We start from the raw sequence: 71,780 nt of genomic DNA, 5'->3' as shown, positions 1-71,780 counted from the left end.
AACCTGGCCGTTTCATGGTTCAGGAACTGGAGGTACGTCAGATCCCATTTGTGATGAACCGCCATGAACTTTAGGCTGGTTCGTTTGGTTCGTTTTTTGGTTCATCACTGCAGACAGCCTGGTGACAATCAATCAGTTTCCTAAGCAACAGGAGATAGACTTCCTGCAGATCTTCTGCCGGCCCGGAAGTGACCTTCTGCTGACCCAGAAGTGATGATTTTCTGACCTGGATGTGATATTTTCACGAATCAAATGAACCAGTCGTGAATGGGGGGTGGGGGAGGTTCGTGAAAGTTTGTGGTTCATAAAATTTGATGAACCACGAACCACATGGTTTGTTTTTTTTTCTGGTTCGTGCCCATCTCTACTCTGGACTACAGCGATCAGTTCCCCGGGAGAAAATGGCCGCTTCAGAGGGTAGACTTTATGGTATCACATCTCTGCTGCACTCCCTCCCCTCCCCATTCTCCAGGAAGTCCCTAACCTGGAGTTGGCAACCATAGCCACAATCTCTTCCGATCTTCTGTATCCATAAACCTAGATCAAGCCTGGAGGCAGGGAGCCAGAAGGTTGCTTTTCAACAACCAGGGAGGGATGAATGCGTGTGTGATAGAGAGGTCACACCACTGGCATCGAACCCAAAATCCCAGGATCCTTTGTAGGACACCATGACAAGTTAAAAGCTGGCATAAAACCAATTCAAGTCTGCAGTGCAGACATGCCCTGAATAGTGTAGCTCCCAAACAAGAGGAAATGCAGGAACTGGAGAGTTCTAAGGATGGAACAAACTGTAAATCACCTTATGGGGATAGATCAAGATGGGTAACCGTGTTAGTCTGTCTGTAGCAGTGAAAAAGAGCTAGAGTCCAGTTGCACCTATAAGACTAACAAAATTAGTGATAGCGGTATGAGCGTTTGTGAGCCACAGCTCACTTCTTCAGGTATCTCAGTTCTTCAGGTATCTGAAGAAGTGAGCTGTGGCTCACGAAAGCTCATGCCCTACCACTAATTTTGTTAGTCTTATAGGCGCTACTGGACTCTTGCTCTTTTCCACACCTTATGGGAACACCCAACACATTTAAGATGCAAGGCAGTCCACGACAGGGCTTAATGGAGCAGGATTACAACTATACCTACCTTTAAATTAACGCTTCCAATCTAGTCCAGTGTAGGGTTGCCAGCTGCCAGACGGAGCCTGGAGATATCCCAGCATTATAAGTGACCTTCAGAAAGCAGATATAAGAGAAAATGGCTGCTTTGGAGGGTGGGTTTGATGGCATTATATCCCACTGAAGTCCCCCCCTCCCCAAACCCTGCCCTCCTCAGGATCCATTTTTGAACACCAGGAATTTCCCAAGCTGGAGTTGGCAACCATAGTCCAGTGTCCCATTTTCAAGAGCAGCTAGCCAAAAGCCTCTGGGAAGCTCCTAAGAAGAGGGTGAAGTTGGTGGTTTTACTCAGTGGTTGCCACCCCAGCAGCTGGCATTCAGGGGTAGATTGCCTGTTTCCATGGAAGCTCCATGTCAGCCAGTGTGGTGTAGTGGTTAGAGAGTTAGACTAGAATCTGGGACACCCAGGTTGGAATCCCAACTCTGCCATGGAAGCTTACTGGGTGATCTTGGGCCAGTCACACCTTCCCAGCCTAACCTACCTCACAGGGTTGTTGTGAGGATAAAATGAAGGGGAGGAGAATGACGTAAGCTGCTTTGAGTCCATTGGGGAGAAAGGCAGGGAACAGATTATGTAAATGAATGAAATGAGTGTCCAATGAGACTCACAAAATGTCTTAAGTTTATACATACATACATACATACATACATACATACATACATACATACATACATACATACATACATACATACTTACAACAACAACAACAACAACAACTGCACTAGGCAGATTAGTGCCCCGCTCCGAGCAGTGAACAAAGTCAGTGTTATTATCCCCACAATACAGCTGGGGAGCTGGGGCTGAGAGGAATGGCTCGCACAAGGTCACCTGCTGAGCTCACGGCAGGAGTAGCAGTCGAACCAGCAGAGTGCTGATTTGCAGCTCAATCTCTTAACCACTGTGCTACAGCAGCTCTTCTAGACAGATTAGTGCCCCACTGAGAGAGGTGAACAAAGTCAGTGCTGCTATTATCCCCACAATACAGCTGTAGAGCTGGGCTGAGAGGAGGGGCTTAACCAAAGCCACCTGCTGAGCTCATGGCAGGAATGGGAGTTGAACCAGCAGAGTGCTGATTTGCAACCCAACCCCTGAACCACTATGAATGAAATGAGCAAATTTAATTTAACTGGTCACGGGTGGGAGCTGCTGCTGACCATCTTCCCCTTGTGCTGTCACCCACAGGCCACCACCGCTCTTTCAATTCTCCTCTTCCCCCCATCCCTAAACATCTGCTCATTTCCTCTGTAGTTTCTCAACTGGCTTTCCCCACCATATATTCCCTCCCTGCCTTGCCTTGAAAATCCTCTCTCCTCTGCTCTGTTCCTCCGTACCTCTTTCATTACTTCTGTCTCTCTGGGCTGTGAAGGGCACCAGCAATATTTTCAAAAGAGAGGGAGGAAATAAAGCAGCAAATTGCATAACAAGCGTTCTTTCCTTTCTCTGAAAGAGACCGGCCGCTGAGCTACACCTTCTGCTCATATTTTCAGGCAAAAACTTCTCATTTCGGGGAAGCGATCCATCAGGTTTATGGCCAGCTCTGAAAGCGACTCTGCCTTTGCTCAAGGTTTATCCTGCATAGCCATAGACTCAGGAGGAGGGGTATTTATTTGTTTAAAACATTCATACGCCATACCAAGAACATAAGAAGAGCCCCAGACACGTGATTTGTCCAATCCTGCACCGTCTCCCAGCCAAATGCCCCTGAAGACCTACAAGTAGAGTGCAGAATAGCAAAGAGTCCAGCAGCACCTTTAAGACTAACCAACTTTATTGTGACATAAGCTTTCAAGAACCGCAGCTGTCTTGCATCTGGCAAAGAGAGCTGTGGTTCTCGAAAGCTTACGCTGCAATAAGTTTGGTTAGTCTTAAAGGTTACTATTTTGCAACTACAGACTAACAGGGCTAACTCCTCTGGATCTATGAAGTAGGGTGCAGAGAGATTGTTGCTGTCTTACCAGTAATTGTATCCAGAGGTATACTGTCTCTGAACATGGGGGTTCCATTTAGCCAATTTCAACACACAGATCCAGAGGAGTTAGTCGCGTTAGTGGCAAAACATTAAAGAGTCCAGGAGCACCTTTAAGACTAACCTACTTTATTGTAGCATAAGCTTTTGAGAACCACAGCTCTCTTCGTCAGATGCGTCAACACACAGGCTCCTCCAGGCAGTTTCCGATCTTATTCAGCAAACCATTCATCATGAAAAAGGAAACAGCCATACATTAATCCTCTACAATAGCAACAGCAAAACTTCAAAAACAGAGCAGAGGAGGGTGAAGTGGGGGGGGGGAGAGAAAGCCCACAAAAAAGACAGGGAAACATCTGGCACTTAGAAGTTCACCCCCTTGGCAACCAGGTGATCAGAAGGATTTCTTTAGAGGAGACACTATGACAGAAGAGTCTGATCTGTAGGAGACTCTTATATGAACTGGGCTCGGAGTAAGAGTCTGTCTTTTGTCTTTCCAAAGTTTGAAGCCAACTTTTTTTCCCATGGAGCAGTAAAGGTCCAGTAGCACCTTTAAGACTAACCAACTTTATTGCAGCATAAGCTTTCGAGAACCACAGGTCTCTTCATCAGATGCATCCGACGAAGAGAGCTGTGGTTCTCAAAAGCTCATGCTACAATAAATTTGGTTAGTCTTAAAGGTGCTACTGGACTCTTTACTATTTTGCAACTACAGACTAACAAGGCTAACTCCTCTGGATCTATATGACCCTGGAGAAAAAGGCTGCCTTGAAAGGTGGACTCTATGACATTACACCTAGCTGAGTTCCCTCCCCTTTCCAAACCCTGCTCCACCCCCAAAATCCCCAGAAATTTCCCTACCCACAGTGGGCAACCCTAGCCTGGCAGTTATTTAAGAATTCTCCCATCCTGGGATCAGAATAGAAAAGTCTGGTGAAAGGGCATAGCCGTTGGAGCGGCAGAGAAAAAGAGTAAAGCTACGAGTGACTTTTCTCTGGTTTTCAAGGGACTCTTAAAAGTCCAGAAATTGCTGCATAAGGCAGTGGGGTGGGGTGGGGCGGCATGGCAAATCACCCACCATAGCTACTGGCTTGATTCAACAATGCAGGGGGAGAGAAAAAACCCTGTATAAGTTGCTTATCAAAAGTTAAAAGAGCATATGGTATGATAAGGTCACCGCATTTATCATTCCCCCCAAAATGTGAAAATTGTCCAACCGGGGATAAATTCATGCTGCGTAGATCTTCCTCCCAACTACATCTCCTCTTCCTGCACGCAGATGGTTGAAAAGCAGCAAATCTTTGAAAATATATACCTTAAATAATCTCAAATATTATTTTACCACTTTTAAAGGTTATGATAGTTAGTTGCATTAAGATAACTGGTAGAATAGAATGTATGATAGATAACACTGAAATATTATTAAGAAGTCAGCATTGTTATTGTTAAGAAATACACAAGTGAAAAGTAATGATAAGATGGAGGTAATAATGAGTTTTTCTTTTTTTTAAGACAAGGAGTTGAAATAGGTTTGAATTCTGCACGTTGTTTATTTGAAAATATATACCTTAAATAGTCTCAAATATTATTCTAATGCTTTTAAAAATTATGATTTGTGTACTCTGTAGTTTGATAATCCTTGTAGCACACAGCTTTGTATTCCTTTTTTGTCCCTTTCCTTTGTCCCTTCCCCCCTGCATTCCCTTTTCTGTTTTTAATAAAATAAAAAATATTTTTTAAAAAGCAGTAAATCAGCTTAAGTCCATATTTCTCAGACCTGAGCCCCTCCTTATTTCCTGCTATTATTGCAGCACAACAACACACTCCACACTAGGATTGCCAACTCTAGATGGGGAGATTTATGGGTGGAGCCTTGGTGAGGGTAGGGTTTGGCGAGGGGAGAGATCTCAGCAGGGTATAATTCCTAGACTCCATGCTCTAAAGCAGCCATTTTTTCTGGGGGAGCTGACACCTGCAGTCTGAAGATCAGTTGTAATTTTGGGATATCCCCAGGTGGCACCTGGAAGTTGGCAATCCCACTCCACACAAGTTTGGGGGGGCAGCATGGACAAGCATGAACCTTCAAGCTGGTGGGCTAGGACTGGCCCAGGTACAGCTTAAGCGGCAGCTAGATGGAGCCACTGAAGCCCCAGTCTCAGGCTGCCCAGCTGGCAGCAGGTCCAAAATACTGGCAGCAACATTTATTTATTTAGAAAATATTTATGCTGCTTCTCCAGGAGCCTGCCTGAGGCAGCTTGTGAAATAAAAATAGTAAAAAAAAAACACATTAAAAGTTGTTAATTAGCTGATGAGATGCAGGCTTCTCGGAACCTCCCTTCAAGACTCCCACTGGAGAGGCGTGAAGCGAGTAAAAAAATACCTTGTAGCAATACCAATGCACTATTGCACAGCCGAGTCACTGCGTGTGTCAAGATTGCCGGCAGCATTGCCATCAACTGTATTAGGATCTGCGGACCAGGGTTCTCAACGAAGGCCTGGCTTACACATGCAAGGGCATGAAGTGCTCGAACCTTCAGGTTTTGATGCAACTAGGGGCATGAAACTCACTGTAGAGATTGGACACTTGTCAGCTTCCCTCAAGTTTTGATGGGAAATGTAGGCAGCTTGGCGGAATGTTGGACAAGTGACAGCTGAAAAGTCCATTGGACAGCAGTCGGAGAGCCGAGCTGCAAGACCAGGATGCCTACATTTCCCATCAAAACTTGAGGGAAGCTGACAAGTGTCCAATCTGTGCCTTTTGTCACTTGTGGTTCTGCTCTATCTCAGCAGGGAGAAAGCTTCTACCTTGCCCCCTCCCCCGTGCTTGTTGGGCCATATTTGCTATTTATAGGAAGGTTTTTAACATATGGCTTACATGCCGAAGACCATTCTTTGTGTTGGCAAAGAGGTAATGAACCCGATAAATTCCCTCTGCCCTCTTGCCCTCTGTCCCACGAACTGCCAGTTCCCCCACTGATTAGTGCATAGTCAGAGATAATACTGAGGAGGACAGTAAACAGCCTGCTTGTGGAAAATTATCCCATTGACATAGGGTTGCCAGCCTCCAGGTGGTGGCTGGAGATCTCCCAGAATTACAACTGATCTCCAGGTGACAGTCCCCCAGGAGAAAACAGCTGCCTTGACTACAGTCAAGGCCTAAAATCACCAAGAGGGTAGCAATGTTTCTTTATATGGCTATAAAACTGAGTCAGGCAAGTTTTCAGAAATAGTCTATCCTCCAATATAAAAGGCTAACCGTGTTCCAGATAACTCACTTCCTACCCTGGTGCACCTCCAGAGGGCACTACCATGCAGGGAAGCCCAGAAGAGGCAGCCTGTCCCTCCAAGAGCGCGCAACTGCGGGAAGCCAAGGCCAGGATCAGGCATGGAGCAGGCGGCAATGCCCGTGCCCCGCCTTCACCCAGCTGGGATCAGGACAGAGCAGAGCAGGTGGCAATGCCTGCCCGTCTGCTCGCCCTCCCCTTTCTAGAGCCCGTTGTATTTTTTCCTGTATATTTTCCCACAACGGGCTTTGTTACTAGTGTTTTATGCTTCTGTACCTTGCTCTGTATTTACTGTGCTGACTAAAGCCAATAAAGGTTGACTGACTGACTGACAGACTGACTGACTGACTGACCAGGGTTGCAGAGGGGCAGGCAATGGCTAACCACCTCTGTTGGTCTCATGCCATGAAAACTCCACCAGGGTCACCATAAGTCAGCTGTGACTAGATGTCTCTCTCCACCACCACTAAGTGAACTCTGTGGCATTATATACCCAACTGAGGTCCCTCCCCTCCTCAAGCCCCGTACTCCCGAGGCTCTACCCCCCCCCCCCAAATCTCCAGGAATTTTTCAACCTAGAGCTGACAACTCTACAGGATGGACAAGCACTGGCGGTTGCATGGAGCCAGGCGGCAGTAACTTTTCAAATGCTAGATATGCCTTGAGATCTTCAGACCTTGCTGGTCGGCAGGGAACTGCACAGACGTGTTTGTGGAATGTCATCCTATACATACGGTCTGCTGCACTGCAGTCTTGGTTTGCCACCTCATCCCCCTGCAAACAGGCCTGACCTTGGCCCTGAGAGTCCCCATAGTTTTCGCCACCCACTGCAGCAGTTTGGTGTGCAGGCCTGTGATTGTTAAGTAGGGCTTCCTCCACTTTGCACCTAAAGGAGACAGAGGGAAAAAAATAATGGCTTCCACCTCCTCTCCCACCTTGCTTTTAGCCCCACCGTTCCCTTGCAGCTTTCACTGCCGCTAAATGTTGCTATGTTTCCTGTGGAGAAAGAAGTACATAACAATAAATTGCATTGTATCGGGTTGCAATACCTCCTTAAATCACGCCACCCAACATGGCTCACAACATTCACTGCCATGCGCCTCCCTTAGGTTCTTTTTTCTGGTTCTTCATTTACATTATATCCCCCCCCCCATCTAAACACCATGTAGAACGAGCATGCCATAGGAGGCAGGAGAGAGACTAAAAAAGGCTTCATAAACTTCAAGGACGTTTGGTTAAAAGAACTTCTATTAGAAACTCTCAAATGTACTAATAAGATGAAGGGCTGTAATTAGCAGGTGGATTGTGTTTTCTCAAAGTGCCGTCTGGTTCTTGGAAAAATGCGAGAGAATTTCTTCAAGTCCTTGAAGCTCCGATAAGATATTGGAAGGAAATGTTTTCTTGCTAGTCAGCCTGCACCCAGTCTTTCTCGACTCCCACGCATGGATGGCATGGTTGGCCTTGAGAATGCTTCTTTTACTCAGAGGCATCCCATAAACCTTTGTGCAGATGCTACAGTCTGAGCTCTAAATGCAGAGGGGTATATTCTGGATTAGAATGGGATAACTGTGGAATTTGGTGCCTGGTGGAGACTTCAGGGCCCCTTTCCATGGGAAAAAACCCTTCTAGTTCTTTGGGTCATAACAACAACAACATTCACAATTTTCCCAAGGCCAGTTGGCTAGGGATCCTGACGGTGTTTTGCCATCTTCTGGACATGGAGCAGGGGTCACTAGGGGTGTGAGGGGGCCCTAATTGTGAATTTCCTGCAGTGTACAGGGGGTTGGATTAGATGACCCAGATACCCCTTCCAACCCTCTGATTCTATGATTCTATACACATATTCTGTGCTCTGTGTATTTTATAGTCCACTGTAGTACAATAAAGATCTTTCTTTGGTTAAGTCAAGCGGTGTCCAAATTTCTCCTATGAGCCTTCTCAGCCACGTGCTAGAACTCTGCACCTGCACAGAGACTCACCAGCTTCCCAAACAGCCGGTGAAGGGTCAAACCTGATTCAGTTTGGGTGGTGGCAGCTTACAGGAAGTACCAATGATCTGGGAGTGACTGCGAACCCTCCCATCATAATAGCGGGAATGTGAATAAAAAGAGTGGGGGAAATGTCCTGCTAAGTCCTATGTCTGTAGCTGTGCCCACAGCAATAACACATTGTCTTGCTGATGGTTTTTTCCCTACTTCTGCTTATTGTTCAAGGCAGGGCTTTTGCTCTGGGAAAAGAGGCCGTGGAACTCAGTGGTGGAACTCAAGACCGCACAATGGGTCAGCTGGAACAAGGGGGAAGTTTTTTTAAAGTTTAAATTGCCCTCAGTGAAAAGGGTCACATAGCTGGTGGCCCTGCCCCCTGATCTCCAGACAGAGGGGAGTTTAGATTGTCCTCCACGCCGCTCGACGGTGCAGAGGGCAATCTAAACTTCCCTCTGTCTTGAGATCAGGGGGCGGGGCCACTAGCCATGTGACTATTTTTAAGAGGTGCTGGAACTCTATTCCACTGTGTTCCAGCTGAAAAAAGCCCTGGTTCAAGGGCTTCTGATCTTTCCCCCTTGAAGCATTTTTACATGCACGCTCTGTTTCTCCACACTACAGATTGTCAGATTTTTTGTCCGATATTGTCAGATACGGGCTTTCTGTTTTTATGGACATGGGGGGTGGGGGGGGTATTGTACACCTCCCCCCAGGCAACCACCTCACTCAATGAATAAACTTTTAATAGCGCTATAAATTGCAAGGTTATTTAACAATACCAAATCAATTTGGCGGCATTAAAGCACTTTTGCTGAGAGTTTTAAAAAAAGAAAAGAAAAAGGAAGCTATTTAAGAAAAAAAAATAAAACGCAGACACGGCAGGATTTTACAGTCTGTTCTTTCTTTCTACTTCTCAGTGGTAGAAAGTCAGCAGTTTTTTATTTTATGTGGATCAATATGTCCGCCGAGTGTGACCACACCGGTCCAATTACGGGCTTGGTTACGGGAGAAAACTTCCTGTGAATGCACACCTATCCTTTTATTAAAATATCGTCCCCCCCACCCCTCCTCATGTTTCCTGTTTCAGAAATGACAGCCAGGAGGTGCAGAGAATCATTAATCCACTAATTTGAATTCAATTTAAAGTACATTTGCTTAACGACACGAACCTTGTAAATTATCTAGAAATTGTTAATTTAAGAACACCATGCAAAGGGTTTTGGGGTTTTTTTTTTTGCTATTGCTATTTTGCATCTCCTTCATTTATTAATTGGCTTTTTCCAGATGTGTGTTGTTATTGGAAAACTTCATTAGCGCTCTCTTGCTCGCTATGCAAGAAAGCTCTCCTGTTCCTTAATGAGGTGCTTCTTCAACCAAGAACAAGAAAACCAAGGAAAATGTGCTCACCAAACCGAGCGCTTCCCCAAAGCAACAAAGTGCCGTGACATCAGAGAAGGCAAACAGTGAGACACACCTTTGCAGTCTGGGAGTTTCAAGGGTCTCTGGAAACAACTGCAGGGCTCGCTGCTTGTGAAAGAGGGTACCCAGATACGGATCCATATGTGTCGGTGCTACCGGGTTTTATTCGTTTTATTGATCCAGAGGAGTTAGCCGTGTTAGTCTATAGTCTGTGTGGACTGGAACCAGTGTATCTACGGGACGGTCTCTCCCCATATATTCCCCAGAGGACACTCCAATCAGGGGACAAACAGCTGTTGGTGGTCCCTGGCCCCAAGGAGGCCCGCCTAGCCTCGACTAGAGCCAGGGCCTTTTTGGTCCTGGCTCCCACCTGGTGGAACGCTCTGTCTGCTGAAATCAGGGCCCAGCAGGACCTACTATCTTTTTGCCGGGCCTGCAAGACAGAGTTGTTCCGCCAGGCATATGGCTGAGGCTGGGCCTCCGCCAGCCTGGAAAAAAAGGGGTGTATAAATCTTAACCCTCCCTGCGAAGGCTGTCCATCCTGTTTTAAATGTTTTTAATGTTCCCTGCGAAGGCTGTCCATCCTGTTTTTAATGAACATGAATTTTTAATTGTATTTTTAATATGTTGTTATCCGCCCTGAGCCCACTCGCGGGGAGGGCGGAAAACAAATTTGAAATAAATAAATAAAATAAATAAATAGTTGCAAAATAGTAAAGAGTCCAGCAGCACCTTTAAGACTAACCAACTTTATTTGCAGCATAAGTTTTCGAGAACCACAGCTCTCTTGCATCTGACGAAGAGAGCTGTGGTTCTCGAAAGCTTATGCTACAATAAAGTTGGTTAGTTTTAAAGGTGCTACTGGACTCTTTACTATTTTAAATTAATGTGATCCACTCTGAGCTTGCTTGTGGGGAGAGCGGACTATACGTTTAATAATAAAGAAATAAGAAATAAGAAAACCAGTAGAAGGCCAGCATGGTGCAGTAGTCAAAGTGGGAGGCTAGGATTTGAGGCACCAAGTTTCAGCTCCCCACTCTGCCACGGGGTGACCTTGGCTATTCACTCTCTCACTCTCACCTACCTTGTAGGACTGTTGTGTATCTAAGGAAATAAATATAGCCTGGGAGCACAGAAAGAGTCCCTGATGGTCCTTCTCCAGTGTTTCCCAGGAACAGCAGAACACATACGGTTGCCAACTCTGGCATGGGAAATTCCTGGAGATTTGGGAGTGGTGCCTTCGGAGGGGAGCGTATGGGGAGGGGAGAGAGCTCAGTCGGGATGTGATGCCATAGAGTCCACCCTCCGAAGCTGCCATTTCTGCCTGGGAACTGGCGTCTGTAAGTTGAGATCAGCTGTAATTCCAAGAGAACACCAGGTCCCACCTGGCAGTGTGTCAGAGCCAAGCTACAAGTGATGAATTACACTTGCCTGGCAAGTGAATAGACTCACGTGTATTCCTCCCTGTTCACTTGTCTTTCACTTGCTCTCCACTTGATCAAGTGGAGCGCAAGTGAACAGGGAGGAATACACGTGAGTCTGTTCACTTGCTAGGCAAGTGTCATTCGTCACTTGTAGCTTTGCTCTCACTAAGCTTTGTAAAATCAAAAAGATACAGGCATCTGAAGAAGAGAACTTGATTCTCGAAAGCTTATGCTAAAATAAAATTGGTTAGTCTTAAAGGTGCTACTGGACTCTTTTTGATTTTGCTACCACAGACTAACACGGCTAACTTCTCTGCAACTAAGCTTTGTAAGCAGTGACACAGGGAGACTGACCCTCTCGAGGTCAGGAAAATTCCGGGCAACCTTCTGTGTTGCTCATTTCCCAGCTCCGATGGCACAGAGAGTGAAGAACTACTCCTTGTATCTACAAGGCTCCTGGTTCAAACTCTGTGCCTTCCAACAGCATGCACATTTCAAGTTATAGGAGGATAGAGTTTGGGACAGATGGAGAAATCGCCGAGTCCAAATTTGGGAATATTTGCAAACATTGTCTCTGTACACAGATTGTCTTCTTTAAAAACAAAAACACAGAAATCTGTACAGATCGCAGTTTTAAGAGGAGGAAGTACATCTGCCTAGGAAGGACGGTGTTTTTGCCATAATTTATCAGGGTCAGGAAAAAAGCAAAAAAAAATCAACTGCAAAACTCAGCTGTCATTTTAAAAATGACAACCCAAGCGGGCCTCCTCTGGGTCTCCCTCCCCATATCATGTCTCGTTCTGAATATTTTCAGGATGAGGTCCTGGTGGTGTCCTCAGCAGAGTGGCAAGGCTAAATGAAGCTGGGTTGGGGTTTGGAAGCTGCCCCTCTGCCTGCCTGGCTCCCTGTCTTGTACCTTTGTCATAACTATCTGGTCGGACAACTCCCCTGCTTTGTTCCACTGTCCCGAGCGAGGCCTGTGGTCTGAATCTGGTAGCTAAGCTTGCTGCACTGGCCAAGCCAAGTCTGAGCCCCCTCTTGGTGCGCCAGGACAGACACACAGGAGCATGTCAAGTGTGTCTGCTGATCTGGGGTGGAATGGATAGAGGACCCCTGAGGAAATAATATTACACAAAACAAGTGAATATTAGCCGGCCACTTGTCATTTCTGGATCCACCTATACAAAGAGAAAGAGATAGAGTGAATCTTCAGTTTGGGTATAAGTCTTTGACCTATTCTTTACTTACCTGTGGAATTATACATACCTCCCCTGGAGCATCTCATATCCACGCGCCTATAAGAGAACAGAACAATTACCTCTAGGTGTTGTTGGACTTCTTTTATGTGACTGTCCGGCCGTTGCATAGAGTTTATTGGACTACAGCACTGAAACATTTTTGTATGGGGATATTGCCTTTATTTATTGTGCAAGATACTATTTATTGTGATTAATACTATTTATTGTGATTAAGCTCATTGAGCACTTGTACACTTTAAATGTAATAGAAATTTATATCGTTAACGATTGTATATTCATTGTTCTTTTCCCCGGATTGTGAGTTCCCACTTTTGGTTCAATTCTCAGCCCCCTGGCAGGACGGGACAAAGATGGTTCATTCAGATCCTCTTGGCTCAGAATTATGATTTTTTTAAAAGAACAACAGAAGTATACAAGGCTCTATGCTTTGAAACTATGCAACCCCCCCCCCCCCCGCCCAAACTGCCCAGGGTCATCCAGAAATGAAACAAACCTGAGGAAGTGTGCACTCAGTTTGCACATAGGAAGCCCCGTGTCAAACTATTCTCTGACGGCAGCTCCACAGTTAGAGAAGCAGAGTGTTGTTTGTGCCCCCCTCCCTGTGTAGAGCATCATCCCCCCCCCCCCCCGCCCTCAGCTTGGCTCCCTGTCATTAACCATATGGGAACAGTTGGGACTTCAAGCGGGCTTCTTCAATAAATCTGAAGGATGCTGCAGGAAGGTGGCAAATTAATTAAGTTAATTTGGGGAATAATTAGAAGCAGCCTCCAAATTTTGAAAAGCGAAGGTTGCTTGGCTGCCTTAATCCCCGGAAAGGCACAGAAGAGGACTCCCTGGCACAGCTGAAATGCCAGCCACCATATGGATGAACAAGGGGGCCAGTTGGCAACCAGATAATCATAGAATTTGAAAGGGCCAGACAGCCACCTGCTCCAAATTTTTGCCAATAGGCAGGGATGCCCATCTTCCCTTTGGACTGCTTCCCTTTCTTTCCTTCTGTCCTTGAGGCCCTGCTTCACCGCCTCCTGCCTGCTCAGTGCCCGTCTCCTTCAACATTCTTCACTCCATCCGCATTACTTTCTGGGTCACCTTTTTACTCAGCCTTTTTACTCACCTTTTCACTATCTTCATTGTCCCCCCCCCGCCCTTCTGTCCTAAGATATAGCTCTCACTGTCTGTATTCTCTGTGAGAGATTTTCTTCCACTGACCCTGACCTTGCACTTTCTTCCCAGAAGATGCACTGTCGGTCAACATTCTACATCTGTCACCTCCCCACTTCAGGCTTTCGAGTTCATACTACCATTCCAATGGCCTCAAAGAATCTTGGAGACATCAGGAGCTTTGCTCTTTGTTTGTTTGTTTGTTAGTTTAACATTTTATAAAACCAAGGATTTTAAACGTGCAAAGAAGGCTCTGTGATTTAAGAATTGTCTTGATGGAGTTAATCCCTGGAGGGAGGGCTGTTAATTGACTTGCATGGCTTTCCTTAGCAGGGTGGGCTTTTGAAGGGGCTGCACGACTTTCATTTGGGTCTCCCGAAACATTTTCTGTTTCTCTCTTTGTTTTTGCCTCCTGCCCATCGAGAGAAGGAAAGGAAAAAAGACAGATCCATCCCCATCCATCATAGGCACCATTGGATAGTAATAAGATGTATTGCATCCTTACAGCAAAATAACATTCTAGCAGGAGGCCTCATTTGTTATGATCCAGCTGACTGGGAAAGGAGCACACATCAGGTCGGTAAACAGGCCGTTCGGAGGCGAGACGGCAGAGTTTAATGCATGCCGGGGACTTGCTGGCGCTCAGCTCTGGCATCTGTTTGCGGCGCCAGTTCTCAAGTATGGATAATTTGAATTTCTTCAGCCCTGCCATTTTGACCCCAAAATCTCTGTTTCGATCTTGCTTCTCCCTTGCACAGATTCTACCTGTCATTCTTCTATTTGCGTGCTAGTGGCTAGTGCCGAATTTCCCCTGCAAAAGGTACACATTTTAAAACATTATTTGGGCTTCAAATATTGCTCTCGCTACTCTGTCCTAAAAATCATCGCATTTCTTATCTCACATTACTGCCTCTTCAGAAAGGTAACTTCTCCCACTCCTCCGTCTTTTTCATCCCCCTTCCTTTTAAAAAAATGATGTAGATGTTGTGAAAATTCGAGGTCTTCACCTGTGAAAAATGTGGTTGTCAAAGAAAGTTAAATAAAGAGTTCTTAAAAACCCATTGCATATAGTAATGTATATATAACTGTGACATTGACTTCAGCGGACTTAGAAAGTATAATGCTGCATGGAATTGCATATGTTTTAATGTAATTTAGTTAGGGACCAGAGCATCAATCATTCTTTTGATATGTGTCAGCTTCAAAGTTCTGGGGCCAAAGTTCTGGGCATGGTGGGCTAATCCTGACCAATGCTTTGTGGAGGTCTATTTATGTGCTCTGCTTAATCTTAGAATGGGGGAAAGTCAGAAGCTGTGTTTGGCTGCCTGTATAAATTGTGCAAATTAAAATGCCTATTATCAGGGCTTTTTTTCTGGGAAAAGAGGTGGTGGAACTCAGTGGGTTGCCCTCAGAGAAAATGGTCACATGGCTGGTGGCCGCCCCCTGATCTCCAGACAGAGGGGAGTTGAGATTGACCTCCGCACCACTCAGCGAGAGCAATCTAAACTTCCCTCTGTCTGGAGATCAGGGGGGGGGGGCACCAGCCACGTGACCATTTTCAAGAGGTTCTGGAACTCCGTTCCCCTGCGTTCCCCCTGAAAAAAAGCCCTGCCTATTATCATAAGTGAAATAAGTGGGGAGGTCAGCTCTCTGCCCCACCTAGCTTGCCAATTACATTTCAAATATGGGAAGATAAAAGCATGGGGTAGGTTACAATAGCATCCAATTTATATACCTCCCTTCAGGACAACTTAACGCCCACTCAGAGCGGTTTACAAAGTATGTTATTATTATCCCCACAACAATAATCACCCTGTGAGGTGGGTGGGGTTGAGAGAGCTCCGAGAAGCTGTGACTGACCCCAAGTCACCCAGTTGGCTTCAAGTGGAGGAGCAGGGAATCAAACCTGCCTCTCCAGATTAGAGTCCTGCTGCTCTTAACCACTACACCAAACATCAAGTCTCCATCTACGCCAAGCCAGCACACTGGATCCATGTTCCACTTCATGACAAGGAAAAACAGCGTCCTCCTTTCCTCTAGTCCTCCTGCAAAATGCTCTCGCAGAAAACAAATACCCCTCCCCATGTAGCTGATGACAAAAAGAAATACCGTGATTTATTGTTCCTCACCGTGCTATCAATTTGAAAAAAAAAAGTTGGGGAGGTTTTTTTAAAAAAAACAACAATGAAGAGGAAATTACATTATCTGATTCCATTTTTTTCTCCAACGTGCTGTGACTAGAATGGGGTGGGGGTGAAAGGGTGTCCCCCCCGCCCCTACTATCCTTTTCAACAATAAACCATATCCTTACACAGGGCTTTTTTTCTGGGAAAAGAGGTGGTGGAACTCAGTGGGTTGCCCTCAGAGAAAATGGTCACATGGCTGGTGGCCCCGCCCCCTGATCTCCAGACAGAGGGGTGTTTAGATTGCCCTCCGCGCCGCTAAGCGGCACGGAGGGCAATCTCAACTCCCCTCTGTCTGGAGATCAGGGGGCGGGGCCACCAGCCATGTGACCATTTTTAAGAGGTTCCGGAACTCTGTTCCCCCACGTTCACCCTGAAAAAAAGCCCTGTCCTTACATCTTAAGGCTGGGAAGACCGCACTCGGATTGCAGTCGAATTTTCGCCACCATGATGCCTTGGGGAGGAGAGTGGATTCCTCACTGCATGGAGGAGGTACAAAAATAACAAATAGCGGGCTCCACAGGCCACGAAATGCAGGTAAGTACAGGGTGAAATGTAATTAGGTACAATTCAGATCTAATCAAGAAAAACACAGAAACTATTCACTATGCTAAGTCAGTTAACACCCATCACGGGAGGGGGAATCGAAGGGTCGTGAGCTGCAAAAAATGCAAAATGCAAATCTAATCAAGCAAAACAGCAGATGCCAATCACGAGTTATGCTAATACGAACGTATGTCTTTATCCTGGCTGAAGCTTGAAGCAGCTCTGAGGGTGGGGCATGTTTGATTACGCAAACAGTATAGAAGGAGTGGTAACCTGGAGCTTTGGTCCAGGCCGACATATGTACCCCCGAGGCAGCTTTTAAGATTCAGGTTCAAAACGTGGAATTTTAGACCTGCATCTAGTGTAGCCCCATGGGAAACAATCATATATACAAGGGGTAATGGTCCTTTGGTGGGGGATGGAAGAAATGCCTTCATCATCATCATCATCATCATCATCATCATCATCATCATCATCATCATCATCATCATCATTGCAATTCTTGGGGATGTTAGAGTCGAAGAAAAAGAGCAAGAAAAAATGATTAAATATAGAGATCTGGCAATAGAAACCACCCAACTATGGAAGAATACAACAGTAGTCCCTATTGTCATTGGGGCACTTGGAACCGTCTGGAAAAACTTTGCAATTCATATGGAAAAACTGCAGCTTTCTGACATAACACCTACAGAACTGCAAAAGACGGCGCTACTTGGAACAGCGTACATATTACGCCGATATCTGGTTGATACTTAGGTCTCCGGCAGAAACCTGTCTCAGCTTAGCAAGGCCACTCAGTAATAACATGTGACCTCTGCTTATTGTTGATTGTGTTTTGGATAATAATAATAATAATAATAATAATAATAATAATAATAGAAGGACTATTAAGCTAGACATGACAGGGTTGCAAAGCTGATTCATTGGTCACTGAGTAAAAAGTATAATTTGCTAATATCAAAGAATTCATGGGAACATCAGGTGGAGAAGGTGTTAGAAAATGATCAAGTCAAGATCTTGTGGGATTTTAGAATACGAACTGATCGACACCTTGAACACAATACACCAGACATAACAGTTGTGGAAGACAGAAAAGTTTGGATAATAGACATTGCAATTCCAGAGGATGCCAAAGTCAAAGAAAAAGAACAAGAAAAAATGATTAAATATAGAGATCTGGCGGCGATAGAAACCACCCGACTATGGAAGAAGAATGCAACAGTAGTTCCCGTTGTCATTGGGGCACTGGGAACTATTCCAATTTTTTTTGCGACTTATATGGAAAAACTGCAGCTTTCTGACATAACACCTACAGAATTGCAAAAGACGGCATTACTTGGAACATGATAACATGTGATCTTTATTTATTATTGATTGTGTTGTGTGTAATTTGAATAATAATGATAATGATAATAAATTTATATATCGCTGTTCAGGTCAACTTAACACCCACTCAGAGCAGTTTACAAAGTATGTTATTCTTATCTCCACAACAATAATCACCCTGTGAGGTGGGTGGGGCTGAGAGAGCTCTGAGAGAGCTGTGACTGACCCAAGGTCACCCAGCTGGCTTCAAATGGAGGAGTGGGGAATCAAACCCGGTTCTCCAGATTAGAGTCCTGTCGCTCTTAACCACTACACCAAACTGGCTCCTTCCATTTTATTGTCTTTTCGCTTTATTCCTTATTTGTACAAATGCTTTTGGACCCATCTTTCTGCATAAAACATACCCAAGGTAGCCTACATTCCTAAGATAAAGACCGAAAATATTCAGTATCAATTCATAAACCCTAGGACAAAATAGAAGGGCTGCTGGCAGCAATTAAAATCAAGGCAATCACCCTCCCCAAGTCAGCCCATGCCCAAAGAAATCCAAAACCGAAAGGTCTTCTGCATTGCACGTCTGCTTGTTTTACTACATTGGTTTTCCCTATTTCCAGAATTTCTCATTGTTGTTTTAAACGGCTGTTTTATTCCAACCAGCTGCCTTTATAGCTGCATTATCCTTGGGCTGTGATATTTTTAGGATGTCGTTTTTATGTCTTCCCCAGAAGCCACCAAAGGAATATTTTACTGCTAGGAGTAGTGAAATGGTTTGAATTTTTTTTTTTAAATGCCTCCTCTAGGCATGGTCTGGCCGCACTCCTCCAGGTACAGGTCATCCAGACTGCGCTACTGCCATGTACTTGCCAGTTCTCAAAGATCTTCAGTGGTACTGGCTTTCTTCTGGGCATAATTCAAAATGATGGGTGTGTCCAGGGGTCATTTCATAGAAAAAGAGCTGGAGGAATTCATTAGCATAACTCATTAGCATATACCACACCCCTTGACATCGCCAGAAGTGGTTCATTAACATAACTGATTTGCATATGCCACTCCCCCTGACATAAACTATCCTGGCTGTTTTGGACACAAACCTGGCCATTCAGGGCCGAATTTGCGCTCAAAATGGCAAAAAGGGGCTGAAAATGGCAGGAAAGGGGCCCAAAATGGTCAGGATGGGGCCGCTGCTGAGTGGGAGAATGATTCACCACCCGCCGGACACCCGATCCGGGCTGTTTTGGCCCCAATCCAGGCTGAAACGAGCCCAAAATGGCTGAGAGTCAGGTGGGCGGGGCCACCTGACATGTGACCTCTTTGGGGAACTGCCGGAACTGTGTTCCGGTGCGTTCCCCCTCGAAATGAGCCCTGGGTGTGTCACCTATAAAGCTCTCCTAGATCTGGGAACAAGGTGCCTCAAGGAACACCTTCTGCACAAACTTGCCCATGGTTAAGATCTTCTTGAGAAACCCTGTTTTCTGTTCCCCCATTGTCAGAGGCAAGATGGTGAGCTCGGAGATGGGACCGTCTTGGTTGCAGTGCCAAGATTTCAGAATTCCTTTCCCACAAAGGTATGCCTGACATCAAATCTGCAGCCCTTTATAAGCCAAGCAAAACCGTTTTTATTTTCTACCTTCATTTAGATGACAAGCCTTGTGTGAGTCATTGGCTGTAGAACTATTTACCCTCTTATCATATGGACCATTTAACATTTAGCTGGATCTTTCCCCTCCTTTATTATGATTCGTCATCTTTTTTATCCCATTTGAGCTATCTTTGAGACATTTCTATTATGAAGGCAGACAGGAAACAAAGGATTTATTACACAGAAAGCAGAGAAGTTAGCCGTGTTAGTCTGTGGTAGCAAAATCAAAAAGAGTCCAGTAGCACCTTTAAGACTAACCAATTTTATTTTAGCATAAGCTTTCGAGAATCAAGTTCTCTTCTTCAGATGCCTGATACAGAGACTGGTCAAACACAGTGGTACCTGGCGTGGGCTTTCGGGAACCACAGATCTCCTTGTCAGATGCATCTGGCAGGGAGAGCTGTGGTTATCGAAGGCCCATACTGCAATGGGCCTTCGATAACCACAGCTCTCCCTGCCAGATGCATCTGACAAGGAGATCTGTGGTTCCCGAAAGCCCACGCCAGATACCACTGTGTTTGACCAGTCTCTGTATCAGGCATCTGAAGAAGAGAACTTGATTCTCGAAAGCTTATGCTAAAATAAAATTGGTTAGTCTTAAAGGTGCTACTGGACTCTTTTTGATTTTACACAGAAAGCATTACACTTTATACTATATACTATATCCTATATACGCAGGCTGCTCTTTCCAAGTCTCTCTGGTGGTTGTGGTAACCGCTTTGTCCCAACAAGATCTTTGGTTTAACTCCCAACATTTACTATGACTACATGATGCTTTCCCCAAGGAGTTCAGGGTAGCAGTTTACATGGTTTGCCTCTTTACTATTTTGGCCGTTTTCATACTGTCTATAAATCGCTCGAGACTCACGGAAGGCTGCCGGCTTCCTCGTGCAATTTTTAACACCATCCGATTACAAAACGCCTTAAATCACTGTTTGTGGCGTTTTGTAAACAGATGGCGTCAAAAATCGCACGAGAAAGCTGGCAGCCTTCCGTGAGTCTCGTGATTTATAGACAGTGTGAAAACGGCCTTTATCTTCACAACAAACCAGCGAAGTAGGTTAAGTTGAGAGGAAGTGGCTGGCCAGGGTGACTGACACAGCTTCTCCAGGACCTGGAATCATCTGTAAGACAAGAAATATTAATAATTAGCACCATTACATTAAGACTTTATAATTTATCACCTACTTCAAATCCTAGAAGCAACCGTCCAGTTGAGAACACTGTTTTCCGCAGTAGGAGAGAAAAAACAGCGACGTTGTATGATTCATGTTGTTTAAATCAGCCGAGGCTGGAGCTGGAGTGTGATTACCTTTGTAGCTGTTTTGAGATTTTGAAGTTTAGTATCTTGGTCATCATAACTCATGTTATTTATTGATCTTTGATTTGTTAATGTTTATATAGGATATTTATGATATTTTTTGACTGTGATTGTAGCACCTTAGCACAACAGCACTTTTTCACTTTATGGAATAAGCCTTTTTAGAAGTTGAGACTGATGTTTTTTGCATACCGTGGGGGGGGGGACTCACTTTTCACTTTGCATTTAAATTCGGTGGTAGTTTTTTATTGGTTGGTTTCCAAGATAACTCTGAGCTTTGTGGCATAGTGGGATATGAACCTGGGTTTCCCACGTCTAGGGGAAAAGAGGTGGTGGAACTCAGTGGTGGAACTCAGGACCACACAATGACTTCACTTTGGGTCAGCTGGAGCAAGTGGGGAGTTTTTTAAAGTTTAAATTGCCCTTGGCAAAAATGGTCACATGGCTGGTGGCCCCACCCCTTGATCTCCAGACAGAGGGGAGTTCTGTTGTGGAAACTCCCCTCCATCTGGAGATCATGGGGCGGGGCCACCAGCCATGTGACCATTTTCAAGAGGTGCCGGAACACTGTTCCACCGCATTCCAGCTGAAAAAAAGCCCTGCCCACGTCCAGCCCTCTAATCACTACTCCATACTGCCTCTTACTATTCAATTTTTAGTTTCTTGCCCTGTGCTCAGATGGTTTAATGTGTTAAGATCTGACTTCCATTGTCAGCGCTAATGATGCCATTCTTAATGGGTTTATTTTTAGTCTGGTTTCCTTCTACATGCTTGATGTTTTTGTAGGTTTTTATCATTCTTGGGCAAATGTTGAGCATGGTTCCACAGAGAAGCACAAGACAGAAATGGCTGGCATAATGCAGAGGCCATCGCTGAGGAAATATTCTCTCTCTCTCTCTCTCTCTCTCTCTCTCTCTCTCTCTCTCTCTCTCTCTCTCTCTCTCTCGTGGCTGTCCTACCAACCATTCCCTCTGATAGTAAAAGTTGCTGAATGCATCTGAATTGTAACGGTTCCATTATAAGTACTGCTGGATCCATTGTGAACTTAAGCATTCTATTAAACATAGTTAATGGCTGGTTTTTTAAAAGAGAACAGTTACGGTCAATTTATCAATGCAGTTTGCTGCAGCAGTCGGAGCTGGACAGGCTGTTGCAGAATAAATGAATATGGTGGGAAGAAAAGACCCTTCAGCAATATAGTGGAGAGGGAGGGGGCCTCCATCCTTATCGGAAGAAGAGGGTGCATACACATTTTCAAGAGCATCCCAACTTACATCTGTGGAAGGTTGGAGAATATGATCCCTCGAAGCAGAGCTTGCAATAATCCTAGTGTGAGATTCTGCAAACTGGTTACCCTCTTGTGACGGGTGATTTAATTTTGGGGAGGACAAAAGCCGTGGGCTCCATTTTTAAAAGATGTATTCTGGATGGGAATGTGCAATATTTCTTCTCTCTCTTCCCAGCCCTCAAAACCCAACGCTGGAGAGCACACAATTTTTCTCATACAGACAAAGCAAATAGCAATCAGTCAGACTTTATGACAGAACTGCAGCATTACAAGTTGCGCATGGCTGGGCTCTCTCTTGGATGTGTTTGTGAGCATCACCCGGCAAACCTGAAGTTCTAGCTGAATGCACATTTTGAGAATCAGATCTTGCTCTGTGCATAGGAAATGGAGAGTTCTTGGAATACCAAATGGTGCCATGAAATGAGACAGTGTAGTGCAGTGGTTTGTGCCATGCTAGAAGCTGGAAAGCCCTGGTTCAAATCCCCGCTCTGATATGGAAGCATTTTGGGTGATCTTGGGCGACTTGCATACTCTCAGCCTAACCTACCTCACAGGGTTGTTGTGAGAATAAAATGGAAGACAGGAGCCACATTGGGTCTCACTGGGAAGCAAGGCAGAAATGAACTAAAGGCAGGGCAAATTCAAATATTGTATTTACAGCTTGCCTGTCTTGCTTTGTGGAACTTCAGAAAGCAAAAAAGCAATTGGTGCAAAGGGAGGAATCCTACTATATAAAAGGTAAGCCGTATTGGTGACGACTCACTTTTTATCCTCACGCAGGTGCATTGCCAACGCCTCTGGCCTCAAGGCTGCTGCGAAGCACCCTCTTGCCACTGGGAGCACGCCAAATCAACAGCCTTAGCACTTCTCCCTGTGCCTCCCCTCAGTGCTAACCTGCTCTAGCCTCTAGGCCACTGCAAAGCGCCTGCTTCTACCAGGAGGGGCCCTGCCAAATCAGTTTTCTAGAGCCCGCTGTATTTTTTTCACACAACGGGCATTATTACTAGTCTTTAATAATTGTACACCCCTACAATTTCGTAGACAATTTCACAGAGCATGTACAGAGTGCAAATCATATTGTCCTGTGTTTTAGTCAAGTTTATTAACTTTTGAGATGATGTGCTAATTATTAGTTTATATTTTGTTTTAATTGGTAGATTCCCCCTGAGGAAGCTGTATATGAAACACGTAGGGTGATTATTAAAGATTCTTCCTTTTGTACCAATTCCCCTTTTCCCCCTTCGTTTTGCCTTGGTGCACCCCTTCCCCCTTTTCTTCATTGATTTGTGGAACTTCAGGCAACTTAGAAGTCTCCCATCCAGGCGCTGACCAAGCTCAGACATTCGATAATTTTCAGTGAGTATTTTAAAGTGCTAAAGAGTGAACAATAGTAATTATTTCGGCCGTTTGGAGTGCGTAGAGCTGTGAGCACCTGAGAATCTTTAACTCGGATTATTTGAAAGTTTATTGTTTTGGTGGACTATGTATCGGCCCCTGAGGAAGTGGACATCTATGAAACAAGCTGATTGATTAATTCTTGCCGGCCGCTTGTAGGGCAAGTGCCCCCCCCCGGGGTCCCTCTCTATCTTTTCTCCTCCACCTCAAAGATATAAGAAGATATAAGAATCACACTTACATACGGGATCACACCATTTCACTCACCTGCTCTTCGCTTCCTGCAACACAGAACAGGGAGAGGGATGGCATTACCCAGCAGTGTTTCCTCACCCCCGTGTGGATTACATGTTTCCTATTCTCCAGAGTGTTGGACAAGACTTGATATATTGAAAAGAGGACTGTGACTATTTTTGGAGATTTTGAGCCTTTCACACTGTGAGATACAAGTCACGTCATACAGTCTACACTTAATACATTGTATGCATAGAATAAGTTTGGAATTGTGTTTTTTGACTGTCTTCATGTAATGAATTGTTAAATAGATATTTTTGTATTGAAATAACTGCATTTTGAGAGCTTCATTAATTCTACAGTACAGATTTTTGTTTTATGGTTTAGTGGATACTATTCCCGGGAACGGAGTATGTGCTGCCATTGCTTTATCAAGGGCAACAATATCTACATCAAATAGAGACAATTCTAATAAATAATCAAATAATTCTATTTGGAACATTGTTATTTATTGATTGGATTGATTATATATTTCTATACGTCTTATGTATTTATGATACTGATGATATTTATTAGTAGCACTAAGCACTTTGTTCACTATTTAGCACTTTAAAATACTCATTGAAAATTATCGAATGTGTGACTGTTTGTGGGAGATCTTCTAGTTTTCGTGTTGAGTAGTATCTCCCTAGAGTGCCTCTTATTCGTGGTAGCTGACCAAACTCAAACCTGCTGTGCTTCACCAAGGTTGCCAGATCTACGGCACTCTACTCAAGCCTTGGGATCCGTTCGGTCTGCTGTGTGCAAGAGCTCAGCTGGAAGGGTCTGAGAAAGTTGAAAAAGGCACACAGCCCTTGCAAACGTCAGAAGAACTCAGGACAAAAAAGTTTTACGTTGGTAGCTGTCAACAAGGCCGTGCACAAAGGATGACTCACTCCCTTTTAGTTGTTCCCGACTGTGCAGAGATGATGACATACCTCGGCCACCCAAGCAGCTTGGGAGCACCCGCCCCCACGCTTACGGCCATGATGCACCCAAACAAGCAGAACCAGAGCACAGCTCAAGGGCTCAGTGCCAACAACCCAAGCACACAAGTATGACAGAGGAGGGAAGGGAGAACTGGCAACATCTCTGAGGGTGGCTCGGCACTGGCAGTGTGTTATGTAGCCTTCCCAACAGACCCCTCCCTCCCCCAAGTGAGGAATGCAAGAAAATCTCTGCTGGATCAGAAAATGTTTCCTTTTTCCAAGGGCGTTTTTCCTGGTGGCACATGCCCGTACATAGTGCCGGCACTTCTTATAGGCGGCAGGTTTATTCCCCCAAGATGGCAAACATTATGAGTTCCACTTCTAGCTTTAATGAGAAAGTCAACATTGTTCTAAACTACTTTATGGATCTCTGCATTCTCACCTGGCTGTCCCCCTTCTTGCCCCCCAACAGGCCAATCTACTCCAACACAAAATGATGGGGGTGGAGGTGACTGGCTTTCCCTTTTGTCTTCCTGGCTTCCAAAGCTGAACGGCTTCATCGAGTGTTTGGAAACAGGCCACAAATAATCGGAGTGTTCTCAAACTGCTCCCTGGGAAGTGTCATTCCGTCATGGTGCATGAAGCCAACTGTCCACGTTCCAAAGCAAATAGATGTTCCAAAGGCAGTGGCTGGGAAACCATGCACGGCCTGCCCACATGGGATCTTTGGAGCATCCCTAGTCCCACTGGATCCTGAGCACGTGTCAACCGCAGCTGCATGGCCAGTTGCTTTACTGAACACTGCTCACTTCCTAGAAAAAAATCACTGCATGTTTCAGACAGCAAACAGTCCATCAATCTAAGAAAAATGAACATGTCAGATGGGAAGTTTGATTTTCAACCAGATTTGTATTTTTGCAGAAGTCATAGCAACTCCAAACCAGGCCAAAGGTCCATGTTGCTCAATTGTCCACTGTGAAACATAGGAACATAGAAAGTTGCCTCCTATTGAGTCTGACCTTTGGCTCACCTTAGCTCATAGTCTACTTGGACTGCAAGTGGCCTCAGGCAGAGAAAGACCTTTCCCAGCTCCTGAGATCTTGAAAGTGGAGGGGTTTCTGGGAAGCTACAAGTACAATGTGAAGACATCAGCTCACTCATACTAGCAGCTGGCATTCAGAGGGTCACATGAATATCCAATGGTGCAATTCCACATTTTAATTTTTACAGCATAAGTATAGGTGCTGCAGATGAAGATGCTTTTTCTGTGACCACACAGTTGGACTTTTCCAACTGTTCAGTTGTAACCTTGACAACCCTGGCCACTTCTTTAATTGTGTAGCCATGCACCTGAAATAGATAAAGGTGTGAGTGGGACACAGTTGCATTTGCAAACACACAGGTACGTTCCTCAGGGAGCTGTGATAGTTCCTGGCCTCTGTAGTGTGTCAAGCAGAGGATTGTGAGGACTTGGTACGTGGTACATGGATGATTTAAGGTGTGAAATAACACATCCAATCCTCAATGCAAATCCTCCTGTTCAAAATAACTCCAAGCAGTTCAGAGCTGTTGTAGCATAGTGGTGAAGTGGTTGGGCTGCGAATCAGCACTCTGTTGGTTTGACTTCCACTACTGCCATGAGCTCAGCAGATAGCTTGGGAAAGGTGTTTATTATTATTATTATTATTATTATTATTATTATTATTATTATTATTAAAGTTTTCTTGTAGAGCTCTTTTATTGTGTCCTGGCAGGATTAGTTTCCAGTGAAGGATATTTTAAGAAATACACCATGAGAGCTGCTGCAGCATATTGGTTAAGTGGTTGGGCTGTGAATCAGCACTCTGCTAGTTTGAATCCCACTACTGCCATGCACTCAGCAGGTGGCCTTGGGCAAGTCACTTCTCGCAGTCCTGATCCTGAGCTGTATTTGGGGGGGGGGGGTTAATGATAATATCAACCTTGTTCACTGCTCTGAGTGGGGCATTAATCTGCTTAGAAGAGCACTATATGAGTGCAGTTGTTGTTGAGAGCTGCTCTAGTATAGTGGTTAAGTGGTTGGGCTGCAAATCAGTACTCTGCTGGTTCAGCTCTCACTACTGCCATGAGCTCAGCAGGTAGCCTTGGATAAGATTATTATTATTATTATTATTATTATTATTATTATTATTATTATTATTATTATTATTATTATTATTATTAAAGTTCTCTTGCAAAGTTCTTTTATTGTTTCATGGCAGGATTAGTTCCCAATGAATGATATTTTAGAATTTCACAAGTACAGTGAGTAACGGCAAGGGCTTTCTCAAAACACGCTCTCAAGAACTTGCGGTGTCTTTTTCTGCAAAAGCCACTCAAGTGCCATGGGGGAAAAAAGTTAGCAGCTCTGAAAGTGAGAAAGTGAAAACACACACCTCCCCTCAGTTATAAATGAATTGTTACATAAAGACTTACTTGTGTTAGATCAAAGAAATTTAGCCCTGCTAAGTTGGAGATTTTCTACCATATAGAGGGACATCTGATGTTTTTCACACGCTGGATCTCCACCCCCCCCCCCCCCCGAGATAAGGGCACATATGGATATTTATTATTTTTAGACCACCAGATCTGGGGATCTGAGCTTGAAAAAACACAATTCCTTCTCCAGACTTCACAGGACTCCAGCACGACACATTCACTCAAACTCCTAATTTCTGCTCCAAATTATTTGGCTTATGAATATTTTCAAATTTCTCCACATTTGAACTGCTCATCAGTTGTTGGAATTCTGAATGACCTCGTCTTCTTTCCAAAGGCGAAGGGGTGCTTTAGGAAATCCCCATTTCTCTGGCTTCATAGAGGTTTCGCCATTTACCTGTGTCGACTTTTTACCCATGCTGTATGTTACTGGTGCACTCTGCAAAAGGACAGTTACTAAAACTCTGCAAAAGGACAATTGAGGCAGAGCAGCAGGTGACCCCTTCTGGGCTAGGTCCCAAGTCTTTCAAGATCTGGGCAGAAGGGGCTTAGACTATGCATCTCCCAGTCTCTCCAAGACTCCAAAAGGAGACAATCCATTGGGAATGGGAGGGAGGTGAGGACATTCAATTACATTCCAAAACAAAAGCTGCTTTGAAGACCTTGTGGTTCAAAAGTGGGATATAAATAAAATAGAACAGACAGTTTAACCAAGATACTTTGGGTGGGTGCCGTGTTCTACAGATGAGCATGCTCACATGTGAGCACTAATAAAATGTTGCAAAATACAAAGTCTTACTGTTTGTGTTATTTGGTAAGCAGTGTTATGAATGTTATTTCACACCGCCTTAGGGAAGAGGAAATGGCTGGGTTTGGTTGGGGAGAAGAGAGACCTCAGTGAGGTATAATGCCAGAGTCCACCTTCAAAGCAGCCATTTCCCCCAGGGGAACCAATCTCCCAGTTATAATTCTATGAGTTCTCCAGGTCTCACCTGGGGGTTGGCAACCTTACTTGGGAGAGAGATCTTTCTTGGTGTTCCTTGACTTTGGCTGCTTCCACACACATTGGATAATCCACTTTCAATACTCTTTAGTGAACATTTGGAACTGCTTTTCCATGTGTGGAACGAAAAATCCACTTCCAAAGGATTGCTAAAGTGCATTGAAAGTGCATTATTCAACGTGTGTGGAAATGGCCTTTATCTTGATCCTTATGGCTAGAATGTTGGTGCTGATGAGATGGGGGTAGGGTGGGTAGAGCAGTGACTGGGGGGGAGGGGTTTGCACACAAAGCTTAGTATCAAATTTTATGGTCATACTGCGTCACTTAAAAAATCCAAAATAGTAAAGAGTCCAGTAGCACCTTTAAGTCTAACCAACTTTATTGTAGCATAAGCTTTCAGGAACCACAGCTCTCTTCATCAATGCAGAGAGCTGTGGTTTTCAAAAGATTATGCTCCAATAAAGTTGGTTAATCTTAAAGGCGCCACTGGACTCTTTACTATTTTGCAACTACAGACTAAATCCAGACAGCTAACTTCTCTGGATTTAAAAAACCCAGTTTCTGACATGGGTTTTCTTACCTGAAATATCACATTCGTGTCATTTGACAGAACTATTCAGGTTAAAATCAATGCCTTTTGCAGTATGAATGGCCATTAAGAAAAAAATTGAATCAGGAACAACAGTTATAAAAATGCACAAACAAAAAGTCTTGCAACAGCACCCAAATTGGGGGGGGGGGAGGAGACTTCTTGGTACATCCCTACACAAAACCCTTCCAACAAGTGCTCCTTGCATGTGGCCAACTGATCAGGCATGTGGCTGCTTGGCCACAGGCAGGGAAATGCTGCCTGTGAAGATTTCAAGGTGCCATTGGAATTCCCAAAGGAGCAAAACCACCCTTCGTCAGGTGTGTCTATGTAGCCATCATAACCCCCAGAAATGCATGTACTGCAACATCAATCTTTGGCAAGAGAGAAGGAGGGAGTGAAGGCAGGGAGAGAGAGAAGATGCTAAACGAGAGCTGTAAGATTTAAGAACTCTGCATTTCTCTGCATACTTTACCCACCAAAGGCAGGACTGGGGAGAGAGATTCAGAAGTTAGGCACATGGTGGTCAGGGAGGGAGACAGCATGGGAGGGGAGGGCTGCAAGGAAGAAATTCGGAGTGGTGTTTACCAAGGGACTTTGGACTCTGAGGCTTTTCTTAGAAGCGGTCCCCTATTCAAAGGCTGGTGTCTCCAGGTAAAAGATCTCTGGCTGGTGTTGGGAAAGACCAGCAGACCCGCAGCTGGTCAAAGCAGACAAATGAAGTGCTAAATGGACTACCTCAGCAGGCAGCATCATGCATGAAAATGGGTTGAGGGCAAGCCGCATTGACAGTGTACCGCTTTTCATGCGGGAGACCTCAGGTTCAGGTCTCGGGCTCTCCACTTGGAAGATCGCTGCCTGCCCTGGCTGAGAAATTTATCTACCTGCTGCTTTTTATCATGTTCTCTTCCTAAGCAGCTGAACATGGCACAGCTAGGCTTCCTCTCCTGCATTTCATCCCCAAAACCTCCTTGCGAGGTAGCTTAATTTGAGAAAGTGACAAGCCCAAGGTTACTCAGCAAGCTTTTACGGCAGGGTGGGGATCTGAACAGCCCCCATCTCTCCTTTCTCCAACCCCTACTCCCACTGGTTCTCCAGCTGGACCAACAATTTGACTTAGTTTAATACATTCACGTGCTCTTCTGTCAGGACAGGAGCTCTATGGAAATCTGGTTGCTGGTCAAACTGGGGAAGGAACTGCAACTAAATTGCAAGATCTATACCTCACTGGAGGGGAAAAGGATAAATTTTCAGCCTGGATGGTTGGCAGACTGCCAGGAGAGTCAGAAAGGACCACCGCCTCATTGTTAGGATAGACATCAGCAGGGCTTTTTTTCAGCTGGAACGTGGGGGAACGGAGTTCCGGAACCTCTTGAAAATGGTCACATGGCTGGTGGCCCCACCCCCTGATCTCCAGGCAGAGGGGAGTTGAGATTGCCCTATGCGCAGCTGGAGTGGGGCCACCAGCCATGTGACCATTTTCTCCAAGGGCAACCCACTGACCTCCACCACCTCTTTTCCCAGAAAAAAAGCCCTGGACATCAGGAGGAAAGAGCTCATTGCTAAAGACACTGAGATTTCTTTGAGCATCCTTAAAAAAAAAAAAAATCCATCGCTCCTTCCCACCCATCCCGAGAATAACCAGTAGTCTCTCTCAATCATCAAAAACTTCCAGCTCTATGCTTTTGAGGAAAGAGCAAATACCCCCCGCGGCATTCCCTTTAAAACATTTTGTCAGTGTCTTGGAGTCTGATTTTTGTTGCTTTTTTATATTTTGCTTGCGTTGTGCACCCCTATGGTTTCGACACAACTGAATATGTCTATGTGCATCATCTGTATGTATCATGCTGATTTATTGATGGATATAAATAAGGCATCCCTTTACTAGGGGAAACTCGGGGTAAGGAAACAGAAGGGAGTGCAAAAATAAAGAATTGTGGGTTTGATTCACAGAAGAAAGGGGAAGAAATAACATGGAAATTTTCCATTCAAAACAACTGGGATAAGGAATCTGAGATCTTCACTAATTCTTCCTTTGCTTCCTTTAAAATATACTATTGATGACTACTGGCTCCTCTACCAGAGCAGGAGGAAAAGAAATTGGATCTTAGCTGCTGAAAAATTGTGACTGTAATTTACTATGAGTGTTTTGGAAGCTGCCTTGGTGGCCCTTGTGAGGGCAGAAAGGTGGGATGTAAATTTTATTTAAATAAACAAATAAATTTGCACCCAGCTCCTTGTACCTGGGTAGAAGCCTTCACCAAGACCACCAGCAAGAAAGCTGGAGAGACCCAAGCTTCTATATGGATTGTAACAACTGATGGGTGAATTTCACAGGTCTATGAAGGAACATACAGAGAGACTTGCCAATGATAAAAAATGAACAGCAACACTCCAAAATCCCTTGCTTGCTTAGAGAAGGGCTGCTATCTTAGGATGAAGAGGTGGCTGCTAGAGGTGGGGAAGATTCAGAAGAGACGAAAAAGGACGTACTTTACAAACATATCCCACATAATTAGTTTATGGAACTCCCTGCCACAAAATGCAAGGATGCTCACCATCTTAGTTTTTTTGATGTATTATATAAATTATATAAATTCCACAGAATATTTGACTACCAAGGCATCCATGGTAATCCAAATGGAACCTTCTTGTTCAGAGGCAGTATACCACCAATTGCTGCACAAGGATTGCAGCACCCTACTTTGCAATTTTCCCAGGAGCATCAGTGCGGCGGGATGTAGAACTGAATGGACTTTTGTTCTAATCCCGCAAGGCATTTATAAGGAGCTGGATCCTACTAGCTTTTCCAGTGCTAAAAAGGGAAGGCTGTGCCTCTTTTGGCCTCTGGAAAGGCTGCTGTGGGGATCATGGAGTTGCATGGACAAAAAGAGTCAGGCTAAGGACCGGGTTCTGTTCATAGTGCCGGCCTCTGAATTCTTTATCGAACAGGCAAAGAAAGGAAATCAAAACGCCCCCCCCCAAAGGTGCACAGGCGAATGTCAAAATCTTTTATTTACAACAGTCTCAAAAACAAACAAAAAATTTCGAACATGGGGGGTTTGGGGGGTGGACAAGAAGGGGTGGAGAGAAAGCGACCAGAACACAAGCTCATAGTAGGTACATTACATGAGAAAATTGTGCTATGTAACCCTTCCAAGTAACCCAACCCAAAGATCCACGCACAAGGAGGAGAAACACACACACACACACAGAGAGGGGTTTGGAAAGTTAAAAAGATTTAGGAAAATTCCTCCACAACTGAAGGAGAGTCCCCTCTCAATTGCCTTCCATCTAATGCAAAATGTACTTTGAATCTGGAGGGTCGGACCTAAAGTCAGGTCTCCCAATGGAGCAGCCAGGCAGTGGCAGAGCCACTGAGCACTGGAGGAAGTCCCAGTTTCAAATCTTGTTGCTGCAACAATCCACCAGGAGACCTTAGCATGCTGCCGCTACTGTTGAGTCCGCTGGCCAGCCATAAAACTGACTTGCTGCATATTCTCTGGTCTCCAGATTCTATTCTTCCTTAATGCCCTTTGAACTAGAATTTCTAAAATTGATTTCAGAGTTGGTCTATGCAGAGTTTACCACTCCTTTGCATTTATTATGTGAATGAATTGATTAAACACTGCAAGAAAGCAAGCTCAATGCATTGACACTGCAAAAAAAAAAGTGGGAGCATCTTGGTGTATCCATATGTGCAACGGCAACCAGATTCCTTTAGTGTGGTGTGCTACTGATCCACATCTGTACCTAAATCGAAAAGAGTCCAGTAGCACCTCTAAGACCAACCAACTTTACTGTAGCATAAGTTTCCGAGAATCACAGTTCTCTTCATCAGATGCGTGCGATTCTGTGATTCTCGAAAGCTTATGCTACAGTAAACTTGGTCTTAGAGGTGCTACTGGACTCTTTTTGATTTTGCTACTACAGACTAACATGGCTAAGTCCTCTGGATCTATGACACCTGTACCTGTATGCACTGAAAAAAAAGGCAATGCCTACAAGTGCAGATGTGTATGAGTAACACACCACACTAAAGGAATCTGGTAGCAATTGCATATATGGTTGCTCCAAAGTGGCCCTTCTTATTTGGCAGTATGATCACACGTACATATGCAGCACTAGTCTAGACCATGGTGGTGGTGGGCAAGAGTAGGCAGTAACACATCAACACATAAAGCTGCTTTCTACTGAATAAGACCCTTGGTCCATCAAGGTTGGTATTGTCTGCTCAGACTGGCAGCAGCACTCCAGGGTCTCAGGCAGAGGTCTTTCCCATCACCTACTGGAGATGCTAGAAGTTGAACCCAGGGCTTTCAGAATTCCAAGCTAATGCTCTACCACTGATCCCCGGCCCCTCCCCAAGGAACTGGGAGCCATATCAACCTCTTCCTGTCCTGGAATTTATTTTAGAAGTTCTCTAACTAAAATTCAGGAGTGGTGGAACAGAGGACAGATGGAAATCCTGGAAGAACAAAGGAATAGAACCAGGGCAACCTGCTCCAGGCTGGTGGCTTCTCCTTGGCAAATTCAAGGATGAGACTACAATTTCTGAGCAACAGCGGTCAGCCCTTACACGATTTATTATTTTATTTATGTCCTTTATAATCCGCCTTTCTCACTGAGACTCAAGGCGGATTACCTAGAATAAGATTAGCACGGTCAAAGGGCCTCCTCGCTCCAGATAGCATTCGTGCATGCACACAGCGGGTCCGCGGGATTCTAAATAAATGAAATGCATCAGTTCCATTTTGGAACGAAGACCGGAAGCACTTTTGGAACTCCAAAACTGAAAAGAAATTCAAGGGAATTTCAGATTTAGAGAGCCCCTAAATTGCAAGGGGAGTCCCTGGCCATGGTGCTGAAAACAGAAGAAGGAAAAAAGGCCTAGCTTCCTAAAAGTGCAAAAGTGAGAGATTAGCAAGTGAAAATGTGTGAGATTCTCAAGGGCTGTATAAAGGCTTAGGATTCATTTCTTATGAAAAGGTCCAAAATGAGCTGTGCAGAGGAAACAGGCTAAGGAACCAAAACTACATGGATGTTGGAGAGCTGGGATTCAAACACCAGATGTGTGACTTGACCCTGAGAGCAGCAGAAAGAGGACGGCCTGATGCAAACCAAAGTCATAGCTCTGGGAAAGGGGGATTTACCTGATTAAAGACGCCCCCCCCCATTTCGTTTATGGGAATAAAAGACAGGTGCACTCTGGTTGCTTCCCCCTCCCTAAAGGTAGGGGGTGTTTTTTATCAGGTCATGAATTTGTGGAGAAGCACGAATCCCTCTTTTCCACCAGCAAGGGATGTGACCGTCTTGCTGTCGCAGCTCCAAATCCCCTGGTTCGTTTTCGCTTTCTGCTTCCACAAATTGAACTGCTGAGTCTTTGTTGCCTTGCACCAAATCCCTCCCCCACGCTATTTTTGCATAAATGACTTGAGAAATGACACACAACACATCCAAGGCATAAAAGAAAGATGAACCAGAAATGGATGACACAAAGCCGCTTGCAACAAAGGAGGAAGGAGAACGGGCATCTTCAGGCCTCCTTTCTCCAGCCCACGACCTGGACCTGTATCAACCTTCTCTCTGTGGCTGCCGCCTTTAAGGCTATAGCCACTTATAGAACGCCCAGGATCAGGTGGAATTTGCTGCTCAGTATTTGTGGGTGAGCTGAAGATGGGGGGGGGGGCATTTGAGTGCTCTCCGAGGCAAGGATGATTTACAAAAGGAACCAGGAGGAGCCCCTACCCCGCCCTGTGTGTGCCCAGTTTGTCTTTAAATCAATCAGTGGCAGCTCTGCTGCTGGAGTGCTTGGGAGGATTTATATCAGTCGCCCGGGTAAATAACGGGCACTTTATTACCTTCCCTGGAGGAGCAGCTTCTCCTGTAAGGAAAATTCAAGGCAAACAAATTATGCTTTGAGAATGGCCTAGCTGTGACTTGGAAAACTAAAAAAGGCGAGGGCGAGGTAAGGGCAAAAACGGGGGCTGAAGCTGGCTCTCCAGTTCCAAGTGTGGGGGAGTTCCTAGGATTGCACCAGTTTGATCAGTTAGGATAATTAAGAATTTGCCCTAATGTCTGAATGGAACCTCCATGTTCAGAGACAGTACATACCTTTAAGGTGAATGATCTGCGTAGCTAAAAGAGGGATTTTTTAAAAAAACTAGAAATTGACTTGAAGGTATTTGACCCAAAGGGGAAGTATTTGGGAATTTCCTGCATTTTGCTCCGGGTGAAATTGGTGCTACCACCGGCAAGACCCTGGCCTTGCTCCCTCTGGCTGGCCACAGCTCTGAATGTTAGCTGCCCAGATGTTCACACGAGACCTAAAAAGACAAGACTTGGTATAAACCTGAAACTGAGCCAGTTGTATCAGGCTCTGTGTTGCTTACTGGTATCTGCTCTCCAGGGTCTCTGATAAAGAGAGAGTGGAGAAGATGGGAATTGATCCTGAAACCTTCTGTGTTCCCCGCCCCTGGACCTCACCCCACCCCCTCCCTTCCTAGGTTTAACATGCACAATATTGTATGGAAAGCTGAGACCTCCGGAACATCTAAGCCAAATGGTGTTCCAAAGCTGGTTGCTCAGGATGGAAGAAGTGAGACTAAAGAGGAGGAACAGGCTGTCTGAAGTAGAGAGGTGTGCAGTGAGCCTCCTGGGACTGCAGAATAGAAGTCCCCAAGGTCCTCTCTACCCTACCAGACAACCCATCGCCTGTCCATACTCCTCTTCCAGGTTTGCTAGGGATAATGAACGGATTTTGCTTTGTCTCTGCCTGCCTGCCAGATCTCCCCATGAGCTTCAGCCCCAGAGATTTTGCGATTCCTGCTTTTCACTCTGCTGCAGAAGAGGCCCAGCACCTCCACCAGAGCTCAGCACTGGGCACACCACAGCCTGGAGAACCTATCCCCTCTTTCCATTCTCAAGGCAGAGGCACTAACAGGAATCTTTCAAGGAATGGGTCCTGCTGCGGCATCCCTCACCCCATGCCGAGCAGCAGCTGGTGCCGAGCTATATCCAGTCTCAGCCATCTGGAGAGAATGCACAGCCCGCATATCAACCCCAGCACCAGCACCAGCGACTCGGCAAACCACCCTGGATTCAGAGAACGTATCAGGTGCTTCCAAGCATAGCTTTGTGGCCATGAGGGCTAGGAACTTAAAACAAAAAGGCATACTGGATTTATATTCTCTTTCGTTGAAGGCTTTTAAGCAGAGGCTAGGCGGCCACCTGACAGCAATGCTGACTCTGTGAACTGGGGCAGATCATGAGAGGGAGGGCTGGAAGGGTTACATCAGTGCTTAGTTCTCGCAGCCCCTTCTTGCATGCCCAGGGTAATGCCAATCACCGCTTTGGGGCCAGGGAGCAATTTTCCCCAGGCCAGTTGGGTTAGAGATCCTGATGGTGTTTTGCTATCTTCTGGGCATGCAGTAAGGAACACTCTGTGGGTGGGTGGGTGAGTGTGTGTGTGTGTGTGGGGGGGGTAACTGTGCATTTCCTGCAGTGTGCAGGGGGTTGGACTAGATGAGGTACCTTCCAACCCTATGATTCTGTATCAGTCCATGCCAGCGTAGAAATGCAGCATACACAGAGCTTGGCATAAGGCAATTCCTTCTATTTATCGACTCACTATATCTAATTGTAAACCAGCTGGCACTCGTGTAGATGATGAAAATGGCATGATCGGGTCGCCATCTTGTTTTAGGTCTTCCTCTTTTCCTATTTCTCTGTAAGCAGGGCTTTTTTTCAGCTGGAATGTGGTGGCACCTCTTGAAAATGGTCACATGGCTGGTGGCCCCACCCCCTGATCTCTAAACTCTCCTCTGTCTGGAGATCAGGGGGTGGAGCCACCAGCCATGTGACCATTTTCGCCAAGGGCGATTTAAACTTAAAAACTCCCCCCTTGTTCCAGCTGACCCAAAGTGACGTCATTGTGTGAGTTCCACCACTGAGCTGCACCACCAGTGAGTTCCACCAGTGAATTCCACCACCTTTCCCAGAAAAAAAGCCCTGTCTGTAAGTAAGGTTAAAAATGCAGCCCCCTGGCAGATCCCACTCCAGGGTTTTTTTTTCCAGCCAGGGGAACAGCTTCTGTGCACACCAATGCAGACACAGAGTTATTCCAGTCTTAAGAACATGAAGGGATCAGCGATGCTTCGAATGTACTTGTTAACGGAGTTGGTTATCGGCTTCATTTGGAGCTTAATACAAACCATCTGTCCTGAACGGGCAGTGCCAGGGGGTGGTAGGGAAGGCCCAACACGTTGGGTGGGTGGGTGGGAGGGAAACTGTATGTAGACTTTGGTAGAAGCTGGCGCCCCTACTATATCCCTGAGCCTCGAGAAACCCTAACAGGAAATGGCCAAGGACTTCCTGCACTGGAGGAAGAATTTCCTGTAGGGACTCAACAACTTTGATCACGAGGACAAGAAAACTTATTTGAAACTCAAACACACACCCACACACCCACACACCATAACCTGAAACAGCAGTCTGTGCTAGGAAGCCACTCCAAATAACAGCCTCTGTCCTCACAAGCAGAGAACACAGTTCTGAAAAAACACAGTATCTTCCAGGTGTTCAGAACACAGGACACGGGGGTCAACACCCTCCGCCCCCCTCCATACCATCAGCCTCCTCACTTCTTCTTGCTATTCTGATATCCCCCTCCCAATGGGCGAATCTCCCCCACCTCAGTCGCCTTGTACAGGTGTTCAACATCCATTGCAATAAAATCAAGCATGGGTTCAGAGCAAGAGAAGCAGTCAGAAAATAAAAGTGCACCTGGAAATGGGGGTGGGGAGAGGAGAGACAAAGAGGAAATAATTTTCTTCTGGCCTTACAAAAAGAGTCTTATAAAATTAGATGCAGAAATCAGCGGCGCCAACTGAAGTGCAAAACAGCCCTGCTGTCCAGAGCTGGAAAGAAGAAAACCACAGACTCTTTTATCCCTGCAGGGTGGGAGCAAAAGATCTACCTATCCTTCAGCTTCCACCATGTCATTTAACCTCAAAAAGCAGCCATATGGTGTGCGTATCATGGCTGTGGCACTCAAGACAGAGAGGGTGTCTTCTCCATAAGGTATTGCTCTAACAGAAAAAAAAAACCTTGCTGGTTTTAACCTGTAGGTTAAAAAGACTGGATATCTGTATTGTGCCTCCCCCCCATCACCCTGAACTCAGGCTAAAAACAAACTGGGGGGGAGCAGTTTTGATCAGGAAAATTGCACAGAAGGAAGAGTTAACCTTCCCTTCTCCAGGACTCTGATCTCAGCCCATGCCCCCCCCCTCTCCTGCTGTTGCTGCTTTTTGATGCTAAATTGTGCCATGGGGTTAGGATCCAATTGCTCCAAAATAACACCAAGTTTGACCCAAGTTTCCCTCCACTTCCCCTTTCTCCGCCACCCATGCCAATAGGAAAAAGTCAGTGCTGGTAACAAAAGGGATATTGTGCTGCCTTTTATGGGAACTCCAGCCCCCTGGGGAGATGAAAGGGAGGGAATCCATGTGGGATGGTCAAGCAAAGAGGAAAGAGAGTGGTCAAAGCATGTGGCATTCTCTGTGCACCCAGCCCTACCCACGTGTAGGCAGGGCTGACCGTGTGCACAAATGGCGTCTAGGAAGAAAGATCAAGTTCTCCGATTCTTCCTGCTGCATTTCCGCCTTTTAACATTCATGCTCCCAGCATTCCTGTGGCAGTCCAATTTCAAAAAGGGGGGGAAGAAAGAGGAAATTGAGAGGTTGTGGGTTTTTTTAAAATTATGGGCCTGTGGAACTATAGGACTGTCCCATTGGGGAGGGGGATCTTGAACCCGCTTCTCAGCAACACCAGGCAAAGGCAGAGACCTGCCACCATGGTCAGGAGCACCCCTGCCAGGGCCTTGAGGAAGGAAGTCCGGGTGCGCGTGAAGGCGGCAGGTCCCGTGATGCTGAGCAGAGCTGTGCTCACAGTCAACGTGTACACGATGGATATGCCCGTATTGAGGGCCACGATCTTGCCGAATTTGGCAAAGGGGGCAATGATGCAGAAGAAGAGGGGGACGGTGGCGATCACGGTGGTGATGGCGCTGGAGACGATGGCCACCCCCACGTGGCGGACTGCCTCGATGGTGCGCCACTGGCGGCTGGAGCTGGGGTCCTGAGGATCACGGGAGAAGAAAAGGAAACAGGATTTATGGGCAGGTGGAGGCAGGCAGACACGTGGACTGTATTGCCTACAAAAATAAGCTACTGACAAAAACACTCAACAACACAGTTGGCAGGTGAAAGGCAAAACATCATTATAAGATGCATTTTAAGCTCCTCGCCTTCTGGTGAGTCACTTGGTTACACATCTTGATATGCACGTACTTCCCCACAGCCTCCTAAGAGCTGCTGTTTACTTGATCACAGCCTTATTTAGCTGTCCCCCTCCCGCAGTTTACTAAATCAATTTATAAAACTACAACAGACCTTTGGACCCATTTCGGAAAGGACGAGTCAGCAACCTCTCAGCGAAGGAGAATTGTTGCAAAGTGGACCCCCCTCCCTCCAATAAAGCAGCTCAAAATGTTTCCTCTGCAGGCAGGCAATACTGCTTGGAAAAAGGTTTATCCTGCTTTTCTGTACCAGCCCCAGAGCAGCTTACCAGCATGACTGCAATCCACCAAAACACAGTACAATACTTAGGCTAGAACGAGCCCTGATGGCTGGTGGCTTGTAAGGAAGAAGTGGCAGAAGTGGACTGTAGCCGGTTTACAAAACTGAAGTTTGATGTTTGTTTTGCCCAAGTTCAGGCTGGCACAACCAGAGCTTTGGAGGCACTCCAAAGGTAGGCTGTTTGCTTTGGGCGAACAGTGTCTGTCTGAAAGACCTGCTAGCTACAAGCTACCTGCCAAATTGCCTATATTCTGCACTGACCCAGTATACATTTCCCCTCTAAAAGGCAATGGCAAACCACCTCTGTTCAGTCTCTTGCCTTGAAAACCCCAGCAGGGGTCGCCATAAGTCAGCTATGGCTTGATGGCATTTTCCACCTCCATCACCACCACCAAACTTTTCACGGCATAGGAGAGGTGGGAAATGCAGCATTCCACAGTCAGAAGAATACAGTGGTAAGAAGATTTTACTGCACTGGATATTGCAGGGATGGGTTGGGAGTAAGGACCACAGGTGTCCATTGGTGGCTGGTGACAGGTGAGAGGTTTGGGGCCACCTGGAGATCACCTGCCACCAGCAGGCACCCTGGGAACACATGTGGCATGCCCACTCCCAGGGGGTGTGATGACATCATTTCCTGCAGGTTTACTCCTGTACTTTGTTGGGGCCAATTTTGGCCCCAAACAAGCCGGAATTAACCCTGCACAAAAGTGCAGGAACATATCCATGGATAGCGTGATGACATCACTGAAGTGATGTCATCATGCTTCTCCGGGAGTGTTTGCACACTCCAAAGGTAAGTCCCAGGTCTTTCACCAGCTGGGGGAGGAGAGTGACCTGGGAACCCTAGTTGGGAGAGAGGTTCCATGGTTCCCTGGCTTCATGACAGAAAAACTCCCTGCATGTGGAAAATCAGCACATCAGGACTAAGCAAAAGTGTATAGCCTCATTTGCACTGAAATTCCATTTCTGGTGAGCAGCTTGGGAAAGATTCCCGAAGGAAGGTACCATGCATCCGGTTCTCCCGCTGTATCTGGACTTGCTGTGCCCTACCTTGCAAACTCCCTGAAAGGCTAAGAAGTGTCTGTCTCACCTCTGCCAGGTGAAGTGGCAGGTTCTCCCCTGCCAGAAGATACCCTTCCACCAGGTGCACGCAGTAGTCAACCGAGGAGCCAACCAGGATGGAGAGGGAGATGGCTTCCACCGCACCCATCTCCCAGCCGGACCAATACATTATGGTCACCACGAGGCACACAACACCTGCAGGAGAGAGAGAGAAATTATGTCTTCCCCCCTAATACCCACCTGCTGTCCCAGGCAAAGATGTAGAGATCCAGGTCTACTTGCAAATGACTCTATCCCCTCCGTCCTGATGTGCGGGACTCTCTGCAATTATTCAGTGGTGAAGGAAATGCCTTCTGCACTTAGCCATGTTGGCCTGTCATTTCTCCCCTACCAGAGAAGCTTCAAGCAGCCTGGGAGGGTATGTTTGATTGGGGAGATGGTTGAGAGGCAGAGACCCCCCTTTTCCAGCATCACAGCCTCAACCCTTACTAGTCACCTCCCATCAAATACTATTAAGGACCAAACTGCATGTTGTGCTTTTTAATGAATCAGACTTACTTTTTCACAGTAGCTACGGGGAACATTTTTTAAAGCCTGTGGGAGTCCAGTTCAGTTTGGGAATACAATGTGAGGGCAGGAGGGGCTCCCACCTAGGGTTGTGCACTTGAAATAGTATTGTCGAAGGCTTTCACGGCCGGAGAACGATGGTTGTTGTGGGTTTTCCGGGCTGTATTGCCGTGGTCTTGGCATTGTAGTTCCTACAATGCCAAGACCACGGCAATACAGCCCGGAAAACCCACAACAACCACCACTTGAAATAGATTCAGGTTTCCCACAAACTGCAAGAAAAGTGCTGCGGCTGCTGCTCAAAGATTTCTGAAACACTCCGAAGCTTTTGGAAAGCTTTGCTTCAGTATTTCCAAATTAGCAATGATTGAGCCTATTCGGAAATACCGAATCTACCCAAATCTGGCCCGATTCGGGTTAAAAGCCCGAATTGTAAACCAGAAGTGCATACCCCTACTCCCATCTACTCACACCAATTTTCTGAGCTGAAACACCCTGGAGGGGAGTGATTTGCATAACTTTGGAGCTGCATTTGCTTGGCATACTCCACATGCATCTCCCAAGTTATGCAAATAACAGCCCACCAGGATCCTTTCAGCTCAGGAAAATGGCATGGGAGGAAGGCAGGAGCCCTTTCTCCTTCACACTGTGGGCTTGAGCTGAATTGGGCCCCCAAAGACTTCACAAATGACATTCCTGGCAGCTGTTGTGTGTCTGGAGGAGGGGGAAGCAAGTCACATTTGGGAAAAAAACCTCCCCCCCCATGTAAAATGTAGCATGGCATTTAGACCGGAGACAAACTGGAAAAGTGGGGAGGGTAGAGATGCAGAAAATAAAAAGAGAAGGAAAGCCTTGAACAGTATGCAAAACACTGGAAGTTTTGCAAAAACATTTGCAAATAAGCCAAACTTTCTAAAACAAAAACTTGGCTTAAGGAATTTCCAAGTTTCCAGAATCCAAAACACTTTCATTCATTGCGGGTATGTTTTGAGGTTTTCCTTCTGTTCTGCACTTCCTTTGCTTGGAGTCCTTCCATGGGAGACCCACCCACAAAAAATGATGCTAATGGGCAACCTAGTAAAATCATGGCCAGATTCATTCATTCAGAGCTCCTATACCTAAAATGGTGAGCAAGACCGGAAGGAGGAGGAGGACATGAGTGGTGAACACGGCAACGGCAGCCACACAGATCGCCAGGGAGAGGATGAGGCCGTACAGGGCACTTTGCACACCTGGAAGGGAGAAGGTGAAAATGAGCGAGACGCTTTTCTTTCCATTTGCAACTGCTTATCAAATAGCAAAATTATGACCGTGCAGGGTCAACCATCTCTTACTGGCCTGTCAAATCTCAAGAAAGCCTTGTGATACCATCTGAGGAGGAATCCAGGGAAGGAAGGCCATGGTCAGAGAACATCCCCCTTGCTTGGGAGGAGGGCCGCGGCTGAGCAGCAAGGAGAATTTTTAATTCACACCCATTATTTAATTCACACTGAGAGCCAGTGTGGTGTAGTGGTTAAGAGCGCAGGACTCTAATCTGGAGAACTGAGTTTGATTCCCCACTCCTCTGCTTGAAGCCAGCTGGGTGACCTTGGATCAGTCACAGCTCTCTCAGAGCTCTCTCAGCCCCGCCTACCTCACAGGGTGATTGTTGTGGGGATAATAATAACAAAGTTTGTAAACTGCTCTGAATGGGCATTGTCGTCCTGAAGGGCGGTATATAAATCGAATGTTATTATTATGATGATGTTTGCACCTTGCCCTTCTTCCAAGGAGCCTAGAGTGCCATATAGGGTTCTCTCATGCAAACATCCAAACAGCTTGGTTTGCCAGCTCTGGAGATTGGGGGTGGAGCCTGGGGAGGGGCAGGTTTGGGAAGGGGAGGGGCTTCTGCAAGGTATAATACCATAGAGCTCATCCTCCAAAGCAGCCATTTTCTGTATGGGAACAGAACTCTGTCACCTGGAGATCAGTTGTAATTCCAGGAGATCTCCAGCCACCACCAGGAGGCTGGCAACCCTACAGCACCAGATAAGATAGGCCAAGCTGAAAGAATGTGGGTTTGGCTTCATGGCTGAGTGACGATTTGAACCCAGGTCTCACCAGTTGTCCTTTGACACTGATCAGGCACTGGCTATGCATAGAGCAAGGTGGGAAGCACTGGCCATGCATAGAGCAAGAAGGAACCAAGACCTGTGCTGAAGCCTTGACATTAAGAACACCTCAGTGAGGAGGTCTGGGAAAGACCCTCTTGGGCTTGATCACTGAACTTCCTCTCAGGCCGATGTGAATGAACTGGTGGCAGAAATCACCCACCCTTGCCAGAAAAGGGGAGCAACAGCCAAGCTACTGTTGCCACCAGCTGAATTGATGCATAGTGAATGCTTAGGGTTCCCCCCAAGCAACAAAGATGGTGTTTGAGCTTGGGAAGACAGAAGGCCACCTGCCTATGATCTCCATGAAGATCTGCTTCCAGTGCTCGCAGGTCTGAAAGCCCCGGCGCAAGGCTGAGCCTTCAGGAAAGAGCCGCAGCTGGTCTTGCAGGAAAGTTTCCCACTTGAGATAGTCAGAGTAGGTCTGGAAGGAGGATTTCCCCTTGTAGGTGGTCTAGAAGTGAAAGAGGGAGAGGGTTAGGAAAGAAACATGGCCGTCCATTGGAAATTCATGCACAGAGACACTCTTCTTGAGTCTCTCTCTCTAACCAAAGTCCTACAGAGTTGTGGCACGCTGCTTGACATTGTTAGAATTAAATATAAGCTTTATTTAAACCAGAAAGTGACTCTCTACACGAGACACCTCAGTGCGTTTTTGTCAAGTTTAGGGAGATACAATGTTATCTGGGAAGCACAGTTTAAAAAGACAAAGCTGGCAGAGATCAGTCCTCAAAGGGTTGTTTTTTAATTTCATTTTTGCCTTCCGGAAGGCTCTGTCAGTTTTAGTTCTCCAGTCTAAAACTGTGGGATCACAACTAAAGGGCAGCGAGGAATGGAAATGGGCTGGAGCTGCCTTCCAGAACCGGGCTTGGACCTGTAGAGATTCTAATAGGCTGAAGTTTCCCTTCTGGCATTTCACAGCCCATTCAACCAGCTTCAGTGTATAGCAAAGTCTTTGCCCTGCTGCTGGCTCTGTTTTTTCAAACTACCCTTCCTGGCTATCATTGCATCTCCCGACACGTGTTCTTCATGTGTCAGATATCTCATGGAGAGAGACTCTCAGCCATTAGGCAGCTAGGTGACCCAAAGCTCCTCAGCTCATTCTCAACTATGAATGGACACTAGTTAAATGAATGGGGTGGTGTAAGTTCACAAACTGGGGGAGAGGAGAGGAGAGACAGGTACAGAGGGCTTGTGCCCCGGACATTTGAAACCTCTTCTACATTTGGCACCATCAAGGCACAAGAGCTGGAGGACAGAAACGGGACCGGGGAGCCCTCACCGATTCAAAAGCCATGGAGATCCACTGCACTTTGCCGTCTTTAACTCCGACCGCCCCGTGGGACAGCTGGCCAGGAAGGAGGTTTGGCTCGGGGAGATTCTTACACTCTGGGTGTAGCCTCTGAAGGAAGGAGGAGATGCTGTAACCTGGAAAGAGACAGACGGCCTTTTTGCACACAAGCTGTAACGCTCAAGGCTGTATCCGAATGGTCTCCAGAAAATCGTGCAGTAACCAGCAAAAAAAGTATCCAGATTGTTTTATTCGCACCCTATGCATTAACTTGCATCAATTCCAGGGTACGGTTTCTCTAGAGGGCACTGAACAACAGCGTTTACCTGGGAGATGAATATGTAGCCACTGTAAATACGCATTCGAGTTTTATCTATAAAATTCAGTCATTTTTTTTTAAAAAAACCTGCTTCTTTTACATCCAACTGAAAGCTACTTGCATTAGGAAACCAGTCCGATGAAACACATTTCTGAGCACCACTCAGGGACTGGATCCCTCATCCAAGGGATCCTCCCTCTCAGCTGGTTGCATTGTGTTTATTTCACACACACACACACCTCCCCGACTGATTTCTGAATCAGCGCGTGGGAGAAAACATGCTCCAGAACAGCAAAGAGAAGGGAAGCAAGGGGGTAAGTAGGAGAGTTAGTTCCCTTTGTGCTCCTGTTTTGTTTTAAAACAGACTTTTTCCACTTGGCATATGAATGGCTGGATTGCTCACCCCCTGTCTGCAGTGATTTCAAATGCCACCAAGAGGTCCTGAATCAGCCATTCGAATAAGAAACCAAGATTTTCAAGACCGAAGTTGCTTTTGGGGGGGATAATCATAGAGGACTAGGATGTACAAATCCCAGTTAGGAGCAATGGAACAAAAGCAGGGATCCCATTTGAAAGCAACAGCTACATGCCAGCACCACCTCCGCCCCCACACCAAAACGGCATCGCAGAGGCATACCAGAGGGAAGGCACTGGGCTCCTCCTGGTTTGACCAGCTCGGCGTTCTCAGCAATGGCCTTACAGATCCGACACAAGTTGCCAATCTCTTTGAAGAGGTCAAAGCCCTCATCGTAGATGACGCTGCCCTTTCACAAGGAGACAAGCGGCAGGAGAGAACCACATGAGACAATATGGTTTTGCCCAGGAAAGGATGCGCAGAGAAGGGGAGCTACTCCTCCCGACCATCCCCCCACCAACCCGTGCAGGAAGACCTGTGTACCATATCCCCGATGACATGATTGTCCATGTGCCGGGTGCGGTTCACTCCTCGTATTCCAAACACCACAAACACCATGGCACCTGTGTCCACCAGTGGGCGCACTGCTGGTTTCCCACAGCCGGCATTACCACAAGGGTTGAATCCAGATGTGACAGAATGCTTAGCTTTGGGAGAGACTGCAGAGGGAAAATAAAGAAGTAGAAGAGTAATGGTTAAGAATGTGTGGAACCTGTTTATTTCCATGGAGTTTTCCACTTTGCCTCCCTGTGCACTCAGATATCAACAGGAAGTCTGACGTGCTGCAGATGTTCTCTCATTTCCACTGAAGTGGAACAACAATATCTGCATCAACTCAGGCAGTTGTTGTGACATCCCTAGAAACCACTGTGGTTGTGTGCATTCTGTATACTTCTTGACAACATCTCACCTCCCTGGAACACTTTTATCCCACTCTTTCTTCAAGGAGCTCAGAGCAACGGAGATTTTGTTTCTTCCCCATTTTATCCTCACAACTATCCTGAGATAATTCTGGTGGTCTTATCTCAGTCACTTCCCCACAGCCACAGATCTGCTATGGCATCGTTTAAAAAGTCTGCAGGTGCCCAATTTGGCTCAACTCTTGGTATGAGAGAGAAGGGGCTCTTACCTTCCCTTGCACCATTTTCCCAAAGCAAAATGGCCCTGAGGGGAGTTATTTTGAAGCTCTTCGTGCAGTATTCCTTGCACATGCAGTTTCAAAGTGGGACAAAAACTTCCCCAAGAAACCCAGACCAGACCTGTTGGATATAGTATTGTGTAGTTTGGCCATGATGCATGTTCAGAAATTCAAGCAATCGTTTATCAAGGCTTTGGTTTAGCCCAAGATGCTGACCAAATGCCCTATTAAGTATACCCAACCTGTGTCTGCTGGGAATAATTCAGTAGTTGTAGTTAGCTGAAGAGAAAGAATATCTGAAGTTTGCTACTCTGCAAGGGAGAGATCTAAGGGATTTCTGTGGAAAGTGGATAAGACGTTTCATAGCATAATATGTTGAACATATCCATAGCTAAACTTTCTTGGACCTCGCAAGGAAAGAGTTTAAAAAAACCCATCTTGGCAAAGTTTCCTATTCTCTTGGGAAAGCAAGGAGAGCAAAATAATGCTCAACGCTAACTAAGATTTCTTCTGCCACTCACCTTTCTCACTGGGCACAAACAAGAAGCCTTTGTTGGGTCCGTCTGGGCTGGAGCTCAGGAGACAGCCAGGAGGTGTCATACACACTCTGCCGTGATAAGGCGGCTTGTGTGACTGGGCGAAATAGAGCTTCCTGGAAGAAAGAAGAGGGATTAATGAATTACAATGCTCAGCAAAAGCTACAGAAGAGCCAGCCCTTCCTTTGGGCTTTGGGGAAGCTCCAGAACTATTCCAGTGACTCAATTTCCCCTTGCCATACAGTTGCTGTTCATTTTACAATAGAAAGTGGTAGAGAAATCTTTTCCAAGTATGGCAATACTGTGTAGGAAATGTCTCAGCCATTAATTGCAGCTTCTCATACAGCTATTAAAGTCACAGAAGCTATTAAACATATGTGGCTTTCCTATATGTAGGCATCAAGTAGATTGGAATTCAATGTGCATACAAAATTGGTATAATAAAATACAGGAGAATACATGGAAATAGCAACATATCAGTGGCAGAGCTCAATGATTAAAAATGGTCGCCCCCGTCACAAAAAATAACCCAAATAAGGAACAGGTGTGCATGTATACATTTAAATCAGATGCAGTCTAGAGATGTGTTCTTTTTTGTATTTGCTATTGTTTCAATTGCTTCACTTGTTTTAATTTTGTTATGAGTCTAATTCATTTTTGTTACCATAACAAATGGAACAAATAGCCTTTTTCAATTGGGAAATGAACGGCCTTCACATATAAAAGCTTTTTAAGTGTCATTGCTTCTGACAAAGGAACTGGGGAGGAACTGAAAAAGATCCTACTAGTTAGCATCAGGTGCGTAATATTTTGTGTTTGTTCTCCTCTCTGCGTGCAGATATTTAGTCTGGGCATGCCAGAAGTGTGAGCCAAAGGGCTCATGACTTTTGGCTCTTAGCTTGTGGCTCTTAGCCAAGAGATGAGCAGAAGATCAGTTGGCAGAGAATTAGAAGCCTCCTCTTTCTCTTTCTGGTTTGTTACTGTACTTTCCCCTCTGTGAATTGTTACTGGGTCCCTACAGGGTGGTGGAGGAGAGTGCCCTCAAGTCATAGCTGACTTATGGCAACCCCTGCTGGGGGTTTCATGGCAAGGGACTAACAGAGGAGGTTTGCCATTGCCTGCCTCTGCCCCTACTGAAAAGCAGAATACAAAGATACTAAAGCAACCAACCAACTTTGGGACCTAAAGTTCCATGAAATGGCTAAAGTTCTAAACCTGGAAAGAGTACTCACTCCCAGTTAAACCCATTTGAGTTAATGGCATCTGAGGCTTTATTAGACTGCAGCCCACGAATTGCACTGAGGTCAATGCGCAGGACAACATCCAAGAGGAGCAGAAACCTCAAACGCATACACAGCATGCCCTCTGAAGCTTATTGCTATGACCATGAGGACTAAGAACTTGCTTTTGAATCCTAAAGTTGGGATTTACAGGAATCAAACCAGAGCCAGCATGTTTCATCGGCTCTGTGCCCAGCTGGATTCAGTTACCGTGTTCGCTGCTGCTCCTTCGCAGCCACATAGAAGCTGAAGTCAAATTTCCATCCCCTCTTGGCATCGCAGGACAACGTGGTCATCATCCACTTCTTCGGGCTCATCTGTTGGAGATGCCCTACTGTGGACATACAAGCGGTCAGCCTCTTGGTGAAGTTACCGTAAGGAACTTTATACACCTAAGCAATGGATTAATGAAAACAGAACACTTCACTACACGTGTCCAGAGCTGGGGAAGGGGGCACAAAAGAGATTAACATTGTATTATCTGCCCTCAAAGGGGCTGCAGTCAAGCTGGCAAGAACATAAAACTCTGATCTACTACATAAGCAATAAACCGCAGGGGAAGTGTTTCTGGATTGTTGTACCAGCTGAGACTGCACAAAGAAGAGTGAATGATTGAATAGTCCTACCAAAAGTTACCTGTACGTAGTAAAACTAGCACGTCATATATTCCAGTTTACCTTTCTCCCCGATACACTAGCTTTCTAAGTGTGGGGTGCTTTTACATGGGTTCTTCTGTTTGAGATCAAAGGGAGCAGGGAAGAGTGAAGGTTTCTTGTTTCTTTTATATTCATTTTTATTTTCAGGAATGGTTTGCATTCTCTGCTTTTCTCCATTTGTTTTCTAGACTGGTCTGTATCCTGCATGCATGATGCCTGGTATATATGTGAGCAGCTATGTAATTTTTTGTTGAAAGCTGCCATAGCATACTGCTTAAGAGATTGGGCTGTGAATCAGCACTGTGCCTGGTTCAGATTCCACTACTGCTATGAACTCAGCTGGTAGCCCTTGGTCAGCCTCTCCTCTCAGCCCCAGCTGGATTGTGGGCATAATAATATGCTACGAGAGCTGCTATAGCATAGTGGTTAAGTGGTTGGGCTGCAAATCAGAAATCTGCTGGTTCAACTCCCATTACTGCCATGAGCTCAGCAGGTCACCTTGGGTGGGCCACTCCTTTCAGCCCAACTTCCCAGCTGTATTGCGGGAATAATGACAACACTGACTTTGTTCACCGCTCTGAGTGGGACATTGATCTGTCTAGAAGTGTGTTATGTAAGCACTGTTGTTGTTGTTGTTATTACATAGAATTCCAGTTTTCTGATATGTTACTGAACTCTCCTCTACACACCGTGGGTCATGCTATTCCACCACTTGCTGCTTGAGAACACATGAACCTTAAGGACTAGAAACATGCACTTTTAAAAAAGAAAAACAAAGAAATCCCAGAAACCAAAGCTCTGCACCCATTCTGAATTTCTACATTTATGCACAGTGAACGGGGGATATTTGCAGTTTGTACATAGGCCCCACAGTGAGATGCCGAGGAAGAAGGGAGTCCAAATTAGCTTCCCATTTCCACTCCCTCCCACTGATTTCTACCACAGCATCCAGGAGAGAAGACCACCACCCTCCTTCTTAGCTATCTCTGCATTGAGAGACATTCTTTCAACTCACCTGAAAAGAGGGGACCTCCCCGTCTCCTGGTGATACTGTTTGCCATGGAGCTGGGACGGTGGCATTGAGGGAGAACCTGTAGACTGCCGGCCGGCCTTTGCCTTTGGATTTGAAGATGTAGACTGTCCCTTGGGGGTCTGAAGAACACAGTGATTAAAGTCAGCCTGGAGCACCGACTCTGGTAACAAAGATCATTGCAATGAAGAAGCATGGATGAACAAGCTTGACCAAGGCAGTCCATTAACTGGACTCCCTTGTCCATGTTAATAATCCTTGCATTCCTATAAGGCAAAGAACAGGGTGAAGAATCCAAGTTTTGTGTGCATGAGGTGGTTGTGGAGATGGATCAGGTAGATGAAGGCATGCTCACAACTCACCCTGCAAATCCCCATCACCTGCTGTGCTCCCTCGAATGCCCCACGGCGGCCCCGATCCCCGTTTCTTCTTCTCCAGAGAGGTGCGGATGTTATTCTGCAGGTTACGGGGCTTTTCCTGAAACAAGCCTGTCGCACATGGTTAGTCAGGGAAGAAAGGAGATCCAGGGCAGACAGGAGTTCAGCATGGCTTCCAGCTCCTCACTTCAAAAAAGGAACTCCCGCCTCCCCACTGAGTCATGCCATGACTATATCCTTGTTGGGGGAAAAAAATTTTAAAGGACTTTTTTAAGCCTCTGAGGGGAAGCAACAGGTTTTATTTTTGACTTAGGTAATCTTTGTAACATGCCATGAACCGTAAAAAGAATTTTCTAGGCTTTCCAAAATGGCAGGAATGGAGGGAGGTGGGGATGTAAGCTCACCTTCACTGACAGATGAACTTTGGATGCAATTTAGACAAACTGATGGAAGAAATGGCTAAAAGTGACTATGGCTTAGTGGAATCTTTGTGTTCAAAAGCAGAGTACCTTTGAGTCCTGGATGCTTGGACAAATGAGGAAAAGGCACTAAAGGCCTTCATGGTTTGCTTGTGGGACTTCCTGGAAAAATCTAGGTGGTCACTGCTGGAGACAGTATACTGGGCTCAATGGACTTGGGGTCTGCCTTTGCTTAGCTCTTGCATCTTTCCATCCCTAGATCACTTGGTGACATTGGGAAATAACTCCCTCATCCTGAACAACCTTGCAAAGTTATTGTGAGGATGCAAGAGCATACTATGTACCACCACAGGACAGGACAGGATTAGAGATGGGCACGAACTAGGAAAATACCAAACCATGCGATTCGTGTTTTCACAAACCACGAACTTTCACCAACTTGCTCCAGTTCACGAACCAGTTCCTTTGGTTCATGAAAACATCACTTCTAGGACAGCAGAAGGTCTGCAGAAAACCAATCCCCCCCACTGCCTAGGAAACTGATTGATTGGCGCCAGGCTATCAGCAGTGATGAGCCAAAAAACGAAACAAACGAACCTGCCTAAAGCTCATGGTGATTTGTCAGGAATGGGCTCTGACAAACCGCCGGTTCGTGGATCATGAACCAGCCCGATTTGTGACAAACTTTGGTTCATATTTCGGTTCGTGCCCATCTCTAGACAGGATACAAAGGGATAGATGCTAATGAAATGCATCCCTTGATGCAAAGCAGCTTTCCAAGTGCTCCCTACAGAGGAGGCCAAGCTGGGATTACGTACAGCTTAGACCGTCTGTACCTGACTCCGGCAGTTTCCTGCCACCGTCTTTTGGGCTGGCAGAACTCACCGGAGCAGGTGATGCATGAGATGCCTTCAGCACTGAGGTTGTACTTGAGGTCCAACAGCACCTGGATATTGGTGTCAGGCCGGAAGAGGAGGGGGGCACGGCTGGCTGGGCGAAGTCGGCTGGCGAAGAAGATGGAGAGGATGAGAACGGTCAAGAACAGCCCTGGAAGAAGGCACAAGATGAGAATCCAGGTTTGTCTGTGCAATTCTGGTTTTTTTGTAAATTAAAATATACACAATTACAACACAAGGACATGAACGAGTAATAACATTTACATCACTGCAAACGTCCCATGCAGATCTAGATCCAGATGATAACACATTTCATAATATTAAGAAAAGGCCACTTGCTTAATTGAAATTCTTTTCAATTGTTGCTTATTATTAAGTTGTGAATTTGCATCATAAGTTTAGCTTTCTTGCCTAGACCCCAAGGTTTAGCTACCTGTACTCAGATGGAAGCCAAACAAGGAAGAGGCCAGTACTGGGCTAACAGTATTTTGGTAGCTATCACTGGACCCTCAAAGGTTCTGATCTCTTATTTTCTCAATGGCAAATATGTGTGCATACTTGTATGTTTTATTTTTACTGATTGATAGATTATACTTATAGTCCGCTCTCCCCGCGAACGGGCTCAGAGCGGATCACATCAATATAAAAGTTAAAAACAGGTAGCATGACAATAAAATCTACAAACGATTCAATTCAGTAAAAACACAGTAACGTACATATTGCACAGATCCTTCAACATTAAAAACCTGTAGGGAGAGGTGGCCAGGTGCTGGATGTATCACAGAACAGGAGGCAATGCTTCCCTATGGCAGGAGACTGCTTGGATTTCTTGTCTGTCTCAACCACCAAGAGTATTTCTGCTTTACCCTCCTTTCGTAAACAAATTCTGGTGGTGGTGAAGAGTGCTGTCAAGTCATAGCTGACTTTTGGCGACCCTTGGTGTGGTTTTTAAGGCCTGAGACTAACAGAGGTGGTTTGCCATTGCCTGCCTCTGCAACCCTGGTCGTCATTGGAGGTCTCCCATCCAATTACTAACCAAGGCCGACCCTGCTTAGCTTCTGAAATCTGACAAGATCAGGCTTGCTTGAGCTATCATAAACAAATTAGTTAGGATTAATTAATTCTGCCCACAAAGGCCAAAAATATCAACTCAGATACATCTAAATATTTATATTTTACATTTCCCCTCATTTAACAGCTCTAACATGGAGGTTAACAAAAATAATGAAAAACCTGTAACACCAATTCAAATGTAATAGAGAGAAACGAAGCTGCAAACACAGAGCGGCTGACTGAGCAGCAGGGAGGGGGGGATGGAGTGGGAAATTAGCCGAAGCAGCAATATTTTCAAAATGGGCTACTCAAAAAGACACCCCCCAGCGCTATATGTAAAAACATTTTGATACTGGGGAAAAAAAGAACAGAAACATTTCATTTTCAAGTGATTCCTGCACCTGTTGAGCCGAACACCGCCTGTCAGCCATGAACAGTGGCCTGCCAGGTGCTTAATCAACCTCTTGGGTTTGCCACCTACCTGAGAGTAGCAAAAATGGGGCAGGAGTCTAACGGTCCCTGGCAGACTGCCACAGATGGCTGGCAGACTGCACTCAGCTCAACGGGTCGTTAAGTTGCGCAGGCTTGCTCAGAAATTGATGCAGGGTTTCCCCCAGAAACGTGCGAACAATTTCATATATTTGTAATCAGGACTCGGTGCCGAGTCTCCAGCACTGCCGTATCAAGAAGAGCCCCTCCTTGAACAGACTGCAGCTTTTTAGGAGTGCTTTCATAGCAATGCCAAGATTTAGTAATCAATGGAGGTCAGTTTGAATTTCTCAGAGAAGCAGAAATGGATACAGTGAACCTTGGAGGCTAAGATTCAGCAACGTAGCAAAGAATCGGGGGGGGGGGGTAGCGACCCTGGGCAACTTGCTCTTCTCTTACTTAATCTCTCCTGTAGGTAGGTAGGTAGGTAGGTAAATGTATTGTACATGGCCATTGGCCTTTGAAAAACAAAACGCACGTACAAATAACAACCATAACGTTTAAAAAGAATTCTGAAATACCAGACAACGTTAAAATTATTCAAAACACAAGCAAGACCTGGGTTTTCTGCCCAGGCTGATGAGATGCTTTCTTAGAAACAGCACTTGCTCTTGTTTTTCTAGCGGCCAAGGCAAAAAGTGCCATTTTATAGGATACAGAAGCATCTAATTTCTCGGAGTCAGAGGAGTGTATATTATTTAGGGTCAGGGTTAGGGTCAGGGTTAGGGTCAGGGTTAGGGTCAGGGTTAGGGTCAGGAATTTCTTTCTGGGTTCTGCATACAAAGGACAAGCCAGCAAATAGTGAAGAAGGTCCTCTACTGATCTACCGCATAAACAAATGCATTGCTCCTCACATAGGATTATCTTGAGGACAAACTGGGGGAGCAGAGAACCAAAAATACTCCCTCTGAGCTCTCCTTGGAGGAAGGGCAGAATAAAAATGTGCTAGATGGCCCTCGGACCCAAAATCTCTGGTTCTATTTCACTTCTTCCTCATGCAAACTGAAACCATGATTATTTACTCGTCTGTTTCCCATTTCCCATAAAAGCACACGTTTCTCCACGATATTTGTGCACGGATAAATCAGCGTTATGTATATAAATACCTCTGCATTGCATATAAAAACTAGATAGCGAGCAGATGCAATTTAAAGGAATCTGCAAAATGGACAGCAGAGAGAAGAAACCTGAAGTTGCAAAAATAAAAACCAGATTTAAAAAAAAAATGAAATAAAGATTTGCTTGAATGGGGTCTTCCTTTACCAACAGGTCTGAGAATCCTGAGACAATTAAAAAGAAATCTGTGCTGCAGAAAAGCCAAATTAGGTGATCTATCAATTGTGACCTGGATAGCCCAGGAGAGCCTGATCTCTTCAGATCTCAGCAGCTAAGAAGGATTAGCTGTGGTTAGTAATTGGATGGGAGACCTCCAACAAAGACCAGGGTTGCAGAGGCAGGCAACAACAAACCACCTCTGTTAGTCCCTTGCCATGAAAACCCCACTAGAGGTTGCCATACATCAGCTATGACTTGAGGGCAGGGTTTCATTTTTCATAAATCATGCATTTATTGGGCTGTTTTGCAAAAATTTCCCTGTTGCTTTTGTTTCTCTAGGAGAAGAAAGGAGGTTTGTGACTCTATTTGTTTCCCAACAGGCACTGCTCGTATACTTTGCAGCCATAAGGACTAGAAGCTTGGGCTTTTAATTTTAATTTTTTTCCAGGAGGCTGGAACCCAACTTTCCGCAATTACTTTCAATGCATCTATTAAAATGTTCATAATCTGCCTTTCAGGTCCAAGGTGGCTTCTGGGGTCCGGGTTCTAAACAGGCACGCCCCGCTTACCGACAATCACCCATCTGCTCTTCACGGCTGACCAAAATACCCAGTAGTGGAGAAGCTCTTGCACGTGAGCTATCAGGTGGCCCTGGCTGCCCTTCTTCGGGGGGAGCTGGAGACTCTCTGGCAGCACAGAGACCAAGGGAACATCCCCCATTTCCAGAGTGACTGTCGGAGGAAGAAAGAACAAAGTCAAGGCCACAGAGTGTAAAGATCACGGATGAAAGCTTAGCATTCCAGATCCTCCCCCAAGAACTTTTAAAAAAACCAGTATTTGCTCACTGAAATGGTCACCCCCCCCATAACTTATCACCACCATAATTGGGGGTGGGGGTGATCTGATTGCTTGGCTCGCTTATGTGAGCTACCTGAACATAAGAGAGCCCGGCTAGGTCAGCCGAAAGATCTACATAGTTGAGCCTCCTGCTCAGCTTCTCTCATTGCATGGTCTCAGCATCTGCTAGTCACAGGTAGACAGCCTCTGTACATGGAGGTTCTGTTCAGCAGTCAGGGGTAATTGCTACAGAAAGGTCTATTTGCCATGATGTTGCATTTTGAGCATAGCCATGGAGGTCAGCTTCTGGTTTCCAACCACGGCCAACAAGTGCTTTTGGGAAGCCCACCACAGGCCACGAAGACAGCACTTGGGCCCAATGGTCACCTCCAGCAGGTGGACTGAAGAATCTGAAGCGCTCTTCATCAGTTTGGAACATCTCACACGGCCTTGCGGGCTAAAAGGAAACTCTGCGGGACTTGCCTGGACCCCTGAAGATTGCCCCTTCCGTCAGTTTAGCAATTCAGGAATACGCACTACGTCCTTGCCTTCGTTAACATTGCCTGCATGCACGCACGCACACTCGCTCATTGCCACACTTACTTTCCCTTGACCTGAGGGGATCCCGGAGGAAAATTGTCCTCCTGTCACGTATGATTCCAGGAGAGCAGGAAAGAAGCCATTTCCATAAATTACCATGCAGTACAGGGACGGCATATGGAAGAGCCTGGGGGGGACTCCGGCAGCAGCTCCAAACCCTTCTGGCTGTTTACCGAGAGGTGCCTGGTCTCTGCTAGTGACCGGAGGGAGGATATGTAAGGGCAGCTAAAGGAGCAGCCCCTGCGACAGTCCGAGCCTCCCATCCAGGTCCAAGCAAGCCTGCTAGTTTCAGAGGGCTAGCTGGCCCTTCCTGGCTCAGGGAATCTTTGTTTCCTCTTTGCTTGTTTGGGGGCAAGAGGATGGGTTGAAGACTGCAGACCAGGAGGCATTAGATATAGACAAGGAAGGATAGAAGACAGGCAAGGAAAGTGCAAGGTAAATCTCACCACCACCACCCAATAATAAAAATGTGTGTGTGTGTGTCCTTCCAATCAGTACAGCTTTTCACAGTCCCCCAGGCAATGCCCATGTGTTCAAGCTTGCCTTTGTGGCCATAAGGACTAGACGTCTATTTGTGGAGGCACAAAACGGACTATGGTCTTTCCGACACTTGCTTCCCGAGATATCAAGGAACAAACCTGCATGTGGTTGCTTAACCCTCTAGAATTCTGCGTTTTGACATTAGAAAAAAAAGAATAATTAATTATTACTTAGAGAAAGTGTAGATTTGACATGCTACGAGTATTTGTTTTGGAGAAAATCAGAAACTTTTTGGCGTAGATTGTTTGTAATTGTGGTTTTATTTCTGTGTTGTGTGTGTTTTTTCTGTGTTAATTAGTTGTTTTGGGTTTTGTTTGTTTTATAGTATATGTGGAATTGTAGGTTTTTTTAGATTAGGTTTTAATTATATAAAACTTTTAATTAAAAAAAGGAATGCGCTGTGAGTCTGCAATATAATAGAATTCTGTGTCTGATATGCCACACTCTTTCTTCTCTTTGTTATACCATCGCAGATGATCTCAACCAAATACCCACACATCATGTTCAGGCAATAAGGGCACATACCCATTTTCCCAACTGCTGTTAAGGGGGAGAGGAATGAGCATCCTTCTTTGGGATTAAATGCTTACCTGGCTCCTCTTCCACATTCAACAAAGGGATATCGTCATCCAGGTAAGGCAGAGTCCCTGGACTGGGCCCACTTGTGGCCTCTGAAGAGATGAACAGGCTGTCTGAGACATGCAAAGTGTTCTCCTTCGCACATTTCTGACTGCAGCTGCAGCAAAGGAAGGAATGAATGCCAAGTGAAGGCTCTGAAAGCAATTTGCCCTTCCTAACAGCTGTGGCTCTGCTCGGCTGGCAAAGGTGGCAGCCAAGGACAGACTGACCGTTGGCAACACTCGCTGGAGACGGGCATCAGGTGTGCGGGATGTGCAAGCAATTTCCTTTGCTAATGCACAGGGGAGCTGCAGGCACACACAGAGTCGCAATCTGCTCCAGTAGGCCCAGAGGCCCCTTCTTTAACCTTCTCCCTGCTTTCCAAAATAATGTAGTCTTGGCCAATGTGCAAAAAAGGAAAGTAATTGGTGTGTGGGGGGGAGAATGGAAAAAGCAGGAGGCGCAGCTTTGGAAACTTGTGCCCCTCAACATGAGAACTCAGCTTCTCCTCCAGGTGCACTAAATAATTGTCACCTCTCTGCTTAACAATGATGCACCTGTTACCAGTGACATTCCTGCCTCCTGGGACATGGGAGAGACTAACAACATTTATTTCAATATGAGCTTCCGGGAGTCTCATGAAATAAATGCCTGATATAACTATCAGGCTCCAAGGTGCCTCTGGGCTTCTGTTTTATTTTGCTAGGATAGACTAGCATGGTTACCCCTTTGCAAAAATGACAAAGTGAGAGGGGCCTTCCTTGAAAATGGTAGTAACAATACTTACAGTGAAATCCTAAGCAGGGTTACACCCTATTGGAGTAACTCTGTTTAGGATTTCACTGTTAGTCTGTATAATAAAAATTAGCATAGCATTACAGTTCAAAGCATTTTGCCTGTATATTATCTTGCTAAGATCCTTACAACAGCCCTGTAAAGTTGGCCTGTATTCTCCCATACTAAAGATGGAGGGCAGCTCCAAGAGACAGTGGCTTGTCCAAGGCCACCTAGCGTGGCAGAGGCAAGATTCGAACCAGCGATCTTCCAAATCACAGCTCACACAATTAGCCACTGTTCACTGAGCTGCTTATAATAATAAAAAAGACGAGCATCCTTTATAAAGGAAATAACAATTCATTTGCACATGAAGCATTTAGATATGATTTCATCCTGATTCTTTCCAGAATCCTGTAAAGTATGTCAGTTTTGCGACCCTTGGGTTAGAGGCTGGAGAGCGGAAATGATTTGCAGAAGCTAGATTCGAAGCAGAGATTTCCCAACCCACAGCTCAGCCTCTTTGCTGCTACGTGACATCACAGCGCCCAGAAGCACGTTTACATTTTAAATGAAAGCCCCTTCCATTTCTCACCTGGCCTGGCAGGCATTTTCCAAAGGGGACAGATACAGCGACCAGATGCCCAGAGCGGCAGGCATTGTGAAGAGAACGGCCACCCAACAGCAGGAAACGATCAAAGACATGAAGAGCCCAAAGTCGTGCACAGCTGGAATCTGCCGAGAGATCAGGTGGGGATCTGAGAGCTTGGTTTGGGATCTTCCCAGAAATGAGGTGACGGAGAGGGCCACAAGTAGACTGAAAGAGGATACCATGACGGCTTAGGAAGGTTGGATCCAGCTACTGTCCGTAGATGCCTTTTTAATTTCTTTTGCTACATTGCCTTTGTCAACCTTTTTGTTGTGCCTATTTTCATCGATCCATTAAGGCACATTTCATACAAACAGTTGATTTAAAATTTGCAGAATGTTAACAGGGAAATGTTGGCACAAGCAAACAGAAAATGCAGTGAAAATAAAAATCTCACTGCATAAGAGAGAGGGGAAATCAAAACAGGGATTTTCAAGGAAAAAGAGTAGCGATGGGAAATTGGGAACCATCCCTACTGACAATCAATGATGGATCCACGGGAAGAGAAGAGGGGTCCCTCACTTGTGGACACAGAGACCAAACTTTGCACAAATTTGGAATTTCAAAACTTCAGGACCAGAATTCCTAAGCTTGGAAACAAGATCTAAATTTAGAAGTGCTTCAAAATAGATTTTTTAAAAATTAAAATGTTAACACCTGCAGTTTAAACTGAGCCGATAGACATTAGCTCCTGCAGCGAAAACCGAGCCAATAAAAGATTAATTTGCTAAAGATTTAGTACAGACCTTGGCTTCCCCCACTAAAGCTTGATTCAGTTAATTGGCAGTAAGTTCAAGACAGACACCAGGGAAACACTTCTGAATTGTTTTATTGCCGCTGCCACACAACCCTCCTCTCCAATGAGGCAGTGGCCCTTAGCTTAGACTGCCTTACGATGAAAATAGACGGTCATGTAAGTTAAGTTATCAATGGCTATTAACCACTATAGCTAAATGGAGCCTCTAAGTTCAGGAGAAATCTACCTCTGAGTTCTAGGGTATGTGGCCTATAACAGTTAGAAACAGGATACACCTGCAGTCTGTTCTGAAAAGACAATTTTTACATTCTATTTTTGGGGAATCTAACCTTCAAAGGACTTGACTTGGATGGCCCAAGCTAGCCTGATCTTGGAAGCTAAGCAGGGCTGGCCTTAGTTAGTAGCTGGATGGGAGACCACCAAGGAAGTCTGGTGTTGCTACGCAGAGGTGGGCAATGGCAAACCCTCTCTGAACGTCTCTTGCCTCAGAACTCTCTGGGAGAGCCATAAGTCAGCTGCAACTTGACGGCACTCCGGATACACAATCTCAGAAGAAGAATTTGCTTGGCAGCTTTTGGCTTCCAGATTTTGCTCCTCTTCTGTTCAAGGAGGGAGCGGTTCATGCTCACCTGAGAGAAAATGTTGGCGGCGTACGCTGCAGCAGTGGTCAAGGAGGTGAAAAAGGTGGCCTTGCCCGCTGTCTGAATGGTGTGGATCATCCGCAGCTGGAGATCTTTCAAGTGGGTAGCCTGTCGGTAGGTGTTTATGAAGACAAAAACGTCGTCCACACCTGGGGGGGGGGTTGACACCAGAAAACTCTTAGAATCAGCTAGGTTAGTCGCCTGCCTTGTCCTTCTCTTTGGACTGAGCTTGAGAAGGTATACATTCAGAGGAAGGCACACAGACAAGCAGAGTGATTCCGCATACGTTGGATAATGCACTTCCAATCCTCTTTATAGATCATTTGGAACGAATTTTTTTGTGTGCGGAACAAAAAATCCACCTCACATGATTGATAAAGTGCATTGAAAGTGCATTATCCAATGTGTGCGGAATAAGCCGCGGTTGGGCATACAGGACCTTGGGCTGGTTGCACACAGACTCTTTCTCCCCTAACCACAGAATCGTTGCCAGGATAAAATGCAGGTGAGAATGCTGTGCTGCCCTGAGCTCTTGGGAGGAATGGAGATTAACAGGACTGGAAAGCTGAGAGAGTGTACGTTTTCTATGCAGAAGGCCCCAAATCCAGACCTCAGCTTTCTCCACTTAATGGATCTCAACAGGTATTGGAAAACACTTTTCTCTGCCAGAAACCCTGGAGAACTGCAGCTGCCAGTCAGAAAAGCCTGAGCTAGATACATCGACACAAGCCAGCTTCGTGGAAATGAAGGCTTCCAAGTCCCAAATCTCATTTTCAATGCTGTTAATTATCCAGCCCCTTCTCTCCACGCCGTCCTAGAGTGAACTTCCCAGTTTTGAGATTCTCCCCCCATCTACTTCAAACTTCTGCCACCTAACTGAGAATTGGCCCTGCTTAGTTGAGCATTAAGCTTGTTGTTTACTGATGGTCGAAGTTCTCCAAAGAGCTGAACTTCCTTTGCAACCCGGCTCAGCTTTTGATTGATTTCCCGGCACAGGAGCAGAGGGTATTTCATACTGTTTCCCCCCCTAGCAAGCTCGACTCTTGGGCCTTAATAAAAAGCCGTGCAGAATCCAGGCTGCAAGATCTAAGACCGACCTTGGCGCCTTTGCAAAACAAACTGCTAGATGGCGCAGATCAAAAGTCTGGCAAAAAAGACTGGAAGGAGAGGCTCGGAATTTAGAGCAGAAGCTTTAAAATTGACTTGTCAACCTCGAAGCACAGTAGTAGAATCACAGCACTGGCGGGCTGTGATAATATAGGAATAGAATCTGAACATCTGCAGTTGGGGGACATGAGTGTATTTCTACATATTGTGTCTGACATAAAAGGGGCAGAGAATGGCCCTCCAAGAACCTGGGAAAGAACTTAAAGCCCTTTTCTCTTTAGAGGCTGATATACATGAAAGTGCACGACACTTCAACAAGCTTCAGAAGCCAAAAACATAAGCATGTATTTCATCAATAAACTAAGCCAGGCCTTCTGTCTCAGCACTGTGACCGCTGACTGAAAGCAGGTCTCCAGAATCTCAGGCACCGAAAAGTCTTTCCCAAAAGTCTGCTAGCGGACATCCTTTAAGAGGAGATGCTGGGACTTGAACCTCAGACCTTTTGCATGTAAAACAGGTGCTTTGCTGTTGAGAAACAGACCCTCCTTGTATTTTAATCCCACCCTTCTTTCAGAGCAGCCTATGTTTGATGTAGTGGTTAAGAGCAGCAGGACTGTAATCTGGAGAACCGGGTTTGATTCCCCACCCCTCCACTTGAAGCCAGCTGGGTGACCTTGGGTCAATCACAGCTTTCTCAGAGCTCTCTCAGACCCACCCACCTCACAGGGTGATTGTCGCGAGGATAATAACAACACACTTTGTAAACTGTTCTGAGTGGGCGTTAAGTTGTGGTGAAGGGTGGTATGTAAATCAAACGTTATGATGTTATTATTATTATTCCTCCTGCCCCCACTATATTCTCACACAACCCAGCGAGGTAAGTTAGGCTGAGGGAGAGTGCGTGGCACAAAGTCATCCAGCGAGCACGATGGAAAATTGGGATTTGAACTTGAGCCTCTTTAGTCTAACATTCGAACAGCTACATTGCAATGGCTCTCGCAGGGGCTGCTGCTCCCAAGGAGCATACAAATGCTGGCAGTGGGAGAGGGGACCAGAGGAAAGGCCAGACCCTTCTGGCGCAGACAGACATGTGCAAGATGCAAGCAGCTTACCTATCCCCACAATGACAAAAGCAGCCACTCCGTTCAAGATTCCTAGATACTGGATTCCAAACACAACGTGGTATAGAAAGAGGGCCACCAGACAGCTGAGCCCTATGCTAGCAATCCCAAAAAAAGACAGGAACACTGCAGGCGGGAGAGAAAAGACAGACAGGCGGTGGAAACGCTTTAGCACGAGCGCACACCAAGAGCAGACTCACACCTAGATATCCACCACTTGCCTGCTGTGTGCTTAGAGATTCACTACTGACAGTGTAATCCTAACCAGAGTAGCTCCTGTCTAAGTCCATTGAAGTCAATGCACTGTGAGTGTGTGAATGAACTATGCTGGAAAGGTGACACCTTCGAGGTGATTCCAAATGGCAGAACGCTTCTACTTTATAAATGGTGGCTCCACCCCACCCCTTCTGTTCTGTTTCTGCTTTATATTGTGATTGGGGGAAACTGGAGGGGACCCGCCGTCCGAAATGCTTTTACATGCATTTATAGTGTTCTTTGGTTTTTAATTGTATTTATAAGTTTTTAATGGACCATCTCCTAACAATTAGCTCTCATTGATAAAGCACCAGCCAACCATTAACCCAGCCAAGGAAGGTCAGCCCACAGCTCCAAGACTGAGCAGCTTTAGTTCTGCCAAGGCTTACCTGAGCAGGACGCAAGGACATAGACCAAAATTGCTATGCAGCTGCTGCTGATAAAAGCCAGCATCATGTCGTTGTTGAAAGTCTTCCTCACTTCGTAGTCGAACAAATCTGTCCCCCCGTAAAGCACCTGAACTTTGCTAGAGAAACAGAGAAGGAGAAGTCATTGGAGCCTGGAAAGCATCATAGATGAACCAAGGGCTCATTTCAAGGGGGAACGCACAGGAACGCAGTTCCGGCAGGTCCTCAAAGAGGTCACATGTCAGGTGGCCCTGCCCACCTGACTCTCGGCTATTTTGGGCTCGTTTCAGCCTGGATTGGGGCCGAAACGGCCTGGATTGGGCCTCTGATGGGTGGTGGATTACTCTCCCACTCAGCAGCAGCCCGATCCTATTTTGGGCCCCTTTTCGGCCATTTTGGGCCCAATTTCGGCCCTGAATGGCCAGGATTGGGTCCAAAACAGCCAGGATAGGTGATGTCAGGGGGTGTGGCACATGCAAATCACTTATGCTAATGAACCACTTCCAGTGATGGCAAGGGGCATGGCATATACTAATGAGTTATGCTAATGAGTTCCTCCAGCTCTTTTTCTACAAAATGATCCCTGGATGAACCTATAAAGCCGCCGAGTCTGCCGAGTCTAAACCCGGCCGCATCTCGCTTAGTGTTGCCTGTCTTACTGGCAGCCGCTCTCCAGGGCAACTTTTAGATTCCTGGAGCATGCTCAGTCCCAAACAAGCTTTTAAAAAAAAATCATCTCACAGTGCAATCCTATGCATGTTAACTCAGAAGCAAGTACGTATTCTTAGAACTGCAGCTGTCATTTAAAAAGGTATGTTTTGTAGCATTCCTACAGAACTTGCAGAGAAGGTCTATAGATTGCCCTGTTTTGACAGCTTAACTGACAGCATCACGGAAAGACCAGCAGAACGAAGCATAAGCATCATGAAAAACTTACTACAATGTATATCGATATAGAGGGCTTTTTTTCAGCTGGAACGCGGTGGAACGGAGTTCCGGCACGTCTTGAAAATGGTCACATGGCCGGTGGCCCCGCCCCCTGATCTCCAGACAGAGGGGAGTTTAGATTGCCCTCCGCGCCATGGCGCGGAGGGCAATCTAAACTCCCCTCTGTCTGGAGATCAGGGGGCGGGGCCACTGGCCATGTGACCGTTTTTGCTGAGGGTCATTTAAACTTTAAAAAACTCCCCCCTTGTTCCAGCTGACCCAAAGTGACATCGTTGTGTGGTCCAGAGTTCCACCACCTCTTTTCCTGAAAAAAAAGCCCTGTCAATATATATGCAATGAAACAGTATATCTAAATGGTTCAATAAACATTCCAAATCAACTTGGTGTTAGAAGGAACAGGGCCTTCTGCCCCCTCTTTCTACCTCCCTCTTTCTACTTGATTGGGGCAGTTCTATGTTGAAGCTCACATCATGTGACTTTGGGCCTAAAATTCAAGATAACCATGGGCATTTTAAAAGGAAAGCCAATAAACTAGATAAACTGGTGCAAAAATCCTGAGAATTGAATGCTTGATTCTGACAAGGAAAAATAAAATCTGAAGCGGGGATACTTGAACTAAGCTAAATGGTTTCGTAAAGTCATTTTAATTTGCCATCCATTGGGACAGGTCGGCAATGCAACAGGATACCTCCAGGACACCATTCAACCTCGATCCCTTTTTCACTCTTGACGGAGACTGAGAAGAAAATCTTTCCAAACAACAGAAAAACCCAGCAGCTCTTCTATCTAAGAGAAGCCAGATTAGACGGTTCTCAAGAAGGTGACAGCCACTGCAGAGAAAAAGATCCCTTATTGTTTCCCCATTTCTTCTGTGCTAATTTAGGAGGCTGCTGTCGATACGCGGCTCCTAAAACCAGCAATTCCACCTGGAATCCTAATCAGCATTTATTACATTAACGCACAAAAGGGTAATAAGTGAACTGATTCAGAGTGTGGCAGCTATATCTAGAGCTCTTCTGCAGAAAGAGGCTCCCAGCAAAAGTAATCTGAGATAACTGAAGTCAGCAAGACAATAAAATCCACACCTCAAGACGCTCTTAATGGAGAATCCAGCCAATACACCTCCCTGCTCCATTTCTCTTTTGGCAGACCTGCTTCAAGTGTGGATCCTTCCAGCTCTCAGAGGCCCGCCATGTGCAACTGACCAAAATCTAACTCCTTCTCACCTGGTGGATTGCTTGGCCAGCAAGGCCACGTAAGTGACCACGAAGCTCTGGAACTTCCTGCGTTGCTCCTCCCATCGATCTTCCACTGAGTAGTAGCTGGGTAAGGGGGCCCCAAAGAGAATCTCGCTGCGCAAAAGGGAGCTTTTCATGTTGTCGGCCGACAGACCTTCGTCCACGTACCAGTAGAACTCAGGGTGGGTCATGGCCAATTCCAGGGAACCTAGAGGTAAGCAGTAGAAAGAAACCAAGCAGTAGAAAGAGACCAACAATCAGCCTTGCAACCAGAGGTGTGCACCCGAAAAAGATTAGGCTTTCTTTCTGCTGCTTTCTGGCTTCACGTCCTGCCGCTTTTTTTCACCCAATGGGAGGGGGAGGAGGGGTATTGTAGTGAATCACTATACCCCCCCTCCTCCTTCCCATCAGGTAAAAAAAAGAGAGAAGTTTGAAAGCGAGCAGCACTTTTCTTGCTGTTTGCAAATGCAAACAGCTAGAAAAGTGCTGCGGCTGCCACCACTTTACCTGAGGCTTTACCTGAGGTTTGCAAATGCAAACAGCTAGAAAAGTGCTGCGGCTGCCACCACTTTACCTGAGGCTTTACCTGAGGTTTGCAAATGCAAACAGCTAGAAAAGTGCTGCGGCTGCCACCACTTTACCTGAGGCTTTACCTGAGGTTTGCATATGCAAACAGCTAGAAAAGTGCTGTGGCTGCTGCTGCTTTACCTGAGCGATACAAATCGCTTTGGAAAGCTTTGCTTCAGGATTCCTAAATCTGCTCAGCAATGCTGGGGCTGATTCGGGAATCCCGAATCTTTCCAAACAGGGCCCAATTCAGGTTAAAAACCTGAATCAGAAACCCAAAGCGCACATGCCTACTTGTGACTATTTGCTTAGTGATTCGTGGCAAGTCAGCAATCATGTTTCAAGAGGATCGAGTTTACATTACAGCCCTACTCTGGGAGCTGCTTTTCCATGCATAGTCCAACAGTAATATCTGAAGGTTCAAACCGTATCAGCTGGACCAGTTGTAGCAGGGTCTTATTGCAAGATCCACATTTTAATTTTTTTTTAATTTGTGCAAATCAAAAAAAAAGAAGAAAAGAAAAAGAAAAACAATGTTGGCAAATCTATACATAAGCTTCTATAAAAGGTCTCCAAATACCTAAAAAGAAATCCATTCACAATTGCTGTCTCTATGCAATACATTCAAATGTTGATAATTTTATAAGATCCTCAGTCCAATGAGTTACGGGAAATGGGCTTTTGACTTTCCAATCATGTAGGGCAAGTCTTTTAGCAACTGAAAGGGCAAGGAGGGTGAATTTCTGTTGACCCTTGGTTAGGTTCCAAGAGACAGGCAAATAGTTTAACAGAACATTAACATCTTCAAAAATAAATGAGTGTTCTAATACAAAATTAATATGAGTAATGACTTCCTCCCCAAAGGACGGAATAACTGGACATGTCAAAAGCATATGCTTAAGAGATGCATCTTGGAAGTTCCGCCAACAACTGGATACTGTATTTAATCTATTACTAAAAAGGCACTGTGGTGTCCAATATATAAGACTTGAATGCTTTTGAAACGTTACAGCTCTGCCATGATATAAACCCATGGAAAACAGTCCCATGGTATATTTGGAACATATTTAAGAGCACCACAGAGAATTTTCTTTCAGGTTATGAGCACCATCTGAAACTTCTGCCATATTTACAAGTGGGCAGCTGGTGGATTTATTTACAAGGCTGTATTAGAGCTAGAGGATACCAGCATCTGGCCACAAACATCTCATTTGCTCAGTGCTTGGGCCAACCCACCACTCCTACAAGACTCACCTCGTATGTCCGCAAGATCCTGTCCTAAGCCATCGTAGTAGATCTTTCCCCCTCGCTCAGTGGGGAAGAAATAGGTCATGAGTGAGCTAGGTGGAGAACAATAGGAGTAGGAACCCAAAGGTAGGTCTTTGAGGACCTCATGGGGCTTCCAGCAGAACTCTCGGAAATGAGGGTGGTCCATAATTTTGCGCTCGATCTCATGGATGGTGAGCAAACGCTCAGAAGTGAAGATATTGTTTTCGGTATCTCCTCGGGCCAAGAAAATGAGTTCGATGCGCCAATGCGCATGGGTTTGGGTGTTGGTGCTCACAACGGTATTAGAGTATTCCCAGTGGGGTGGGGCATTCCGTGGTTGGCGGGAAGATTGGTTGGCCAAGCTAGGTTGGCCTTGGGGAGAGGGACTAATCCGCTCCTGGTCCACACTGCGTTTTTGCCTGGCCGTGCCCAGCCGCGTGGAGTTCAGGTGCTGCAGTTGCTCAAATATCAGCCTCTGCAAGGTCTCGGAGGTGAAGTCTGCCAGGTCCCGGCGGTTGCGGCCCCAGGAGCCAAACTGGGACTTAAGGGCTAGAGTGAGTGCATCAAAGCGCTGAGAGGACTCATGGTTGCGGATCTCAAAGGCATTGTACGAGATATCAATGTCCAAAGTAGGGTAGTGCAGGAACATCACTATGGCAAGGGTGGCAGGAATGGCACAGCCCAAGAAGAGGATCAGACTGGCAGAGAATGGGTTGGTGAAGATCCAACCCACGACGTTCCAAAAGTTGGAGGTCAGTGCTGCCGTTGTTGACGTCCGTGGCCTGGCGATCCACTGGCATTTCCCACAAAGTCGGGGCCCTTCGGCTCTTTTGCAGGGCCCAAAAGCCACCTCCTCTTCCTCGTTCAGCCACGCGTCTTGCAACAAGGGGTCATCCTCAGCATCCATCTTTAGTACTGTTAACAGGGAAGAGAAAGAGGAGTGAGCCATTGGACTAGAACCTGTTGCATCAGTTTGCTACTGTCCGGGGTCTGAAGCTCTGCCCCCAGACTTAACAGAAGAAGGCGAGGAGAGACAGCCAGACGATCACCACTCAGATGCCCAGGCAGGCACTAAGACCCTGCCACGCCCAGCAACACAGGAAAAGAAAGAAACACCCAAGCCCCAGAGAGTCAAACAGGGCAGGTGGAAGCCAGCCAGCCTGACCCTCTGGTGGGAGGCTAGGAGCCCAAGCCAGGAAGGAGAGGGCACAGGCAGCAGAGACGACCAGACAGCAAGTTCACCAGCAGTAGCTGAAGGACAGCAAAGGCAGCACTGGGCCACACCTCAACCAGCAGGCAGGCTAAAGGAGGCTGGAAAGGAGAGGCTAGGAGCAAAGCAGCCACAGGTGGGGCTGCCTGGCAGCCAGCAAAAGAGGCACAGGTGTGGCTACTCAGAGCAGCCAGCAAAGCAACCACAGGTGTGGCTGCCTAGGCTGCCGTGGTTGGCAGGTGGAGCTGAGGATGGGACGAGGGATATAGGGGGGGGGGAGGAACTACAAGCAAGGAGGAGGTGAGGGCTTTGGGAAACTGGAAGCAGGAGGGAGTCAGCCAGGTCCAGCAAGCCTGCGAGTGGGTTGAGAGGGAGCGAGGGTGAGGTATACCCCCTTCCTTCCATGGAGCGAGGCCCTGCACCATCCCTGATGGCTTTCCAGAGTTGAAGTCAGGTACGCCGGCGCACAGCACCACGGTGCCCGCAGTAGAACCTGACAGCTAGCACACTTGGCTTTTCACAGTCAACTTTTACCCCTGACAGCAATGAAATTCACATTCAGAAGGCATCAGACTTGGTTTTGCTATGTGCTAGGAAAGGAATGCACATAGATGACTATGTTCATCAGATAGATCTGTGGGAAGGGCTGTGGCTTAGCTGCCGGCTGGATGGACTTTGTCTACGGACAACTTCAGTTCTCCGTTGTGCTCTGTTTCTCCAGGGGATGGGTGGAATCTTTGTTGGATCAAGAATATCCCTCACCCAGCAGATCCAACACTTACAAGGATCATGTGTGTTTCTTATAATTTTAAGAACAGTGTGGTGCAGTAGTTAGAGTGCCAGATTAGGACTGGAGAACAGGGCGGAATGCCTTGGTGAATTTCAGGAGATTTTTGAGAATAGTGCCTGGGAAGGGTGTAGTTTGGGGAGGATGTGATGTTACTTCCAGGGAATACTGTAGGAATTTCCCTTAATCTCTATGGTAAAGACCACAGATGTGGGGAAATTCCTAGAGTGTCCCTATCAGGGCTTTTTCCCAGCTGGAACACGGTGGAACAGAGTTCTGGCACCTCTTGAAAATGGTCACATGGCTGGTGGTCCCACCCCCTGATCTCCAGACAGAGGAGAGTTTAGATTGCCCTCAGGGCTGAGTGGGCAGAGGGCAATCTAAACTCCCCTCTGTCTGGAGATCAGGGGGCGGGGCCACCAGCCATGTGACCATTTTTTCGCTGAGGGAGATTTAAACTTTAAAAACCTCCCCCCTTGTTCCACCTGACCCAAAGTGATGTCATTGTGTGGTCCTGGAAGCGTGCGCGTACTTTGCGCACGCGCATGTGGTCCCAGGGGCACTACCTCCCGCCAAGAGTTGCCCCCTGTGTTGGCATCCACTGAGTTCCACCACCTCTTTTCCCAGAAAAAGAGCCCTGGTCACTATGGACTCCATTTTTTCTCCTGCTCATCGGTTTCTGAAAGACAAGGGATTGGGGCCCCAAGGCAAGAGATGGACAAAGGGCAAACCTCCTGGACAGAAGAAGTCCCTCCTCAGCCAGGACACTCACAGGGTGGGACCTTGAGTCTAACCTGCCTGACAGGGCTACCAAAAGGGTAAAATGGGGTGGGGGCTGCATGGGCTTCCCTGAGCTCCTTGGAGGAAGAATGGAATGAAAATGCAATAGGTGGTTATTTTCTTCAGTGGCTTCGTAGTGTAGCAACACAACTGCACACCAAGTTCCATATTCATTTGGCTTTGGTTTCTTGACACCCACCCACCCCCCTTCCCACATCGCACGGTTTTCAAAAACAGTTCCCCAGTATTTCAGAGAGTGGACTATTGTTCGAAATCCAATAACGTCTGTGAACAAACACTAATTCTTCAGTTTACAAAGTAATTCTCCAAATCCCAACCAGAAAGCTGAGCTGGATGGACATTTCGTCCAAGCCCAAAGGCAATTTTGCCTTAAAAAATTAATTTCCTTCATATAAAAGACACTAATTATACATGAATACACCTTCCCCCAAACACACATCCAACATTTCTTAATTAGCAGAGTTCTGAAAACAGTATTGGCATTGGCAAGCCTCTTGGTACCGCTGCTGAATACAAAATCTGCAAAACTTAAGACAATTGTAAAACCCCTGCAAATGTGTTTTGCGTAAAACGAACACGCCGTTGTCGAAGTTAACACCTTACATGCTTCCCAGTCTTTTTTGACAGCCAGACATTAGCATTTTAATCCTGTCTTCCTTCAAGGGAGTTCAGGCTGACATGCTTGGTTTTCCCTCCTCCTCTTATCCACACAACAGTCCTGCGAGGTAGGTTAGAGTGAAAAGGAGAGCAAAAGAAAGGGAGAGAGACTGGCCCAGGGTTGCCCAGAAAGGCTCTTGGATGAGTAGCCATTTGTTCTTATCCACTCCAGTGCACTGGCTTTACAGTTATAAGTTGAACCTAGATCCAGAGGAGTTAGCCGTGTTAGTCTGTAGTTGCAAAATAGTCACGAATCCAGTAGCACTTTTAAGACTAACCAATTTTATTGTAGCATAAGCTTTCAAGAACCATAGCTCTCTTCGTCAGATGCATGGAGGGTATGAAGAAACTGGCCAGAGTTTTCCTGTCACCACCTATCTATCTCTGGCCAGTTTCTTCATACCCTCCATGCATCTGATGAAGAGAGCTGTGGTTCTCAAAAACTGACAATGCATCTGATGAAGAGATCTGTGGTTCTCGAAAGCTTATGCTATAATAAAATTGGTTAGTCTTAAAAGTGCTACTGGACTCTTTACTAAGTTGAACCTAGTTCTCTACAGACCTCGCACCTTCCGCTGCATCCTTTACACCAGAGTAGCTGCAAAGTCGCATACAGGGGATGAAAGCCAAGTATCCTAGTAACAGAAGTAATATTAGTCATGATGGCTAAATGGAACCTCCATGTTCAGAGACAGTATACCTGTGAATACCAATTGCTCGGGATAGGGAAGAGTTATTTCCTTCTTGCCCTGCTTGTGAGATTTCCGGGGCCACATCTGGAAATAAGATGTTGCATAAAGTGGGCTTTGGATCTGCTCCAGCAGGCCTTTCTCCATGCTCTTTACTGTTTCCTTTAATAAAGCATGTGGGGTACATGGCTTGCCCTCCAGCTTCCCCACAGAGCCCTTGTGCTCAGTCTTTTCCATGCCCACATTTCATGGCATAAGGTTTGTGCATCTGTGAAGCTGTTTTTGGAATACCATGTGTAATTCCGATGACCCCGTCTCAAAAAGGATATTGTCAAGCTGGAAAAGGTACAGAAAAGCAACAGAAAAGATTAAGGGGTTGGAGCTGTATAAAAAACGGCAGAGGAGTTCAGGCTTGCCAGTTCAGAGGAAAGGCAACCAGGGCTGGGAAGCACAGGAGAGAGGTGCATGCTATGCATGCTATAGAGAAAGCAGAAATCGAACACACCCACCCTCCAAATACTAGAACCTGGGGTTGCCCAATGAAATGGATGGGCAATATATTCAGGACAGACAAAAGAAAGTCCTTATTCACACAATGCATCTTTAACTTATGGAACTCACTGCCACAGGATGGCCATACATTTTGGATTAGACAAACAGATGGGTATCAGCTATGATGGCTAAATGGAGCCTCTGGGTTTACAGGCAACATACTGTACACTCCCAGCTGCTAGGGAGGGGGTTGCCCTCTGTGCCCCTGGTGGAGGCTTTTGGGGGGCACCTGGCTGTCCATTTTAGGAAACAGGATGCCGGACTAGATAGACTATTGGCCTGACCCAGCAAGGCTCTTACATTCAAGGTTACTAAGAGATAAGAACTAGAGATGGGGCAAATCTACACGTCCCAGCATCACGGTAAACGTTCACTAAACTTCCAGAAGTATAGCGTCTTTCTAGCGCGATTTCTGACTCATCGCGCAAGGAGTCAGAAATCGCACTAGAAAGACGCTATACTTCTGGAAGTTTAGTGAATGTTTACCCCAATGCCAGGACATGTGGATTCAGTGCCCTGGGCACGGACCAGGAAAATTGTGGTTTGTGG

The 71,780-nt window shown here is 46.0% G+C and overlaps 1 protein-coding gene across 1 annotated transcript; it reads right to left on the bottom strand.

The window, feature by feature from the left end:
- Positions 1 to 38,388: 38,388 nt before the first annotated feature.
- DISP3 (dispatched RND transporter family member 3) lies at positions 38,389 to 67,454 on the bottom strand. The gene is made up of 20 exons (XM_055001914.1): positions 66,521 to 67,454; positions 64,688 to 64,907; positions 62,496 to 62,632; positions 61,843 to 61,977; positions 59,612 to 59,772; positions 58,172 to 58,311; positions 56,775 to 56,920; positions 54,777 to 54,938; positions 51,380 to 51,541; positions 50,061 to 50,186; positions 49,684 to 49,820; positions 48,223 to 48,404; positions 46,718 to 46,848; positions 45,542 to 45,717; positions 45,281 to 45,407; positions 44,316 to 44,461; positions 43,328 to 43,487; positions 42,002 to 42,115; positions 40,345 to 40,511; positions 38,389 to 38,751 (listed from the first exon to the last, which is right to left on the bottom strand). Exons 1-20 carry the CDS (start codon positions 67,440 to 67,442, stop codon positions 38,389 to 38,391), a joined length of 4,014 nt encoding a protein of 1,337 aa, XP_054857889.1. The 5' UTR covers positions 67,443 to 67,454.
- Positions 67,455 to 71,780: the final 4,326 nt, after the last annotated feature.

The sequence above is a fragment of the Eublepharis macularius genome, chromosome 17, assembly GCF_028583425.1.
Source record: "Eublepharis macularius isolate TG4126 chromosome 17, MPM_Emac_v1.0, whole genome shotgun sequence".
Taxonomy (NCBI): domain Eukaryota; kingdom Metazoa; phylum Chordata; class Lepidosauria; order Squamata; family Eublepharidae; genus Eublepharis; species Eublepharis macularius.
This window is presented reverse-complemented; position numbering and strand designations above follow the sequence as displayed.

Excerpts from the sequence above, each read along its gene's own strand:
- DISP3 (XM_055001914.1), bottom strand. The coding sequence starts at position 67,442 with ATGGATGCTGAGGATGACCCCTTGTTGCAAGACGCGTGGCTGAACGAG. Across the intron at positions 62,633-64,687 it reads CTGGCCAAGCAATCCACCAG|CAAAGTTCAGGTGCTTTACG; the intron begins GTGAGAAGGAGT and ends CTGTTTCTCTAG. Across the intron at positions 40,512-42,001 it reads GGTCTTGCTCACCATTTTAG|GTGTTGTGTGCCTCGTGGTG; the intron begins GTATAGGAGCTC and ends TCTCTCCTGCAG.